We start from the raw sequence: 72089 nt of genomic DNA, 5'->3' as shown, positions 1-72089 counted from the left end.
ATATCTACAAAAAAAACCTCATTGAGATTTTGATAGGGATTGTATTAAATCTCAGTATCAATTTGGAAGAATTGACATCTTAGTGAGAGCGAGTCTTCCAATGTGTAAATGCAGCATGTCTCTTCATTTATTTAGATCTTCCTTGATTCCTTGATTTCTTCAGCATTGTGTAGCTCTTAGCACAAAACTAATTGCACATGTTTTGTTAGATTTATACCTAAGTCTTTCTTTTTTGAAATGATTATACGTGTTGGTGTCTACATGTATGTTGCTAGAAAAGAAACATATACATTGTTTTTTGTATGTTTATCTTGTATCTTACCACCTTGTTGAATTCACTTATTAGCTCTAGGAGGTTGGTTGATTAGTTAGTTTGTTGTAGTCCTTAGGATTTTCTGCATATGTCATCTGCAAATAGGGAGAATTTATTTTTTCTTTGTTCTGTATGCATCTAATTTCCTTTTCTTAATGCACTAAATAGAAATTCTAGCATTGAACAAGAATGGTGAGAGTAGGCATCCTTGCCTAGTTCCTGATCTCAGGGGGAAGAGCTTTCATTCAGTCTTTCACTATTAAGTGTGATGTTGGCTGTAGGCTTTTTGTAAATGTTTATTGAAAGGTGAGGAAGTTCTCCTCTACTCCTATTTTTCTGAGAGTTTTTTCTTAATATCATAAATCACAAATGATTTTTGGATTTGTCAAATGATTTTTCTGTATCATTTAATATGGTGGATTTTATTGATTGGTATACATACATTGAACCAGCTTGCATTCCTGGAAGAAAACCCACTTCGTCATGGTGTAAGTTATTTTTATATTGCTAAATTCTCTTTGCTAATATTTTTTAAGGGTTTTTGCACCTATAATCATGAGGGATAATGGTCTCTAACTCTATTTCTGGGGGTGCCTTTCTTTCCCGGATAGGGGGTGGGCTATGAGGGGCATCAGTGGTTGGTTGGTGATTATGGTCATGGTGGTAGCATTTGTTATATCTCTCTCTCCCTCTCTTCCTCATTCCCCCATTAGAACCTTTTTTTGGCCAGGAGAGATAAACACAGACACCGTGAGGTGAGCATGGGATGGGTTGTTGGATGAGCGGTAAAGTGGAAGGTGGGGATCAATGGTATATAGATCATGATTAGGTGGAGATCAGGCTGTTCTTACCAAGATCTGGGGTTAAAATTATGCTTCAAATAGAACCCCCTTCACCACACCACACACGCACATGTACACACACACCACATTCAGGTTTTAACAGGAAATGGAAAAATGGAAAAAAGTACTGCAAGCACAAGTATATGTTCTATTCTTTTCTCTTTCTTAAGCCCCCACAAAAATAACTTGTGAATCTAAGATTCTGAGAACTCTTCCTCTCTCCACCCCACCCCCCAATTTAGACTGGCTAGAAGGAATACAAAGCTCCCTGTTCCACTGTTCAGGGAATAAAGCTCTGAGGACTCTTGGACCTCAACAACAGCTTTCAAAACACAAAACTTAAAGTTATTCGGGCTCATTATTTTGATGGGTATGATGACCCTCTGGATGAACCATTTCCTGTGTTGGTTCTATTAATCTGATTGACAAGGTAAATGTTCTCTCACCACTTTTTTGTGTGTCCCACCCCATGTTATACACATCATTTTGGGACCAGTTAGAACGTGAATGCTCCCTATCCATTGTTTTTATAACTAGGTGTGAACATCAGTTAATGTTTTAAACATTCTATGCAAAACAGACTCAGAATAACTTTAATAATACAATGATGTTTCTTCTAGGTCTTCTCTATTATTTATTGCCGAGTCACCAAGTAAAGAAGAAATGGTATTTATTTTATGTAACAGCCAATTCAAACCACAAAATCCTGAGGTTATGAGCTGAGTGATGGCATGTTCGAGTTCGTTGCTTTTTCTTTTTTTAATGTTTATTTATTTATTTAGAGAGAGTGCATGGGAGGGGCAGAGAGAAGGAGAGAGAGAGAATCCCAAGAAGGCTCTGTGCTATCAGCACAGAGCCTGGGGAAGGGCTCTGTCTCACAAACCATGAGATCAGGACCCAAGCCAAAATCAAGAGCCAGATGCTCAACCAACTGAGCCACCCAGGTGCCCCCATTGCTTTTGAATCTAAAATGAAAATGCAGTATCATTTTTGTCCTATTGAAATCCATTTTGATAACCGTATAAGTTAGCCTCTAAAATGCATTAAGCGACTAACAAAAATTTATTTAAAATCTTATTTTTGTGTTATGCTTGATTAATAAACACCAAACAACCCACCAACCTAGCCTAACCCTAAACATGAGCAAAGACAGTTAAGGAGACTTGGGACTTAAAGGCGCAGCCTCTCAGCAGAGGCTGATTTTCTGTTAGCTTTCTCAGGACTATTTAATTTTAGCTCTTTTTCCCATGTGCGGCATACACAAATTGACCGGATTTTATGTGATTTTCTCTTCTCTTCTCTTCTCTTCTCTTCTCTTCTCTTCCTCCCTCCCTCCCTCTATCCCTCTCTCTCTCTCTTTCTCTCTTTCATTCTCTCTTTCTTTCCTCACACCTTGTATTTTATTTCTTACAATTAATAGCTAATCAAAGGAAAGTAGTGATTGTAGCATGCTTATTTTAAGCTTATTTAAGCATGCTTATTTAAAAATTCTTATTTTAAGAATGCAACTGTAACTTAAATGCTAACCCATCCATAGAACAGGGAACCTTCCCCCCAAAGCTATAGTGGGCATTTATTTAAGTTTCTATGAGGACTTTCTTTAAGATAAAATATAGAAAGCATACAAAATTGAAAGGTACCTGTGCAAGAAGGAGACCTGAAGCTTTAGCTTGTTAGGATCACAGTAAATCCATTACTCTGGTACATAGAAAATGGATCATGTGTTCTAGATGGTGTCTTACAAATCTCCTGTTATGAGCTGTTTTTCTGCCAGATAATCACTAAATGTTTCATGCATCATTAGGTGTCTCCCACTTTATCCCCTTCTCTCAGCTACTGTCAGTTTGATTAAGCTAATCTTATAAAATCACCCAAAAATGCACCAAGAACTTTTGTATTCTGACTGTTTTGCTGAAAAATATCTTGAGCCAAATAGATTCTTTCCTGTTGTCTGTGCTTTTTCTCATCTATAATCTTAAGTGACTCGTCCACTGTTATACCTGGTGGGCTACAGAGCCCGGAACTGAGTCATCATTGTCTAGCCTTCAAGTAAGCTGGGAATTTTTTTCTGGAGTCCCCAAGGACTCCTATCCCACATACATTATTGTTGCTGTCCATTTCTGAGCCTAATAAAAATTTCTAATTGCTCCAAAGACTGATGTGGTTCTGCATCTTTGAGCAAATTGCCTTTTTTCACTAAGCTCAGTTTCTCACCTAAAAAATAACAGGCTCTCCCCAAAGGGCTGCTGTTAAGTGTGGTAATGCACAAGCTGGCGCTTAGGAAGGAGAGCATGTTTGTTTGAATAGTTGTTCCCTGAGCTGTGTATGAAAGACATCGAGTTTTTCTAACTTATACATTAACAAGGAATAAATTTAATGCTCTGGACAATGAAATGCTAACTTTCTTCTTGGTCCTCTAGATATATTAACTTGAATTTTCACTGCTCAGACCACTTCCTGTTTTTATATACCTTCAGCTGGTGATATCCGAGACCATAATTCTAACAGACACCTTTCTCAGGAAGCTTGGTTTTTTTTTTGTTTTTTTTTAAATTTTTTTTTTCAACGTTTATTTATTTTTTGGGGGACAGAGAGAGACAGAGCATGAACGGGGGAGGGGCAGAGAGAGAGGGAGACACAGAATCGGAAACAGGCTCCAGGCTCTGAGCCATCAGCCCAGAGCCCGACGCGGGGCTCGAACTCACGGACCGCGAGATCGTGACCTGGCTGAAGTCGGACGCTTAACCGACTGCGCCACCCAGGCGCCCCAGGAAGCTTGGTTTTAACACTACACATGGTTTCTCCAGAATTATGAAAATTCTACCAAGATTGCTTAACATGTGGCATCTAATATTTTACCCTGGAAGGGAGTGATGTTAGCCTTGGCTTTTAAAGGTCTAGATTAATGTATTCCTCAAGGAAATGTGTAATTGCGTGCCTGTTGTATGTGAAGCATTGTTTCAGACACTGGGCACACATGGGTGACTCAGACTGACGAGCTCCCGCTTTCAGGGAGCTAAGAATCTAGTGGAGATGGCAGACAGAGAGAGGGAGAGAAAGGATAAAGAGAACATACGCAGAAGAGGAGATAATGGGAGAAAGGGCTGAGGTTGGAGACAAGCTTATGCTGTTGGCCAGTGGTTGGAGAGGAGGAGAGAACTACAGGGCAGTCATAGAGGCAGGCAAGGCCATACAGGGGCCAAATCATACAGAGGGCTGAATTCCAAGTCTAAAGAAAAGCCACTGAGGAGTATGATAGGATCTGCTATGGATCAGATCATACGCACCCCAATATTGCCTTATTTATGGTCACAGTTGGTTCACAACCATTGATTCAGGGCACTAACCTGGACAAAAGATGTGAACAGCATCTGAATGTCTCATCTACCATTCTACATTGTTGCTGCCTCCCTCCTGTCTAGCCCGAAGCTGAGATTAACAGAGGGAAGGCATTGTTAATTGATTAAAAACAAAAATCCTCCTACCTGCCCTGCCCCACATCTCCATTAAAGAGAAGCTGTAAGTGGGTTCATAAGAGTGACAAAATATATTCTGAGGGTTGGTACCAGCGTTTCTGGATAAGCAGCTCATTCTGAATTGCTCATGGGCAGAGTTGTGCCTTAATCACTTTGACAATTCCAACACCCAGTGCCTTCACCAGCATGTCAGGCTGCATAAGCATTTGCTCTTTGGTAGATGAACTAATAGACAAATGCACTTTAGGACAGGGTGCTCATTAATTTTGGATATTTATAGGGTATCTAATATGTGCCAGGCTAAATGCTCAGACCACTTCCTGATTTTATATCCCTTTAGCCAGTGATATCCGAGACCATAATTCTAACAGACACTTTTCTCAGAGGGCTTGGTTTTAGCACTACACATGGTTTCTCCAGAATTATAAAAATTCCACCAAAATTGCTTAACATGTGGCATCTAATATTTTACCCTGGAAGGGAGTGATGTTAGCCTTGGCTTTTAAAGGTCTAAATGCTCTGATGCAGCCCTAAACAAAATAGACAAATATCTATGCCCATGAAGCTTACCTTCTAGTGACATACAAGTATATCATTACTTTCACATATTCTTGGGTATCCTGGGTTACGATGCTGGTGGGTGTATGTGTGTGTTTGTGTGTATGTGTATTTGTATTTTCTGGGGGAAGGAAAAATAGCAGAGATTACTAATTCAAAGCAGCAGAAACTATGTTTCAACCCTATATGCTCTGATTGTAGAATAAAGGAATCCCTAGAGTCTGGAGGTACCACCAAGCCAGCATTCTGGTGGCCTCAAGGACAGCATTTTCAGCATCAAGTTAAAATCTCATCTGAAAAGAACCTGAACTCCCTTATATCAGCCAGAGCTCTTTTTTTTTTAATTTTTTAACATTTTTTTATTATTGAGAGACAGAGAGACACAGAGCGCGAGCAGGGGAAGGGTGGAACGAGAGGAAGACACAGAACCTGAAGCAGGCTCCAAGCTATCAGCACAGAGCCTGACTCGGGGCTTGAACTCACAAACTGTGAGATCATAACCTAAGCAGATGTCGGTCGCCTAACCACCTGAGCTACCCAGGCACTTCTCAGCCAGAGCTCTTACTTGCCAACCGAGAACCTTCTGTAGCAGAGCAGAAAGAGTTTTTACTTGAAGAGTAGCTCACAGAACACTAGGAAAGGGAAAGAAACAGGCATGGAGCCAATAGGCTAAGAGCTCCACCCACATTCCCTGCAGGACATCTTCCACAGAGCAAGGTGGGAGATCTGTCTGCAGCTCACACTGCTCATCCAGGCCTGGGACAAATTCTAGGGCTGATGTCCACCTTCTGGAAGCTTCTTGTCTCCCCCTATCTTGGCCAGAATTGAGTTAAAAAAAAATTTTTTTTTAATGAATAACATGCAAGCAAAAAAGGCACAAAACGTGAAAGAATAATTGCATAACAAGCTTCCATATAACCACGATCCAGGTCAAGAAATAGAACTTCAAAGCATCCTGGAATTTTCTCTTCCTCTCAGTCCCTACCCCTATCTTTAGCTCTCCTTAAAGGAACAATAGCTTTTCTTAACATTCTCTTCTGAGTCAAAAATCTTGCATCTGACTGGAGGAAACTGGGCCACATTCATATATTCTAGTCTCAAGAAGTCTGGGAAAGTAAGTTTCTGGCATTACCTTTGGGAGACTAGGAATTAAAAGTTGGAAATTTCGCCCAGTATAGGAAGGGTTACACAGATTTTGAACGGCTTCAGAGCATGACAAGTGGTTGCCATGTTCTCCGATGGGTAAAGAAACATGTCAGCCTTGTTCGGTTGAACCTGGTGGAGTTTCCATTTTTGTAGGTCAGAAGTGGTCCCTGTGGCTCAGCCTAATTAGAAAGGACAGGACAGTGTCAGTTCAGGGTCAGGAAATGGAAAATATCTGAAAGAGATAGAACAAGATGTGCCAGGAAAGCTAAGAAAAATGCCTCAAGTCAGCATCAGTTAGTAATCTGAGGCTTGGAACCCACAGTTTACCCAGCTTGTTACCCCCAGCTTCCCTTGCTGCTGTATTAGAAGCATGTTGAACTGAGATCAGTGGCTCTGAGTGGTAGAAGCATGCATTGTTCATCAGTGAGCACAGCAAGGGAGCACTGTGAGAGATTTAATGGGACTGACAGTAAAACCACAAGACCGGAAGGCTAACACTTGGTAGATGCCAGTGGTGAAACTGTCAAGGCAAGGTGGAGCTAACAGTTGTGTTTGAAGCCTGCCCTGTGGGTAGGAGGGTGGGTGGTGCTACATTTTATAACAGTTATATTTCTTCTTTCTTTCTTTTTTATTAAGTTTTTAATTTTAATTCCAGCATAGTTAATGTATAGTGTTATATTAGCTTCAGTTCTAAGTGGGCATGATTAAAATACACATCCTTAATTCAGGAAAATCATCAGATGGTGCAAAAATGGGCTGTAATTAGATTCAACTCAACATTGCTTACTAGGGGAAAAAACAGAAATGGTCTAGATGTCCAATTAGAGGAGATTTATTAAATAAATTGTTATTTATCCATGCAGTGGATTGCTAAGTAGTACCTTAAAATGATGTTGCAGAAGAATGTGAGAAAAATAGAATGAAATAAATAATAGCATACATAAATTAAATATGTCCCTATTTTATTAGTGATTCGAACAGCAAGCAGAGTGTCAAGTACCGGGCTATTTCTCCTTTCTCTTCCTCTAGCATCTTATATACAAAGAAGAAAAAGCATCATAGGGTAATAGTTGAATTATCTTTTTTTTAGCTTAAGTAAAGTGAATACAAATTTTTAAAAAAATCATAGGATAATGATGGGATTATCTATAATTTGAAACAATCCCTCATTAGCCAAGGGTTTCATATCAAATGAATTTTAAGAGTTTCATTTACCAATTCTCCATTTCACTAACTTACATTCCTCTTTCTACAATGAATACCATGGCAAAGAACAGAAAGGAAACTCAGTGAGGGAAATCTGAATAACATTTTTAAGGTGGACATATAAGGTACCAGCAAGAGGAAGTGGGTTCTGTTATATGTAGGTCATCTGTTCGGTGTATTATTTTTCTTGGCACTTTTGGACATAAATCTATTGACAACACTGCTGGTGTGAATGTAATTTGTGAGGGTTTTATAGCTGATATGCAAAGTATATTCAGAGCTCTATAGATAACAAAATAATAATTGGGTAGCCAACTTATGTTGCACTCTTCTTATGCATCAGCACGAGTAAGTGTTTTATTTATACGATCTCATTTAATTCTCACTATGGAAGGTACTACTATTAACTTCATTTTACAGAAAGCCAAAGTTAAAGAGATTAAGTAATTTACATAGATCCCACAGCTAGTCAGTGATGGACATGGGATACAAACCAAGCAAATTTATTTCCAAACTTTCAATTTTAAAGACAAGGTAAGGACCACTGATTGATGAATGGATAAAGATGTACACACACACACACACACTGAGGAAAATTATTCAGTCATAAAAAATAAAATAAAATCTTGCTATTTGCAAAAGCATGGTGGATCTGGAGGGTATTAATGCTAGGTGAAAGAAGTCAGTCAGAGAAAGACAAATACCATTTGATTTCCCTCGTTGTGGAATTTAAGAAACACAACAAATGAGCAAAGGGAAAGAAAAAAGAGAGAGAGACGAAAACCAAGAAGTAGACACTTAACTATAGAGAACTGATGGTTACCAGAGGGGACGGGCATGGGGGGAATGGGTGAAATAGGTGATGGGGGTTAAGGAGGGCACTTGTGTGGGGCACCTGGGTGGCTTGGTTGGTTGAACAGCTGGCTTTTGATTTTGGCTCAGGTCAGGATCCCAAGGTTCATGAGATCCAGCCCAGTGTTGGGTGGGTGCAGCTGAGAGCCCCCTTGGGATTCTCTCTGCCTCTCCCCCACTCATGTGTACTCCAGAGCTCCCTCTCTCTCAAAGTAAATAAATTCTCTCCTTCTCTCAAAATGAATAAGTAAACTTTAAAAATAAAAACTTTATTATTATTTTTTTTTTTAGTTTTTACCATTTATTTATTTTTGAGAGACAGAGCACAAGTTGGGGAGGGGCAGAGAGAGAGAGACAGGGAGACACAGAATCTGAAGCAGGCTCGAAGCTCTGAGCTGTCAGCACATGGGGCTTGAACTCACGCACTGTGAGATCATGACCTGAGCTGAAGTCAGATGCTTAACTGACGGAGCCACCAGGTGCCCCCCAAAATAAAGTTTAAATAACAAAAGAAAGCGAGGGGTGCCTGGGTGGCTCCATCGGTTAACCGGCAGACTTCAGCGCTCAGGTCATGATCTCATGGTTTGTGAATTTGAGCCTGGAGATGGGCTGTGTGCTGACAGCTTGGAGCCTGGATCCTGCTTCAGATTCTGTGTCTCCCTTTCTCTTTGCCCCTCTCCTGCTCACACTCTATCTCTCTCTCAAAATAATAAATAAACATAAAAAATAATAAATAAAAATAAAAAGAAGCGTTTATTGAGTGACAAATGTGTACAGGCACTGTTCTGGGCACTGGAGATACAGCAGTGAACAGTCACTCCCTCTCAAGAAGCACATTCATCCTAATGGGTTATACGTGTGTTAAGGAACCAGAAGAGAATGCTTGTTTACAGGGCCTACCACTGAGTATTGGAATATAGATTAAATAATTGTTTACATTTATTTCTATTTTTCCATGCTTACATTTTACACTGTTTACATTTTTTTTTTTTAATTTTTTTTTTCAACGTTTATTTATTTTTGGGACAGCGAGAGACAGAGCATGAATGGGGGAGGGGCAGAGAGAGAGGGAGACACAGAATCGGAAACAGGCTCGAGGCTCTGAGCCATCAGCCCAGAGCCTGACGCGGGGCTCGAACTCACGGACCGCGAGATCGTGACCTGGCTGAAGTCGGACGCTTAACCGACTGCGCCACCCAGGCGCCCCTGTTTACATTTTTAAGAATGAGCACGTGTTACTTTTATCATCAATAGAGCAGCAGAATGTATGTAATAAAATAAATATTTCAATAATTGCTGCATTTTATGGATAAAAAGAAGACTATGATAAGGAAAGCAGGTCTGGAAGGAGTATAGCTTGTAGATTAAAAGCATAAACTCCAGAACCAAAATGTTTCGTTTGAGTCCTGGCTCTGCCACTAATTAGTTGAGTGAGTTGGTAAGTTCCTCATCTGAGAAACCAAGAGTTACTAGATATAAAGCACATGGAAGAATTTCTGGAACATGTGTGTACCATCCATTGTTATGATCAACATTCTAAAGGAAATTGATGAGGTTTAAAGCATAGGGTACCCTAAAAAATCATGCGTATTCCTTTTTGCCTCCTTTCAACATCCTGCTAAGATGACAGCAAAGGATTTTTCAAAAGGAAAATTCCACAGAAACAAAGGGAAAATAGAGACGCAGCGTATACAGATGCCAAATGGGTGAATATTTAAGTCGATATTTATCCAAAGCCAAGGTTAACACCAAAGATCATCACTGTTGATTCAATTTGCAGGATACAAAAATAAATCTGAGGTTTTATCAAATTATAAATATTGTTTCAATTTTATTGTGAAAAATGTTAGTGGTCAAATATTATAAGTTTGACGCTATGGTGCAGAAACACAATTTGTCAGCACTGCCAACGGTATGTGGCTCCTGGGGTCACTATATTGCAATACTAAAGAGATTGCTGGCTTGTAGTTGAGGTGGGGGGAGTAGCAAGATTTGAGGAGGAGGAGGAGGAGCAGCTGTAGTAATAGCAGCGGTAATTGCGGTAGAACAGTAGTAGTATTTTGACTAGTTCTCCCAGTGTAGGATATTGCTTGTTGTGATGTCATCGCTGAGTTATCAAGTCTTTCTCACTCTGTAAAAGTAACTGCCTGAAGAAGAATATGATCTCCTCTTTGATTCCTGCACATTAAAACTTGATTGATGGTGATGATGCAATCTCATTGGAGCAAACGGCTTCCGGAAGGGCATGCTGAAATATTTTCAGAAACAGACTTAATATCACTGCCCTTATTTCTCCGTTCTTCCTTCCTTCCTTCCTCCTTCCCTTCCCTCCCTCCTTCCTTCCTTCCCTCCTTCCTTGCTTCCCTTCCTTCCTTCCCTCCCTCCTTCCCTTCATTCCTTCCTTCCTCCCTTCCTTTCTTCCTTCCTGCCTTCTTCCTTCCTTCACTCCATTCCTTCCTTCCTTCCCACCCTCCCTCCTTCCCTTCCTTTCCTTCCTTCCTTTGCTCTTTCCTTTCCTTCCTTCCTTCCCTCCTTCCCTTCCTTCCCTCCCTCCCTCCTTTTTTCCTCCCTCCCTGGCTCCCTTCCTCCTTCTCTCCTTTCTCTTTTGCTTTCTTTTTCTTCTCTGTGGATAGGCAGGCATTTGATAGCTTGTCACCTGAGGGGGAGGGGGGGATGTGTCCTTAAATCCTCATCTGCAAATGTGGCAATAGATCAACACAATTAGTTCTGAAAGGTTAAAAATGTGTATATTTGAATTGCTATCTGTATCTCAGCTTGCATTGCATGCCCTCTAATTGCAGCACTTACCCTGGACAGAAGTATAGAAGGCTCTTTGCAACAGATGTCATATAAAAGATACTTACCCTCTTGAGGCATATCAGTTTGGTGTCCTTTTCAGCATACATCAGGATGCTAACTACTTTCTCTGCAAGCAACTGCTGAATTTTGGTACTGTTAGGCTGCTACCCAGCCCCCCACCCCCACCCCCAGATTCTTGAGTTATATTTTGCTCTGTTTTATTCTATGATGTGCTAGGTCTACATTTTGTAACAGTTGCTTGGACACATCCCGTGTGACTGCTTGATGGATGAGCGCTGATGATTGTTGAACTTGGCTTGTAATTTATTTGGCTCCCAAGAGAGTTCTGGGTCTCACACGACTAAACTCCCAGTGAATCTGACTGAAGAGACATTTATATAATGGAAAACTAGTGAATTAAAGTGTCAGGTAATTGTCAATAACAGTGTGACATCGCAGTAGGAGCTTTGGATTTAGGAACCACAGGCATATGCTGTTCTGTTCATAGCCCTGGGAAAGTAAGGGTAGTGCACTGAGGGTACAGACGTCTTCGTGGTGAACAGGAGGAACTGGCCCCTCCTATTACTGTTCATCTGAGCTACTTGAAGAAAAGGGAATCAGGAATTGCTTTGCTATTCACCCTCTTTGTTTAAGATGGACATAGACGCAGTTTTGTGCTGAAGGAGCTGTCTGAGCAAATTTTGTTTGTGACATTTTCAACCCAGCAGGACCAAAATTCTCCAAACAGATGGGCCTAATTTTTCTAGAAGGAACTTTGTACCTAGAATTCATAGCTTGGGCAAATTGCAAAAAAAAAAAAAATTTTTGTGTTCAACTGTTGAAAATGTTGTCAGTACTTAACGATCACTTGGACGAGTTCCATTTATAGTTTTGGCCTCTATAGACTCAAAATTATGAAGTTTCTTAAGAATTGTCTTTGACAATAAATTATATTTTTAAAAAAAAGAATTGTCTTCTTAAGAAAATTCTGTTGTTTTGAAGTTTGATTACCAGAAACAATGTCTTTGATTACTAGAAATATTTCTCCTTTTCTTGACATGCTTTTTTACTCTTTATTATGATTGGGTAAAAGTTATTTACTATGCATGCTGTAGTTCAGAATTCAGTTCTTTCTTTCTTGTAAAAATTTGAAGTGGCAAAGTTGATATTCTGCTTCCTACTCATTTTCATAAGACGTGAGCAATTCACAAATAGAACCTTTCTGTGGAAGCATCATGGCCCAATGGAATTAAATAACTAAAAACAAAATATAATTCCTATAAGTTATTTTGTCTAGTTTTACAAATATCTGTGCATCAAATAATTCAACAAAAGATTAGAATTATAAATAAGTCTCTCTTATTCTGCCCTGCATTATTTTAATTCTTATACATATTTGTTCTTTCAAAAGGATATAGTTCACTTCGTAACATTCTCCATCTAATGCATCGTCTCTTAATATTCATATTAACTGTTAATCCATTTCCCTGTTTATTTAACTTTTTCAAAATGTTTTAATTATCTTATACATAAAATGGACAATCGTTAGACAATCAAATATACATTCAATTTTACAGCATTTTGCTTTTGCAGTAATAAATGTATACTTTAATAAACTAAGAGAATTCCAATATATAAAATACATAAGGAAATTTTCTACATCTATGTAGTTACAGCTACATATTTTATTTTTAAATTTTTTTTTAACGTTTATTTTTGAGAGAGATAGGGCGTGAGTGGGGGAGGGGCAGAGAGAGAGAGGGAGACACAGAATCAGAAGCAGGCTCCAGGCTCTGAGCTGCCAGCACATAGCCCGATGCGGGGCTTGAACTCGTGACATCATGACCTGAGCCGAAGTCAGATGCCTAAACAACCGAGCCATGCAGACACCCCCAGCTACATATTTTAAAGTGAATACTCAGATATTAACAATGTCTTAATGACTCATCTTGCTCATGTTGCTAACATTGTCAACTTCATTTGCTATGATGATAGCTCATTCACCTGATCATTGATCATACATGGGTTCAGAGATGACAGAAATTATGTTGAAATAGGTGATTGATTGGCTTTTGGCTTTTCAAAGACCGGGACTAAAGCCAAACTCCAACAGTAGATTTTGGTAAATAATGAAGCCAAAGATCAACTTCAACATATTGCTATAGAGATTTGGAGAATGAAAAACAGTGAGTGAGAGATGGGGGTGAGTTGTGCAGAAGTGACTGAGGAGCTTCCTGCCTAAATGCCTACAGAGAATATGAGAGGAGCAAGTCAGTAGCTCCTCCTCTAACCCCCAGGCTCCTGGAGTGATTCAGAACATGGCAACACCTGCAGTGTTGCAGAAGGCGGGGGATGGGAAGCTGATGACAACAAGAGAGATCTAAGTGTGCAGAAGATGATCCAATCCCTGGTCTTCACTCACCCTGCAGTGTGACACATATTCCTCACCTCCCACACCTGACTTCCACCTGTCTTCTTAAGGAGACTGGACATTGCTTTTTGTAGAAGCTGAGAAAGGCCACACATCTAGGAATTCCAGATGTGGAGGAGTAGAAGAGTGGGGAGCACAATTTTTTATAAAGGGGGAAAGGGGGAACTTGCTGGCTCAGTCAGCAGAGCATGCGACTCTTGATCTCAGGGTCATGAGTTCAAACCTCATAGTGGGTGTAGAGCTTGCTTAAAAAATAGTAATAACAATAAATAAATAAATAATGAAAAGGGGGAAGGAGTTAAGTCAATGTCTACATATTAAAGACAAGGCCCCTTGTCCCTACCCCCCAACACATACCAACACCAGCAACCCTCTTCCTTTATCCTGCTTCCCTAAAGACAAAAGTGGAGTTTCATTCTCTGGAGAAATGATGTTTAGGCACTGACATATGTGGGCCCCCAAATGCAAAAAGTCTGTCAGTCATCACCTTGCAGCAAAGCTGGTCATTTGATGAGCCGCACCTTCATACATGGAGTTTACATCTAACTTTGCAAGTCTTGTTCTTAAATGCGAAGAGCCGGTCAAAACTCCTGAGGCATTTGAGGAAGGACTCCATCAAAAAACATCAAGATAGAGAAACTGAAAAACAAATGAAACAAAACAAAACAAAAAACCCACAACCTCAAGAGAAACACAGTGAGGCAGAAAGTGGGAGAAAACTATAAAAAAAAAACAACGCAGCAATTCATATCTTCAGAAAGACAGAAGAAGATATTATATCCATGAAACAAGAGTTAAAGGCTATCAGAAAAAAAACACTTAGAAAATGGGAATATATTGAATATTACATATTCAGTAGATTGGTTGGAAAATAAAGCTGAGGATTTCTTCCAGAATAAAATATTAAAGAAATGGACAATAGGAACCAAAAAATACAAAAGGAAAAGTTTGATCAAGGAGTTTCAACGTCCAGAGGAAAAAAAAGAACGGAGAAAACGAAAGGAATGATGATCATCCAACAAAGAACATGAAAATAGAAGGACATGAGTTTCCAGATTGAGATGACCCACAAAATGTCCATGACATACATATACACGCGTGAAATCCACACACACAACTATAATACCATGACATTTAAAAACACCATTGATGAGGAGAAGAGCCTAAAACCTTCTAGAGGTGAAGAAAACAGCTACAAAACGACAACAACAACAAATTACATACTAAGGGTCAACCTTTAAAATGCCAACATAGGTAGGGTGCCTGGCTGGCTCAGTCAGAAGAGCATGTGCCTCTTGATCTCAGGGTTGTGAGTTCAAGCCCCACACTGGGTGTAGAAATTATTAAAAAAATAAAATAAATTTTAAAAGAATGATAAAATAAAATACCAACACCGGCAGGTAAGCAACAATGCAGCAATTCTTACAAAATTCTGAGTGGAAAGTTATATTTAATTATCTATTAAATATCCTTATCTATTATTCTATTATCTAAATATCCTTATCCTTATCTATTTAATATTCTATTAAATATTTCCTTAATAGAAATATTAAGGAAAAATAAAGATTTTGTTTTTGATCATGCAAAATTCAAAACATCATCTGTCAGTGCTCTTTGTCAGGAAGCTGATGGAAGAAGTGGCCAGGTTGGGAGGAGTAGGGTTACAAGATCTAGAATCCATTAGCGTAGACCATTGCTTTCCAGTAGAAATTATAATGTGAGCAGTATAATTTAAATTTTCTAGTGGGTGTATTTAAAAAAAAGTTTAAAAGAAGTGGGTGAAATTAATTTTAATAATATGGTTTAGTGAAACCTATATATCCAAAACATTATCATCTTAACATTAATCAATGTATTACCAATGAGTTCTTTTACACTTTTTAAAAAATTTTTTTTAATGTTTATTTATTTTTGAGACAGAGAGAGACAGAGCATGAACAGGGGAGGGTGAGAGAGAGGGAGACACAGAATCTGAAACAGGCTCCAGGCTCTGAGCTGTCAGCACAGAGCCCGACGCGGGGCTTGAACTCAGGAACCGCGGGATCATGACCTGAGCCGAAGTCGGACGCTTAACCGACTGAGCCACCCAGGCGCCCCTCTTTTACACCTTTTTTCATACTAAATCTTCATGAACTGGTGTGCGCTTCACGCTTAACAGCACACCTCACTTCAGACTAGCCACAATTCCAGTGTTCAATAAGCTGCATGTAGCCAGTGGCTGCCATATTGGACAGCATGTTCTAGACTACTTTATGTGTTAGCTGGCTGACATCATGTGAAGCATAGCAAAATAGTCCTCGAGAGACTAGGACATGACAGGCAGATAATGGAAAAATCTGAAAAATGGTGAGCCCAGATAGGGTGCCGAATATGGAGGCCTAGAAATGGGGATGGCTTTGGATTTGTGGTGCCAACTGCGAAGACAGAGATTAGAGGAAGAGGGGGTCCTTCCTCCTGGTCAAGGTGAATACTTCCTTTCATATCATGGGCTCCAATTCCTGCATCTTCTCAGGAACATTTTTCCACCATTTTTTCTGTCTTCTATATCCTCAGCCTCAGCCTCTTTTTGGCACCCATGTCTCCCTGTTCCTTGTTCATAACCAACCTCTCTCCATCTGCTGTCTCTTCTTGTGGGCCCACTCAGTTTCAACGGGGAATCACCCTTCTTTCTTCATTTCCCCAAAGTTCCACTGACAACAGATTGACAGATTGTTGCCTCCTATAGACATTTTCAGAAATAATGAGGTGATGTAGGTTAATTGCAGCTCAAGGAAGGAAACAACAATTGAACATCAGACATTACTCTGTAAATATACATAAATTTTTAAATTGATATACCATCCTAGCCTCAGAAAACTTCTCTTTGGTCTTATGTACTCTCCTCTGGATGTCACTTAAATAGCTCTTTCCACTGGGGTGCTTGGGTGGCTCAGTCGGTTAAGTGCCTGACTTTGGCTCAGGTCATGATCTCACGGTTTGTGAGATTCAAGCCCTGCATTGGGCTCTGTGCTGACAGCCTAGAGCCTGGAGCCTCCTTCTGAGTCTGTGTCTCCCTCTCTCTCTACCCCTCCCCTGCTCATGCTCTGTCTCCCCTATCTCTCAAGAATAAATGAACTCTGGAAAAGTTAAAAAAAAAATGGCTCCCTCCACCTTTCTTTTATTTGTGTTTTAAATGTTTATTCATTTAGGAGAGAGAGAGAGAGAGAGAGAGAGAGAGAGAGAGAGAACACGAGCAGGGGAGGGGCAGAGAGAGAGGGAGACACAGAATCTGAAGCAGGCTCCAGGCTCTGAGCTGTCAGCACAGAGCCCGACGCGGGGGCTCAAACTCACTCCAGGCTCTGAGCTCTCAGATCTCATGAACTGTGAGATCATGACCTGAGCCGAAGTCAGACGCTTAACCGACTGAGCCAACCAGATGGCCCCTCCATCTTTCTACCCAGTTGTCTGAGGACTACTCCCCAGTTCATGTGAAGCACCATAGCTCTCTGCCACCACCCCAAACGAAGTTTTGTCCTGACTTTGCATATGTAAGAATTCATTTTTGGCTCAGCTAAACAAGGAATCAATTGCTTTATGACTTTATCGTGAAAGATACAAAGAACTGGCAAAGAGCTTTGCAACTACGGTTCTTTAATATAATCCAGTATCGAACTCTTAGGCACAGATTCTACCCACAGAGACTCCAGGGGTGTTGGCTGTTTCCTTCTTATATGATTATCTTACAAACTTTAGAAGTTATTGTAATTGTGTTTGCTCAGCTGCTCTCACTGCTTCCACCGGTGCACTGCTGCTAGCAAGCAAAAGGGAAGCATTTCTCTGCATTCCACAGCACTTTTGGGTAAGCTTCGATTCTCAGTTTCTGAGCGCTTATAGAGCTTTTATGCCCCCAAATAGGTTGATTTTCCAACATTACAGTCTCTTCTACTGAAGTTCTTCAGCTTCAAAATTCCATCATCATTTGGCCAAGGACTGCTGGAGGTCTGCCTTGATATCGTCTCATCCCTAAAGTGGGTAAGGTGATGAGGCCTCCTTACCATATGTTAAAAGGGTCTTTGAGATGACATAGGTCCCCACCTCTTACTTCACTGGGGGCCTATGGAGAGAGTTAGTTGGTTGTAGGTCCAGAGCCAAGCCCAGAATTCCTAGCCTCGATTTCATTATTCTTTCCATGCCACAAAATATAGGAGTGGGAGGAGAGTCAGGGAGGCAGAAGACATACCTAAAGACTACAAAATACCACAGTTCTGAGTGAGAAGGGCGGCAAATCCAGAGGACTCTGAAAGGCCCCTGGTTTAAGACTTACCAGGCAGATTCCTGCTGAGGAAATGATGGTGGCGCCACCAGGAGCCGGCTAACTTGTCTGCAGTGTCCTCAGAGCAATATTTCCTGACCAGTTCAAGCCATCATTGGTTCCCCAAGGCCAGACATAACTTCTGGGCAAAGAGGGTGATTCTGGAGGAAGGGCTATCTTCCCCAGCAAAGCTTCGGCTTCAGAGATGCAGAGATCAATGAAGTAAAGGAGCCAGGACTGAAAGAGGACATTCTCCCAGGCAGGCAGGAGCGGAGGGAGCAGCCATAGAAAGGCAGGATTTGAACCAGGACAGGCTGAGTGTGGAAACCTAAGCCCTCAAGAAATAGGGCCAAACATGTCAAATGCTGCAGGAATGAGAGGTAAGGGCTGCAGAAAATTGGAAAGGTTGTTCCTCAAGTTTGTTGTGATGGGAGTAGAGCCAGATTGTGACAGGAGAAGTAAGGGGCTTGTGAGGAGGTGGGGGCAGCAAGAAATTACTATTTGAAGAAGCTGGTTGCAGCATTATTCATAATATTCAAGACACAGAGCAGCCAAAGTGTCCATTGACAGATGAATGGATGGAGAGCATGTGCATTTATATTATATTATATTATATTATATTATATTTATTTTATCATATAAAATAGAGTATTATTTAGCCATAAAAAGGGAGGAAATATTGCCATTTGTGACATTATGGATGGACCTTCAGGGCATTATGCTAAGTGAAATAAGTCAGACTGAGAAAGACAAGTACCGTAAGATCTCACTTACATGTGGAATCTAAAAAAGCAAAACAAAGTTCATAGATACGGAAAACAGATTGGTGGTTTCCAGAGGCAAGGGTCTGGGGTGGGTGGGGTAGGCAAAATGGGTGAAGGGGATCTCAAAAGGTACAAACTTCCAGTTATAAGATAAATAAATTCTAGAGATATAATGTATAACATAATGGCAATAGTTAACAATCATGTATTGTATACTTGAAAGTTGTTAAGAGCATAGATCTTAAAAGCTCTCATTATAAGAAAACAAAATTGTAACTTTGTGTGATGATGATGTTACCTACACTTACTGAGGCGATCATTTGGCAATATATACACATAATAGATCATTATGTTGTACACCTGAAAATAATATAATGTTACATGTTAATTATATCTCGACTCAGAAAAAAACTCAGCCTGCCATTGAAAGCAAATAGACATCTAAGAAGGGTTAACAGATAATCTTGGTGTTTACCAATAACAGTTCAATATATGATTTTGAAACTTACATGATACCAGGGTTGAGGAAGCTTCTCCCTTCAAGGAAGGGGCTTGGAGAAAATCTTTTAAGATTATAAACAAAAGCCTCTAGTGGTATAATTAGCACAGGTGGGACACAAGGTTCATTCTTTTCTTTTTAATTAAAATTTTTTTTAAATTTTATATAAACCCAAGTTCGTTAACATATAATGTAATAATGATTTCAGGAGTAGACTTTAGTGATTCATCACTTACATATGACACCCAGTGCTCATCCCAATAAGAAGATGCACTCTACTAAGTAGAGATCCTTTAGCAATATCAACATCCGAGGCTTGACCAAAGGACCAAGATCTCAGGAAGACAGCTGCATTCTTCATCCTGGGTGCTGGGAAACCTGCCCAGTTCTCTGTCCCTTCCTCCAAGCCATCAATGTATCTCTACCTTCAAGGCCCAGAGATTTAAGAGGCATATTTTCTAGACTGCCTTCTCTTCTTACAAGCTGCAGAGGGTCTGGGAGAGAGTGGGGAATCTTTGGTGGCCCCAGTTATAATTTCAGGCCATTCTACCTCTTGGCAGAGGATAGGCAACTGGCCTTTTATTGCCATAAGGGAATGAATGAATGAGTACTTGGAATGACATTTCTGAAACATTACCGACTCCTGATGCAAATCGTGTAAGGAATAGTCAGCGACTGAATGCCCAGGGTTGGAGCAGAAGGGTGTGGGGGAATTGAGTGTTAGTCTCTCAGCTCTTGCAAGGCCCCAGACATGAAATGAGGTGAGTTGAACTCCCCACCGGCAGGTGGCTTCTGAATTCCCCACCTTGGAATTGCATGAGGAATGTGCTTTTGTTTCTATCACAGCTTACCAACTGTGTCTTAAAGTATGCCCAGCAAGGCATGGGAATGTTCCCTGTGCAAACATTCTGCTGCTATTTGAGCTTTCAATTCAACAAATGGAAACTAGGAGGAACTAGATGGCTCTGTTACCAGATTTGCAGATGTTTGATATGTGTGCTATCTTTTGTTGCCCATTCCAGAGCTATCAATGGGTACAAGCATAACTATAGTCTTCTGAGTGAAGACTCGTGTCTGTTTTTCCCTTAGATATGGCAAATGGGGCCAGGAAACGCTGGGCTACTTGCCTGATGGTCAAAGGGCAACTGTGCTTTTTGGGGAAATGGTAGAAGGATATAGATCCAGGTCAGCCATAGACTAGGCTGTAAAATTGCCAAGAGGTCTTTGGTCTCCCATTATATGCCCCTGTGGTGGTGCAGCACTGAGCTTAGGAATCAGGACTCCCGGAATCAAAGCCTGGCTCTGACATGAGCTGTATCTTGCACAATTTCCTGGATATCCCAGATGTTGGTTTCCTTGGAGGTATCCTGACCCTGCTCCTATCTCCAGGCGATCGGGGAGTGTGTTGAGTGTATAGAATGTATAGAGTCCCAGTCTCTGGAGGCACATAGACTTGTATTCTAACTACAGCAGAGTCATCTACTAGCTATGGAACTGTGGGAGGAATCTCAGCACCCCCCGCCCCAGACCTGCTGAATCGGAATCTGTGGAAGCAGAACATACATCGTCAATAAGCTTTCTAGATTTCTTAGGCATTCTAAGGTGTGACACCACTGTGTCAGGGTTTCCCCCTTTTCCATCCATGTCCCCATTTTCTTAACATCAGTTTCTTGCAGTAAATTCTTAATTTGAGCTCTTAGAGCAAGCATTTTTTGTTCGCTTGTTTTTAACCTATGGCACTGGATGCTTTGGAGAGAAGACTTCAAGAGGTCTTTGAACTTGAATAAGAAAAGAATTACTTCTTTTCAGTAACCTCAAGCTGAAATTAAGCATTTTCTTCCATTATGAGCATAGGCCACACATTCCAGGAGCAATAACAGCACTGTGACTCTCACCGTAGGAGACACAGATTTTCAGAGCACATTACAGTTGTTGCAGACGTTTAGAAAAATCATACACTCTCATCATGACTTTGACATGATGGTAGCTGAGTTAATAAAGAAACACATATATTGTACCACAATTTAAGAAATTATTTTAGGGACACCTGGGTGGCTCAGTCGGTTAAAGCCACCGACTGTTGATTTCAGCTCAGGTCATGATCTCAGGGTTTATGAGCCTGAGCCCACTGTGGGGCTCTGTGCTGACAGAGGGGAGCCTCTTGGGATTCTTCTCTCTCTGTCCCTCCCCCACTCACACACACACACACACACACACACGCACTTTCTCTCTGTCTCTCTCTCTCAAAATAAATAAATAAACATCTAAAAAATAATTATATTTCAATATGATTGGTTTCCTTTGTAATCTCTCTTTTAAAACATGCATTTAAAAATATTATTCTAAGAAAGGGTTGGGCCAGGGCACAATGAACTTAAGAATCCTTGTACTAGACGGTGTCCACTCACAGTGCCTCTCCCAAGATGTAACTAACTCCTTCCTGTCTAGCGGTCTTCCTGCTTTCTGAAATGAATCGCTAATGGCTAGGATCTCCAGCAGGGTGAGGGAGCTATCAGAGATGGGAGTGGCCATGGGCGTAGGAGGTTTCCCTCAAATCTCACCTACAGCTTCCTGCACTGACCAGCTCCAGAGGGTGCAGGGACAAAGAACACCGCTCGCACAATTTGCTCAAGCTAGACCAGACTCCCCGATCCTTGCTCCTTGGGTTTGGCCATTTACGAACATCCATCTGGCATCTCCCGAAGCAGCCAGGCTGTGGAGAAACTCCTCTGGGAAAACAAAGAAAGGAAGACCAGATGTTCAGGTGCCTTTCTTACCGTAGCTCCAAGGGTCTGCGGAGGGATTCATTTCATGCAGACACCCCATCTTATCCAGGTCGTCCGTCCCCAGGAGGGGACCTGGGACATAGTTGATTAGCTTGATAGTTACAACAGCAGCAACAGGGGATTATTGTGTGTCAGGCACCACACCCACTGCTTTGTAAATATTGCCTCATTTAATTCTTCTACAACCCAACAGGACACACGATATTAGTTCCATTTTACAGTCATAGGAGGGGAAACGATAAAAAGCAGTTCAGCGACACTTGCATTATCTCTATACTGACTGATATTAACGTACTATCTGCTTGCTTAGTAACTGCTGGATGCTGGAGACCACTGTGTAAAGAAACATATGCAATATGTTACAGATGGTGTAGTGTCCATGCGGTCAGGTGCACGTGTTGTAGCGGTTAGGCATCCAAGCTTCTACCCGGAATCCCGGGGGGCTTAGACTCCTGACTCCACCCTATTGGGCAATGACTTTTCTGTGCCTCTGTCTTCTTCTGAATCAAGGCAACAGTGCCTTCCTCAGTGGGAAGTGGGGAGGATGAAAGATAATCTATGTAAAGCATTTAGTGTAGCACTTGCTACAGTAAGGTCAACATAAGTCCATCATAATTACCATAATTCATAATTCTGTATTTTTTAGGAAAGGCATCAGGAAGTTGATTATACGCAGAATCTTTGGAGATAAGGAGGTAGAACATTCTGGGCATGTCTTGAAAACAAAGAATAACTGAAACATAATGAATTCAAACTGGTCTTAGAGTGCATCTCTTACGTTTGCGGAGAAAATATATGCTCTTTCTCTGGTAAAAGTCCCCAGCTTTGTTTGGGAAGTGGCCCTTCCCCATGCCATCGGGTTCTGACTTGGTGCCTCCTCATCTCAGGCCCCAGGGACTCGTTTCTGTTTCCCTCTGGATTTGCTGTTTGTGGGATGAACAGCTGGACTATTGACAGGTCATTTGTTTACCCATGCTCTGGAGAGAGCCTGCCCAAGGCATGGAGAGCATGACAGAGCTCCGAGGAGATCATCACAACCTCTGGATCCATATGTGCCTGAAGCTGGACACACACTGGAGACACCTGACTTGTGACTTTTCTGCTTCACCTATTTGAATTCAGTTTCCGTCTTTGTAATTGAAAGAGGACTCCAGACGTTAATTTGAATATATCCCTGAGTTCTAGGTATACTCCAATTTCATATTTCATTACTTACAGAAGAGTTTTGTCTACCCACTGCTTACAAATAATAATAATATTAATAATAATAATTCCTATGCCTGATCTCTCTGCCAGCCTGATACCAATTATTGGCTTCAGTAATTTGTTCAGAGAATAAGGAGCAGAGGTGGGATTTAAACTGAAGTTTGATTGCACATCTGTGAGTTTTCTACTACACCAAGCCTCCTCGTCACCTTGAGGTAAAAATGTTTTCCATCTGAATGCATCTTTGGCATTATGATTAAAGTCAGTGAATAAGCAGATTAATTTAGCAAAATTCACTTTAAATGCCTTTTTTAGGTTGAACTTTTTTGAGAATTGTAACTGGAAGTGGTGCTTTACATTCTGTCATTCAAGTCCAACCTGCCGGGCACACCGAAGTCCTTGTTTGCAAGAGAAAAACATGAAATTAATGCGTATTTTACAGTGACTTCTAGGCAAGATAAACTAGGAGGGAATAAACCTGGGAGTGTGTCCTCTGCCTTCAAGTAGCTTGAACTCCAGTGGGGAAGATCCACATAAAATGAACTAAACGCCTCTCCTGCAAGCCAGTTAGGTATATGGTACCATCATTGCAAATAATAGGCTATAGCTACAGAGGAAGCACCAAATATTAGTGGGAATGGGTACATCAGGGAAGGAAGACTCCAAGGAGGAGGACATGTTGAGCTATGCCTTCAAGCATGAGAAGAATTCCTCTGAAGTATGTGTAACTCAAGTGATCTAAGAGTCCACAGTCAAAGCCGGATCCCAGAGCACTCTAAGGTTTCACCGTGGGCCTGCCATCTGCAGACACTGTGCTGGGAGCAGGAGTACAGCAGGAATATCCACAGTCCCGGCCTCATAGCACTGACGGTTTGGCAGAGACAGACCGACCAGGATGTGCAGCTTAAAGCCGTCAGTGCGAAACGAGGGGTAAGCTTCGGGTGCAGCGGGAGCCTGTGGCCGCGGCCCTGTCTCAGGCGGTCAGGACAGCTCAGATGACCTCTGGCGGGTGAGTGCAGAGAGCGCCCCAAGGGGGCACTCTGCAGAGCAGTAGAAGCCGGTACAGAAAACAAGCGATAACGCGACTAGTTGGGGGAATGACGAGTCCGTGGCTAGAGTGTTTCCAGGTGGACTAGAGCCAGGAGAGGCCATGGGAGAATATGCAGGAACCAGAAGGAGAAGGGCACTGAAGAGCACAAGGGGGATTTGGGATTGCTCCAGTCCCTCCCCTGCCTTTGGCATTAGCATAAATCTGAAGAATTCACGTTCTGTGAAATGGATTCAATCAAGGCTTGGACAAAGGACTGGGACATAAGGACAAAGGTCTCACTTCTTTTTTTTTTTTAATTTTTTTTAATGTGTATTTATTTTTGAGACAGAGAGAGACAGAGCATGAAAGGGGGAGGGTCAGAGAGAGCAGGAGACACAGAATCCGAGGCAGGCTCCAGGCTCTGAGCTGTCAGCACAGAACCTGACTCGGGGCTCGAACTCGCAAACCGCGAGATCATGAACTGAGATGAAGTCGCACCCTTAACCAACCGAGCCACCCAGGCACCCCACAAAGGTCTCACTTCTTATTTAATCCCTTCACTCTCAGCTCAGCCTGGCAGAGTTCTGAATTAGCATCTCTGCCTCTGTAGTTACTCAGGGTCCTCAGCTTACCCTTCAGCTTTGCCCCCTAATTTCTTACATATGAATAACCCTGATCCATGGGCTCCTGGAGACCAGACGCACGTGACTTCCCTCCACCAGCACCCCAGCCCCATGGCATGTCTTCCCTTTCCTCTCTCTCCATCTTCTCTGAGCTGTGCACAGCAGCTTCCCTCAGCCCGGGGACCACGGTTTGCTTTAGCGCTCACATCCGCACAGGTAGCTTGGCAAGAGGGGAAGAGAGAGGGAAGCAGGTAGAGGAAAACCCAAGGGCTCTGCTGCTCTCTTTGCCTGCCACCTCAGCCTCAGCCCCGGGTCCTGCTTCTTCTTCCATGTCCCTCATTTCACTTCAGGTCTCCGCTTAGGCACCAGCTTAAATGATACATGGACCCCTCAGGTAACCCTGGTCTTCAGGTTTTTCTCACATATCCACATCTGCCAGTTCATCATGAAGTGTGAAGAGGGCAGGTATCAGAACATCTGTGTGTGGACTTTTGAGGCACAGAGGACAGCTTTTTTTTTTTTTTTTTTTTTTTTTTTTTTACATTTTATTTATTTTTGAGAGACAGAGACAGAGTGCGAGCAGGGGAGGGGCAGAGAGAGAGAGAGGCAGACACAGAATCCAAAGCAGGCTCCAGGCTCTGAGCTGTCAGCACAGAGCCCGATGCTGGGCTCGAACCCACGAACTGTGGGATCATGACCTGAGCCAAAGCCAGACACTCAACCGACTGAGCCAACCAGGCAACCCTAGAGGACAGCTTTTTAAATCCTGGGTCAACCTTCTTTTTATACAGGAAGACACTTAGAATCCTTTTTTTTCTTTTTTCACTTGCTTTAGGCATAGGAAAGCAAGAGAAAACTCTAGGATTATAGTTTTTTTCCTCTATGGAAATGTAGCAGAGGTTTTCACAGACACAGGTTGCCAAGCCCTGGGGCCACTGGGAGAAAAAGGGTGACAGCAATACCTCTGAGAGTGAAGTAGGCACCAGAGTCCCTATCCTCAGCCTTTATCATGATGACAATTTATTCTCTTGGGTTTTAGTCACTAAAGGATCAAACACACTTGGATCTAAAAGTGAATGCAGGAAGTGCGGCTGTAAAATACAGCCACCCCCACAACAAGGAGGAAACCATTCTTCTTTGTCCAACTTAACAACAATCCTGCCGGGCAGCCAACTGTTGTATTGATGGTTGACCACGAGGGGGCAGAAGAAGATAAAAGTTTTTCTTAGAAGGCTCCTCGTGCCTTGGAGTGTTGGCCTTAGTATTTTCCAGTTTTTTCCTAGTTTTTTTTTTTTTTTTTTTTCCCCAGCTTTCTTTCTATGTATGGTCTATTTCAGACTAACTTTCTCAGGAAAGGTTTTAGATGAAGTCACAGCGCAATCTTTGAGGCAGAAAGATTTCTCTTTCTCAAGCTGTTTCCCAGATTCTTGCGGGTCACTGAGACCCTTTCAGAGAGCCCATGGAGTCGAAATATTTTCACACTAATATGAAGACATTATTCGCCTCTTTCCCTGGGTTGATATCTGCACCAACAGCACAAAGACACTGATGGTTAAAAATGCGGGCACCTTAGCATGAGTCAAGATACTGGCACCAAACTATCAGTAGTCAACATATTCTTCACCGTCACACATTTGCAAAAAGAGGGAGGTGGGGGGAGCCAAGAAAAGCCCAAGAATGGCTTTAATCAAGCAGCAAAATCATTAATTTTATCAAATGATGACCTTGAATTCATGTCCTTTAATTCAGTGTGACCACACGGGAGTACACATAAGGCAGTCTTGTTGCGTATCCGAGAAGAATGACCCTCTTGACGAAAAACACTCATGCAGTCTGAACAAGAGTCCCTTTTATTTATTTATTTTTTGCAACACCATTTTTCCTTAAAAAAAAAAAAAAAGATCTGGCAAACAAATTACGGTTTTTCAAACTTGGGTATTTGGCAGATATTTTCTCAAAAAAGAAAGTGAGCTTATTCCTTTAAGAAAAACAACTAAGTGCATTCGTGCCAGGATTTGTGATAAAATTAGATCTCTCGAGTGAAAATCTAGAAATCCAGAAAACTGGTATCTGTCACAGTGAGCTTCACTAGTTCTCTATATTTGAAGACTCTTCTGATTAATGTGATGATGGTGGTGATAATTAATGAATTTGATATTTTTTGTATAGGATAACTAAATTTGTCAAAAACTCGAAGATCTGTTTAACTCTGTGAACCACTATTTTCCCTTATGCGTGGGTAATAGGTCTATTCAAAGTGCAAGATAGTTCAATGGATTTTAATGTAACAGAGTACAAAAAGCTAATTGCTATGGTTTCAGATTCTATATTGTTATTAATCTTTAAGAAACGAACACTTGGTAGTTCAGTGTAGTATCCACATCCTCCACAAATCCTCCATTAATGCTGCTAAGTGAAACCTGTCTGTCTCTTCCATCTCTCTGCACTGTATAGTTTGAAGCTCTATTTTTTTTTTTTTTAACATTTATTTACTTTTGAGACAGAGAGAGACAGAGCATGAACAGGGGAGGGGCAGAGAGAGAGGGAGACACAGAATCTGAAGCAGGCTCCAGGCTCTGAGCGGTCAGCACAGAGCCCGACGCGGGGCTCGAACTCACGGACCGTGAGATCATGACCTGAGCCGCTTAACCGACTGAGCCACCCAGGTGCCCCTGAAGCTCTATTTTTAGTAGATATCACATTCCATCTGACATAACACTGTACTTAATTATGAACATTCTGCTTTTTTCCCATTAGACCTTATATTCCTTTAAGTCACAGACCAGATCTTATTTGCAGCCCCAGCAGAAATATTTCTCACAGTGAACATCAAATTTGTTTTTAAGTTTATTTATTATTTATTTTAAGAGATGGGGGGAGAGAGCACGGGCATGCAGGAGAGAGGGAGGGCCAGGGAGAGAGAGAGAGAGACAGAAAGAGAGGAAGAGAGAATCCCACGCAGTCTCTGAGCTGCCAATGCAGAGCCCGACTTGGGGCTCCATCCCACGACCATGAGATTGTGACCTGAGCCAGAAGCAAGAACCAGATGCTTAACCAACTGAGCCACACAGGTGCCTCTCAAAAATTTTTTTTATTAAATGGGGTTGAAATCCACTATCTTTGAGAAGCCAACAGCATTTAGACATGCAATTCTAAAGAGCTGAAATTAAGTATTTTATATGTTTCTATGCTTGATGTTCTCAGGTATAACTAAGGACATTTCTATCTCCCACAATATGTCATGGATAAAAATAGGAAGGATTCTTTTTCCTTTCCTATTTCCTTAGATGTGCTCAGCTAAAAGTTCAACTAAACATATATTTATTGAACACTTTGTAACAATTGTCAATCATCCCTGTCTGCTGTTAAAGAAAGTTACAAAGGACTAAATAGCCTTAGGAACTACCCTTGATTAGGAATCAGAGGACGTTGCTACTTTGGACTATACCAAATCTCTTATCAGTGTGACCTTGGACAAATCACACAATCCCTATTCATCCTCCTCATCTGTAAAAAGGGCCATTCATAAACGGTGGGTTCCTTCATGGACACGGATGCCACAAGCAAGCTTGTGGACCAATTCTGCAAACTTACACAGTATGAGATTCTCAAACCATATTATATATATATATATATATATATATATATATATATATATATATCTGTATATAATATACATATAATATATAATATATATGGCAGAGATTCTCAAAGTGTAGTCCCTGACCAGAAATATCTACTGGGAATCTGATTCAAATGCACATTCTCAAGCTGTGCCCTATACTGACTGAACCAGAAGCACTGGGTCCTTGGTCTGAGGAACACAGAGCTCTGGTGTTTCCTCTTCTCCAAGTGGAAGGCAGTGCTGGACCATCCTACCAACTCATTGTCCAAGCAGTCTAGAGTGATTTTTTTTTTTATCACTTTTAAACAATTCTGCTTACCAGAGGCTCCCCAGGCCAATAATATCCAGCCTACTTTCCTCATAGAGGTAAAGTTCTTAGGACCAATGGACAAATGTTACGAAAATCTTTGCAAATTGAGAGGAGCCATGCAAAGTTGCCAAGTCTTTGGGGAGAAGTCTTATAAAGGAAGCAAACAATAAATGGAAGAGACCCTGATGACAGATTCTATAAACTACTCTCAGCTTCTGAAGAAATCATCATTCTGACTGTTTGCATAACTTCCCCCTCCCTTGATTTTACTGTTTGTCTGTTTATACTTGAAACAAAGCTATAACAAATGGATAGAGTGAAGACACAGCAATTTCTTTTTTTTTTAATTTTTAAAATGTTTTATTTATTTTTGAGAGAGAGAGAGAGAGTACAAGAGGGGGAGCAGCAGTGAGAGAGGGAGACAAAGAATCTGAAGCCAGCTCCAGGCTCTGAGCTCTCAGATCTCACGAACCGTGAGATCATGACCAGAACCGAAGTCGGACACTTAACCCACTGAGCCATCCAGGTGCCCCCCACTTTTTAAAAAAATTTTAATGTTTATTTTTTGAAGACACAACAATTTAAAAAGAAGCCCAGGGGTGCCTGGCTAGCTGAGTTGGTAGAGCATGAGACTGTAGATTTTAGGGTTGTGAGTTTGAGCCCTGTGTTGGGTATAGAGATCATTTAAGAATAAAAAATTTTTGTTAATGTTTATTTATTTATTTTGAGAGACAGAGAGAGAGGGAGTGCACAAAGCATGAGAGAGCATGCACACAGGCGGAGGAGGAGCAGAGAGACAAGGAGAGAGAGAATCCCAAGCAGACTGTGCTGTTAACGCAGACCCCCAAGCCAAACTCACGAACCATGAGATCATGACCTGAGCTGAAATCAAGAGTTGAACGCTTAACCGAGTCACACAGTCACCCCAAGAATTAAAAGTGTTTAAAGTATAAAAATAAAAGATAAAAGGAAACCCAGTACCCCATGACCAGTATCAGTATCAGGCTACTTCTCGTTTTGGCAGAGATTAAAAGGTAGTGCCCTCGGGGGGTGCCTGGGTGGCTCAGCCGGTTGAGTGTCTGACTTCAGCTCAGGTCATGATCTCGAGGTCTGTGAGTTCAAGCCGTGCATCGTGCGTGCTCTGTGCTGACAGCTCAGAGCCTGGAGCCTGCTTTGGATTCTGTGTCTCCCTCTCTCTCTGCCCCTCCCCCACTCATCCTCTGTCTGTCAGTCAAAAATAAATAAATAAACGTTAAAAAAAAATTTTTTTTAAAGGTAGTGCCCTCTTGAGGGTTCAAATAGAAGGAACACTGTCTTTGATTATGAAGCAAATAGGATTTTCTCCCTATTCCCACAATTCTGTGTAACTTGAATAAAGAATCTGAATTGTTTGCATGTAGTTTGGACCCAATACCCACCACACCCAATAATCCCAGTCTCTTTAGTCCTGTCTATGCATGAAACATTCAGTCGTTCTCAAATGCAGAGTTGACTGGTCTCTTTCATTTCTCCTCTCCCTCCTCTAACAAATTGCCTGTGGAAAACTACTTTCCAGAGTAAGAAGAGTAACGGGGCAGCAAACAACCTTGAATCATAAAGCCAGGGTTTTAGTTATGTTTCTGCTATTCACTATATGACTGAGGGTAAATCCCATCTTGACCTCATTTTCCTTAGGGTATTTGAGTGGACGGTATGGCATTTATAAACTACAAAATATTTAGTGTAAGGTGATATAATCATACTGCTGTTAGCAAAGCCCAGACAGCCAAGTAAAATTATCTTGATCAAGATCTTTTGTTTTCCAAAGAAAAAAGTTTCTAGACAAAGAAGGAAGCCATGTTTATCTGTACTAATTAAATGACAGGGAACAAATGAAGATATCTAATTCCTTGAATGTCTATTCAAAACGTAGTAGAGTTAGTGGTTAGCGATGATCAGAGTCTCACATATGTGCTTTTATATTCAGTCTGTGCTCTATTGTTTATGCTGAAGCCTGCGAAAAAAAATCCAGCCTCACCCAGATAAGAAGCTGGAAAGAGGGGAGGTATTTCAACAGCTTCTCAGATTTGCTCGCGGCTTTTTTTTTTTTTTCTTTTTGTATATGTTTGTTTCTTTTTTATCTTTTTTTTTTTTTCAACGTTTACTTATTTTTGGGACAGAGAGAGACAGAGCATGAACGGGGGAGGGGCAGAGAGAGAGGGAGACACAGAATCGGAAACAGGCTCCAGGCTCTGAGCCATCAGCCCCGAGCCCGACGGGGGGCTTGAACTCACGGACCGCGAGATCGTGACCTGGCTGAAGTCGGACGCTTAACCGACTGCGCCACCCAGGCGCCCCTCTTTTTTATCTTTTTAGTAATCTCTGCACCCAAGGTGGGGCTCAAACTCACAACCCCAAGATCAAGGGTTGCTTTTTCTTCGGATGGAGCCAGCCTGGCACCCCACCTGTGGTTTTTGATGTTTCATATCTGAACTGAGCCTCTAAAGGTTAAGAGGATCTTGCCTGGTAAAGATAAAGAGGAAGAATCTTCTGGGCACAGACAACTGCATGGGAAAAGATGCAGGTAAGTCCCGAATTTGCCTGAGGATCAGCTACTTTTCCATGTGGTCTGAAAAAGGCACACATTTGCAATGTGAGATGCCCCTGAAATGTCAGCGGGAACAGTCAAGAACGATGGAATAGTTCCGGGCCAGGAGAGACATGATCAGAAACGAGCCATAGAGAAGGTGGCTGTGGCAAGTAGTAGTACGGAGGACAGGTAGAAGTGACGAGAAGAGACCAGCAAGAAGGCGAACACCAGTAAGGAGGACGCTTGAGAAGCTGACATGAGTGCGGGAATGCATTTTGAGTCTTTTGTGGTAACCTTGGTTTTGAACCTGGTTTCAACTTACTTCTCTTAGGCAAAATATGACTCTCTCTGGACTTGTTTCCTCATCTGTGAAAAGAAAGGGTAGAAGCCGGCTGACATCGATCTACCACGCGCTTTCTGTGATTCTGAGAATCTTCCTTGCCCTCTGCTGCATGTCGAATTCTGGATGGCTTGGGTCCCTTTTTAATGCTTCAATTTTGCTAAAATGAAGGTGGCTCGGTTTGAGATCACAAAGCTGAAATAAAATACAATTGAAGGTCCCGTTTTGGGCCATAGTTTGGGGTAGAAGTGTGATGATCAAGTTCTCATTCACACCTGCCTTATTTAGCACTTAGTGCAACTGTACCAACTTTTCAAGCACGGTTGATTGGCAACAGTTTGTCTTGCTGAGTTTACAAACTCATGGGGCAGGAAGCACGATTTCAACTCTGAAAATGTGGTAGGTTACTTAGGTTACTCCTTATAAACACAAGGGTTTGCAGCAGGGGTAGAGGCCAGATTTCATGACTGTGACTGGAAATATTAGGGAACAGATGAATCATATAATACAGAGTCTCAGCCGGAAAGCAAATGTATCCCACTGTTGAGAGTTTAATCTCAAAATGCTCTGTGAAATCTAAGGGAGCTGGAAGAATCCTCGGCCCAAGCCAGGTATGGGATGTCATGGTCTATCTAGCATAGACTCCAGCCAGAAGACCTACTGTTGCCTTTTGTTCTTTCCTGGAGGGGGTGGGGGGTGGGAAGGATATGGAAAACAATACTCTGCCATGGAGAAGATTCAGGGGAATAAAAATGAATCATCACTGGCCGCAGGAAGCACTAGGAGTTCTCTAAATGGAATGAGAGTTTCCTCCTGTGCCTTGGGTGGGAGGAAAGGGAGTAAGGGGAAATAGCAGCTGGTTGGGGGAGATAGGAGCTGGAGTTTAAAAGGACACTGGCCGCAGGCCTGAGGCTCACAACCCAGTGCAGAAGGAGCAAACCCCAAGGCATGTGAGTTTATGCTGGTTTCCTGTGGTGTCTCTTAGGGATGTTTTTTTTTGTTTGTTTTGTTTTTTTTTTGAGCTGCCTCTGGTGATTTCCTAATCAGCTGCCCCAGCCCCCAATTTCCACCCTGTGCAATGTCATCTGCATAAAAATGTGGAGAATGTGACCAACTATTCACGCGTGTCCAGGAGGGCTCTGTGAATTACGAGACTCCACGTGGAGCCTGCTACACAAAGGGTCTCCAACCGGCAGGCTGGGAACACAAATTACTGTCCTAGGCAGGGGAGGCCCAAGGGTCAAGGGGCATCTGGAGCTGAGTCCAGGCCCTGAACTGGGACTTTGGAAGAATTTCAGACACACTCTGCTCCTAGCTGGATCTTGAGGCATGGGATTTGGGCTGGAATTGCTCTTGCTTCTTGTGTTTCGTTAATTAATTAAATTAGTTAATTACTTTTTAAGTATCCTTACATCTCTCCATTTATTTCGGTATTCTTTAGTGTTTCTAAATAATATCTTTTTTTAATTTTTTTTTTTTTTGAGAGAGAGAGAGAGAGAGAGAGAGACAGAACGCAATGGGGAAGGGACAGAGAGAGAAGGAGTCACAGAATCGGAAGCAGGCTCCAGGCTCTGAGCTGTCAGCACACAGACCCATGCGGGGCTCAAACTCATCCACCGTGAGATTGTGACCTGAGCCGAAGTCAGACACTTAACTTACTGAGCCACCCAGGCACCCCCAATAATATCTTTTTTTAAAACCTTTTCTATTAATGTCGTTTTCAAACACACAAAATAACAGAGAGGATAATATATTGAACCCAGCTTCAATATTTATCAATATTTTACCAAATTTGTTTTACTTACGTCTCTTCTACTTTTTTAACCTAGAGTATGCAGTTTTAAAGCAATCCCTACATTTCAATTATAAAAACTTCAGAATGTGTTGCTAACAGATAAGGACTTTTTTTTTTTTTTTTTTATAAACTCTTATGTGCAACATGGGGCTTGAACTCACAACCCCCAGATTAAGAGTCCCATGTTCTACTGACTGAGCCAGCCAGGTGCCCCAGATAAGGGCTCTTTCCTTTCTTTCTTTCTTTCTTTCTTTCTCTCTTTTTTTTTTTTTGAGAGAGAGAGAGAGAGAAAGCACACAGCAGGGCATGGGAGGAGAGGGGCAGAGGGAGAGGGAATGAGAGAGAGAGAGAGAGAGAGAGAGAGAGAGAGAGAGTCTTAAGCAGGGTCCGTGCTCAACATAGATCCTGACCCTGGGATAATGACTGGAGCCAAAATCAAGAGTCAGATGCTCCACTGTCTAAGAAACCCAGGAGCCCCAGGTCTCTTTTTATAACATAACAATACTACTATCATATAGCATACGTAATAACATTAGTATTTAAAAAATTTTTTAAATTAATTTATTTTGAGAGAGAGCACAAGTGGGGTAGGGGCAGAGAGAGAGAGGGAGAAAGAGAATTCCAAGCAGGTTCCTCACTGTCAGCACAGAGCCTGATGCAGGACTTAAACTCATGAACTGTGAGATCATGACCTGAGCTGAAATCAAGAGTCAGATGCTTAACCAACTGAGCCACTGAGATGCCCCAAAATTAGTGTTTTATTTAAAGTTTATTTATTTATTTTCAGGGGGGAGGGAGGAGCATAGAGGGAGAGAGAGAATCCTAAGCAGGCTCTGTGGTCTCAGCCTGGAACCTGACTCAGGGCTCAATCCCATGAACCCGTGAGATCTTGACCTGAGCTGAAACCGGGAGTCAGACGTTTAACTGACTGAGCCACCCAGGCACCCCCAAATTAGTAATTTTTTTAATATCATAGAATCACAAAGACCAAACATATTTCTTTTTTTTTTTTTTTTAACGTTTATTTATTTTTGAGACAGAGAGAGACAGAGCATGAATGGGGGAGGAGCAGAGAGAGAGGGAGACACAGAATCGGAAGCAGGCTTCAGGCTCTGAGCCATCAGCCCAGAGCCCGACGCCGGGCTCGAACTCACAGACTGCGAGATCGTGACCTGAGCTGAAGTCGGACGCTCAACCGACTGAGCCACCCAGGCGCCCCCAAACATATTTCTTATTATACCACAGAATCCAAACGATATCCACACATAACACATATTGGTTCCTCTCTCCTTTTTTTAATGCCATTTATTTGTCGGAGAAATTGGGTCATAAGTTCCTATAGAATTTCCCACATCCTAGATTTGGCTTATTGCATCCTTGTGGTATTTTTCCCAGGATCCCTATTTCCTTTTCATTAGGAAATGTTATTTAGAGACTACCATCTGGGCATGAGGGATATTCTTTGTCACTGAATTGTCATTGTTTTGTGGATTTTTCAAAGCAAACAGTGAGAAAATACTTATTGTTGAAAGTGAGAAAAATTGAGTCCTATTAATATTTCCAAGTTTAATTCATGGATGCAAAGTTTTTACATAACTTACTCGATTTTATATTTGTATCTTATTTCTCCTTTGCTGAGAAACTTGGTTTCTATGATATTAACATAATCACTCATTAGCTTTAGTTTACAACACATTTAACATAGATTAAGATTTTTTTGCAATAATTTCTTGGAAGCAATATTGTCTCTGAAGTCTCTGAGGATACTGATTGTAATTCCTTCTTGCATTAATGTTTTCTTTTATTCCTTTTATTGTTTTGTTTTCACTATGAAGATTTTCTTAAATATCTGGTAAATCCTGGCTCTTGATTCAAAATAAGAGATGCTAAAATATCAGTATTACTAACAATAGTAATATTACTAAAATAAGAGTATAAAATCAAAGAAATTAAGTAAAAGTCCTATAATCTTCCATCTGAATAGAAGATATCAGTACGACCTTTTTTTTTCTTAAAATAAATAAAAAATACATATTTTATTGCTCTCTATCCCTTGAAAAGGCCTAGAAGCAATGCTAATTCAGTAGTAATATGCGCACATTCAGATTCTGGTCTCTACCATTCCCACTAAGAGAAACCAGAAAATGGTTTCTAGAACTAGAAAAATTCCTGATTCCAAGTCTAGGGAAGGAAGATAACAAGTGAGTCTGGGACATCATTTTATGTCAAAGAAGAAATAAAGAAGCCTTTCGAAACAAATGGAATCACATCAAAAGGACACAAAAGTCACCGTTGAGGCTCCCATTTACCAAAGATGGGGCAATTTGGGCATGAAAAAGAATCAAATGCATAAAATTCCTGAGTTTATAACGGTTTGCAAAAATGTTTCATTGGCCATCTTTGGAGCTTGCTGTGACACCATGTCATTACTCAAAATTGTATCGAAAAGGAAAATATGAAAGATTTATCCTGCCTTTCTTGTATGTACTATATTCCAGGGTAACCGAATTGTTGATGAGGAAAAGGTCTTTATAGAATAATTCCAACGTGTAATGCAGAAAAAATGACAATTAGAAAATCATCATTTTAGGGGTGCCTGGGTGGCTCAGTCGGTTAAGCAGCCGACTTCCGCTCAGGTCATGATCTCGCGGTCCGTGAGTTCGAGTCCCGCGTCAGGCTCTGTGCAGACAGCTCAGAGCCTGGAGCCTGTTTCAGATTCTGTGTCTCCCTCTCTCTGACCCTCCCCCGTTCATGCTCTGTCTCTCTCTGTCTCAAAAATAAATAAACGTTAAAAAAAAAATTAAAAAAAAAAAGAAAATCATCATTTTGCGCCCCCAATGATCTAGGCAACGATCATCAGTGTTCTGTAAAACAATTAGGTTAAAAGTCAATGAAGAACTTCATAATGGAAGTATCATCTGAATCCACTGATTCCCTTGGTATCATTAAAAGTGAAACAACTAGGGGGCACCTACGTGGTTCAGCATCCAGTTCTTGTTTGCGGCTCAGGTCATGATCTCATGGTTCGTGGGATTGGACCCGAGTGGGGCTCCTCGCTGACAGAGCAGAGCCTTCTTAGTTTTCTCTCTCTCCCTCTCTCTCTGCCTCTGCCCTGCTTACGCTCTCTCTCAAAATAAACAAACAACAACAACAACAACAAAAAACGTACAACAACTGGACTATATAATGATGTCCTATTGTAGGAAAAACATACCACCACTTAGGAAGTATTTTTGCCTAAAAAAAGTCAAACCTGAATCTCATCAACTCAGTAGGCTTAGCTGTCAGTTTGCAGAAAACAAGAGGAAGAAAAGAACAATATAAACAAGATCGCTAAGATGCCAAAATCCTGAATAAGATATTCTGTAAGTCGGATGAGCTAGTTTCTCCACAAAATAATGACATAAAAAAATAGAAGTATGGATTTTTAGAGGATAAAAGATACTTAGGAGATATAATAACCAGATCCAAAGTAGGGATCTTCTTTGGATCCTTCTTTGAACAAACTCACTATAAAATACATCTTTAAGATAATCAGGGAGATTTGACTATAGGTTTAATATTCAATGACATAAAGGAATTATTTTAGTTGTATTATCATAATGGTGTAAGGGCCATTTTTAAGCCTTTTGATCAGCAAAATGTAGATATGTATTGAAGTATTTCCAGATGAGTTAAAAAATTGATGAAACTTGGTAATAGGTACATGTGAGTTCATTATACTTCTGAGCTCAAAATTTTCTATCATTAAAGGTTTTTAAAAATAAAGGAAAAGAAGGGCGCCTGGGAGGCTCAGTCGGTTAAATGTCTGACTTCCCCTCAGGTCATCATCTCGTGGTTCGTGAGTTTGGGACCTGCGTCAGGCTCTGTGCTGACAGCTCAGGGCCTGGAGCCTGCTTCAGATTCTGTGTCTCCCTCCCTTCCCCACTCGTGCTGTCTTTTTTTCTCTCTCTCAAAAATAAGTAAACATTAAAAAAATTTTTTTTAAATAAAGGAAAAGATAAACTCTTGGTGAATAGTTGAAATTGAAGTTATCTCTAACCATAGTTTTAAAAACAATAGGAAAAGTAAATCTTGGTTAACATAGAACATGGGGAAAAATAAAGGAAACTGGATATTTCCAAAAGAAAATTTAAATGAACAACATAATCTGATAAACTAACCACCTCCTCTGTCTCACTCCATTTCTCTGTATGTTGTCACTACCAGTTTTCTAGATCTCAACCATCTTCTCTTCCATAGGATTCTGGTAACACACAAATTCCATTTTTTTCTGACTCTTTTTTTTCTAGCACTCTCTCCCTTCTATTTGTATTTGTAATGCCACCTAATGCATGCTGTGATGCAATTTCCCATGGTTAAATATAATTTCTAAGACTTCAGTTTGTCTTCCATGGTTCTAAGTTTGATTTATTTTTCCTGCAGTCACTAAAGGAGGCACCCAAACTGCATAAGTAAATCCTCTTTGGATTGTAGTATAGGTTGGGGCACAACTCATTCCTCCTAAGCCAGGTTGCTTTCTCTCCAGTGGTGATTCCTGACTTTGTCACTTCTTCTCTGACACTAAATTTGGCGGGCATTTGTCTTCCAAGCCTAATACCCACCATGGACTCACTACGGTGACTTTAAGCAGAAATGAATTTTTCAATTACTGAAAGCCAGCCTTTTTCACAGCACAGCTAACAACTAGACCAGCTGAAGAATGAGGACTCTCCCAGTACAGACTTCTCCTTCTTTTCTGAGGCAAATGCTGGGGGAGGGAGGGGTGCAGAGGGGGGAACAAAATGAACCTTGTGCTCTGCCCTTAAGGTCAACACATTGAATATGGCCTTGTGTGTGTTGTGAATGTACAGTATATGACATCATGCATATTCACTGGGCTTTCCCTGCTGACAGAGTCCCACTCATGACCCAAATTCTCTTTTAAGAAAGGCGCTCCTGTAACTTCTGACGTTATTTTACTATCCTGGTGCTTTTACCTTTTTTCCTTTCATAGCCATGACTCTTCTTGTTTCTCTGACTTGCTCCTTTTTCCCTCTCTCCTGTCCTCTCTTCAATTCTGCTCTCCTTTTTCTGTCCTTTCCTTTCTTTTCCTCTCCTCAACTTCCACTGCTCTCTCTTTCCCTCCTTTTCTTCCTCTCCCTGTTGCCCTTTCCATTCTTTGAGCATAAAACTAATAAAGACTCCTGACCTCAACTATCAACTGTAGGTGGGTAAACCGAAGCCTTTTAGATCACTATTGCCCAAGTTCCAATCTTGCATTTCCAACAGACTAACCGATGTTTGTATTTGGATATCCCATTATTAAGTCCAAAATAAAGTTTATAATCTCCCAAAGACATACTCCCTCCCGTTTGACTTTGTGACTGACACTTCCAGTCTCCAAGCTGCCCAGACTTGGAGCCTCATACCCATCTCTTATTCTCTCCTTAACGACTCTATTGAGAAAAGGAACACATTTTGTTTTTTCAGCCTTTGAAATGCGTCCTAGCCCATCCCTCCTCTCCAAATCTACCAACATCATGGTGGTCTGGGCCCTTGTGCTGAATTATAATGATGACTCCTCTATGCCCTTCTTCCCTCTATTCATTTTTTCCCTTGGGTCCCCTGGGTGCACTGCCAACCCAGATGATTCTGTCTCACACACTGCTTGGCTCATATCATACTTAAAATGTGTCAATACCTAACCTTCTCTGTAGGAACACACATCCTCATGCTGGCATTTGAAATTTTTTACAATCATTTCTACCTGATCTGCCCAACCTTCTCACTATCCAGAAGAGTTTCCTCCTGATGGTGTATATGGTGTTCATTTCCTGCCCAGACCCTTCCTTATTCTCCCATTCTCATTTCAGTTACCATGCTGCTTCCTTTCCACCCATCTGTGACCTATGCATTCTCCAAGTCCCTATGAAACCCTCGTCCTTCAGAAGGGATTTATGGATGAAATGACTAGATTCTTGGATTTGCTTTAATATAATCCAATGGGCAATTAAAAAGTGTATAAATGAGATGATCCGGACATAAGTTGACATGTTAGATATACAGGGGTTCATCAACCGAGTCTCTGCACTTTTGTATATGTTTGAAATCTTCCATTATAGAAAGTTTAAAAATAAAAATGAAATGGAAGCTGGAAGTATAGTTCTGAAACATGGTGTCTTATACAAGCAGGACTCATCAAGAGGTGGGGAGGATGCCAGCAGAATGTCCAACTGGTCGTGGGGAGGATTGGTGGAGAAGAGGAGGCTGGTGGTCATGTAATTTCCCAAAAAATTAGATTCCACGAGATTTGTGTCTGTTCTGTTTGTTGCTGTACCCAGCATATGGGATGTTCCTGATCCTCCATAGTATTTGTGGAATTAACTTGTCGAGTAAATAGATGATCTATAAGTCAAGGTAGATCTGAGAACAGCCTGCAAATCCATTCTGCCAAAGAGGAAAATGGCCCTATTTCTCCTGAGCTCTAAATGTGTTCACAGTGTACTGCAAAAACACGGATAAAGGCATCAGACAGTTCATCCATTCAAAAGGTTGCCATTGTGGCTTCCCATGCTTCATGTGTGAATAAAACAGAGCACAAAGAAATCTTTACCCTCTGGGACTTATATGGTAGAGGAGGTACAGGCAAGAAAACACATGGTCCAGAGAGATAAGTGCAGAATGAGGTACATAGTGTCACGGGAACACAGAAGAGGCACACTGACTCTGGAGGCCCAGGAAGTCTTCCCAGAAGTGCAAGCTGAAGGGTAAATAGGCATTGGCCTTGTGAAAAGGGAAGGAAAGACTGTTTCAAGCAGACAAAACAACTTGGAGAAGAGAGGAACAAGTGAAAGAAGTTTGCTGAGGGTGAGTCATAGAAGGAGATCAGACAGAGTGGTTGTGAAGCATCCAGAGATAAGACTGGACAAAAAGGGAGAAGCCAGATCCTACAGGGTATTGTAGGCTAATTTAAGGAAAGTGAACTCAATATAAAAACCTAAGAGAAGACCCTGAAAAGTTCTGCAGCATCCAGAATGATGTACTCAGATTCTGCATTTTAGAAAGTCCCATCTGGCTAAAGTGCAGAGAACACATGGGAGGATGGAAGCAATGGGGCCCTAGACAGCACAAGGAGTTACAGAGCTGTACAGTCATTTTATTTATTGATTACATTTTTTAATACAATTTGTTGTCATGGGGCGCCTGGGTGGCTCAGTCGGTTAAGCGTCCGACTTCAGTTCAGGTCATGATCTCACAGTTCATGAGTTCAAGCCCCGCATTGGGCTCTGTGTTGACAGCTCAGAGCCTAGAGCCTGCTTCGGATTCTGTGTCTCCCTCTCTCTCTGCCCTTCCCCCGCTCGCACTCTGTCTCTGTATCTCTCAAAAATAAATAAATGTTAAAAATTTTTAATATAACTTATTGTCAAATTGGCTAACGTACAGTATGTAAAGTGTCACTTACACACAACACCCAGTGCTCATCCAAACAAGTGCCCTCTTTCTGTGCCCATCACCCATTGTCCCCTCTCTCCCGCCCCCATCCACCCTCAGTTTGTTCTCTGTATCCAAGAGTCTCCCATGGTTTGCCTCCCTGCCTCTCTGTTTGTAACTGTTGTTTCCCCTTCCCTTCCCCCATGGTCCTCTGTTAAGTTTTTCAAGATCCACATATGAGTGAAAACACATGATATCTGTCATTCTCTGACTGACTTATTTCACTCAGCATAATACCTTCCAGTTCCATCCACATTGCTGCAAATGACATGGTTTAGTTCTTTCTGACCTTGACTATGAATGGATGGGTGGGGGTGGGGGGAGAGCATTACAGACGTTTCAGTGTGGATGGGGAGGCACTTCTTCAAAATAGGAAATGAGGAAATGAAGTAGTTATCTATCTGTATGGACCTTCCTCATTCTAATGTGCCTTTTCCCCCCAAAATAGCTTTTATTTGGGGAAATAAAGAAACATCTCAAAAATGTTCCTACTGTATAGGGAGTGCCGGTCTAGGAATGGATGGCGATGCGAAGAAGGGGAAAGATTGGTTGGTGGCCTGAGAATGAGGAAACCCGGTCCTAGTCTGTAAGTGCCATTTCCATCATGCCATTAACTTTGTTTCACCATACATGTTCTTGCACTCCTTTCGTTCACTGTCTCCTTCATGAAGGTTGGTTTGCTTGAATACTTCCTATTTCTTGGTTGTGGGCTCATCTCTATGGTTGAGATTCCCACTTAGATTCTCTGTCACATCTGTGTGTATGGTCTTCCTGGGAAAGAACCAAGAGTTGTTGTCCTTGTGACTTGCCTGCATTCTGGCCTGCTTTCAGGAAGAGGAAGGACAGGATGTGTCACCTGGCAGGGCACCTTACTGGTTTGTCTGGTGGGTGTTGGTACTCACCATTTCCCATTAAGGTCATCAGCCACCTGCTGCCCTGTCTGTGATCTGATGGAGCCTGGAGGCAGACACACTGTCATTGCTGCCTGGCTGCTGTTGCTGTGACATCTGTGTACCCTGTCTGTTGCTCTGGACTCCCTTCTGCTGCAAGTTTATGCAGCCTCCAATTGTATACACCCACCCCGCCCCCCACCCTCCCCAGCCTCCCCGCTTAGTGTGCTTCAACTTTTCTCGGGAGTCTCAGATGAGTCTGGACTATATATTTCCCTTTCAATCCAATCTTGTAAATTTTTATTCTTTTTTTTTTTTTTAAGATTTTATTTTTATGTAATCTCTACACCCAATGTGGGGCTCAAACTTACAACCCTGAGATCAAGAGTTGCATGTTCCACCAACTAAGCCAGCCAGGTGCCCCTCCATTTTTATTCTTTGTTTATGACCAAAGTCTTCTCTAGGTTTTTTTTTTAAGTTTATTTATATCTATTTTAAGAGAGAGAGCATGTGCAAGTGGGAAGGGGCAGAGAGAGAGAGAGAGAGAGAGAGAGAGAATCCTAAGCAGACTCAGCACTGTTAGCACAGAGCCCTATGTGGGGCTTGAACACATGAAGCACTGTGAGATCACGACCTGAGCTGAAATCAAGAGTTGGACGCTCAACCAAGTGAGCCACCCAGGTGCCCCATCTTATCTCATTTTTAAGCACAATTATTTCTAGGAATTTGGAAGAAACTGCAACTTATACTTGGTCCACCATTTTGAAATGAAAGTCTTGGTTCTGACTAAACCACCCAACCTTTGACAGTCACTGGGATTTGTGTTAATTCGCCCATCTTTGTAGAAATGAGAAGGGGACATGAAAATTTGGTTAGAAAGCAGGAACAATTTATTTTCTTAAAGCTGATTTCTTATAAATACCTGAATGGGAAGTTAGAAGTTTGTATCCAAAAGAGTATTTTTTGGTTATTGGGAAATGGGCCACTCAAAGTCTGAAACACACTCAATGTTAGAAAAATATCCCTATTTGCCTTTCAGAGTTTGAGAATTACATACTCTCCAACTGCGTGAATATCAAGTGCCTGGATCTGGTGGAGCTGCCTCCTCTGGGATGACAAACACTTTGGTTCCAGGCAGCTGGGGAATTTATGGACATCTGAATCCAATCCAGCTGAGCAGGAGAGAAGCTTGGGAAGGAGCCAGTCAGGTGCAGGACAAAATTAGGGCTACAGCTGGAGGGAGAGGATTCCATGAGGGGGAGGGGCAGCCTGAGGGGCTGAGTCATCAGTGCAGGGAGAATTCTTAGGGCTCTGGAGTTCTGGTTAGGCTTTGGTGTTGAAATGAAATTTTGGCTTTGATCCTCTGAGAAGGGGCTGATCCTGTTGAGAGAGATTCCAATTGGAGGGTCGTCTCTATTTCATGGAGAAGGGAACAAATTGCAAAGTCCTGAATAAAGAAAAAAACGTTTTTGTTTATTTGTTTGTTTAGGGGGAGAAGTGTTTTAGTCTATTCAGGTACAATGGAAACAGAAACAGGATTTAATAACTTAGTTAAGAAATCTGCTTTGTTTCCTTTCAAGAAACTGTATAAAAAGATTCAGGACCACATGACCATTTTCTAAAATTTAAATGAGCATGGTCTGCAAAGGGTGGGAGTAGGATGTGGGGACGGGGAGGGGGACTAGCCAAGAGAGGATTATGTGTGGTCCTTGAACTTCAGGGCTCTCACTTACAGGGACCCCTTTCAGGGCTCTGACAATGTGTTCACTTGGTCATATGCTTTTGTAAAATTTGCAGAAGTGAAACCAGTATCTCCTTCCACCATGACTTCCCTCCATCACCATCCTTTCATATCACGTGGCAAGCAGCTAAGGGTATTTCAGGATCTGACTAAAGGGATGTCAAAGCAAAGATACAGTGAATTTCGTTCAGTGTGATGTATTTACATAGTTTGCAGGCACTTCTGGGCATAGTTATTGCCGGCTGTTTGAATGTAGCAATGGCTTTTGGGAATGCTCTCTCTTTGTTTTTAATTGAGATATAACTCATATACCATAAAATCGAATCTTAAAGCATATAATTCAGTTATTTTAGAGTATTCACAAGGCTCTGCAACTATCACAACTATTTTATTCTAGAACCTTTACACACCCCGCCTTCCCAAAGAAACCCCATTAGTTACTCTCCATTCTTTCCTTCCCCCATGCCCAGCCAACTCCTGATCTCTTAATCCCCTCTTAATCAATTCCTGTCTCTCCGAATTTGCTGATTCTGGACACTTTCTATAAAAGAAATAATACGATATGTGACCTTTTGTGTGTCTGGTTTTTTTCACTTCTCACAATGTTTTCAAGGTTCACTCCTGTTATAGCATGAGTCAGTTCTTTATTCATTTTTATGGTTACATAATACTCCATTTTGTTCATCCATTCCTCAGTTGGTAGACATTTTGGTTATTTCCAGTTATGCTCTTCCTGACCAATGTGTGAACTCAGCTAACATGAAGCTCCAGAACCAGTGGTAATGTCACACTATGAAGATACCCCAGGGTGTCCAGTGCTGGAAGTGTGACTTGTGGAGGAGAAACACTTTGAATTATAGAGTCAGAAGCTATCATGTCAGAGGAATGACTACCTTTATCAATTCTCCACGTAGAAGGGATGTAACAAAACTGTTGTCAAATGAAGGTATTATCAAAATTTTTGCATCCCAAATATGTAGAAAGACATATAGAGGTGTATCAGTAGTTAGTTAATTAAAATATCTTTTTTTTGGGGGGGGATATTTTTTGTTAATTATCAATTTTTTCAAAACATATGCTTTGTGGTTTATTTTCTCATTTTAAATAAACACTTTTAAATTTGAGTTTATATTTGTAATTTGGCATTTCTTTTCTTAAAGGCCCTAAATCATATATACAAGCCCCTCAAAATAAGGATCCACCCTGCTCTTAAGTGATACTTTTAACTCCCCTGCTTTTTTTTTTTTTTCTTAAGTTTATTTATTTGGGGTGGGAGGGGCAGAGAGAGAAGGAGAAAGAGAATCCCAAGCAGGCTCTGCACCGACAGCTCATAGCCTGTCACGGGGCTCCAACTCACAAACTGCGAGATCATGACCTAAGCCACAGCCAAGAGTCTGAAGGTTAAGGACTGAGCCACCTAGCCCCACCCCCACCCCCACCCCCCTTTTTTTTTGGTAGTACTACTTAGAGGTGGCCAGGAGCTTGTGTGAGGTTTCCTCCTAGGGAATTATACAGCAAGTTGCTCATTTTGTTGCTTTCCACCTTCTCATTGTCCATTCTTTCCTTTTTCAGCTCGCGAACACTTTCAGGAAAAACTAGCTCAAGCAATACCTTATTACCTCATTAAATATGCAATACCTTGAAGAGCTGCTGTGATTGATTAAATACCGTTCAGCAAATATTTCCCTCTAGGCTCCCCTTCCCTGTGGGACAGAGTCTACTTCCCCTCCATTCCCTGGTTCCCACCATGGGCTTGGCCATGTGACTTGCTTTGGCCAATGGGATGTGGACAGAAGTCCACGTGACACTTCTGAGCCCCAGAAGCCGCTTTAGATCACGTTCTGGGAGCCAGCGGTCCTTCAGCGTGGGTCCCGCAAGAAGTCACTGGTAGCGACCTACATCCTGAACCCGAAGCTCAGCCCAAAGAGGAGCTGCTGCCGCTGACCTGCAGACCGTGAGTGAGAAATAAACGTTGACTGTTCTGAGCCACCGCGTTGGGGCTTGTCTGAAACACACTGGGGCTGCAGCAGGAGCTGACTAATGCAGATGCACGTTCCCAGTATGAACAGAGAAGCCAGTATCATTTATGTCTCGGGAGACAGCTGAGTTTGGTCCCAAAGGTCGAACTTCCAAGATCCCTGACAGCAGATCCCAGTACACCACCTTCCTAGGCTCCTAATTAGAAAAAAAAAAAAAAAAAAAAAAAAAATGTTTATTCATTTTTGAGAGAGAGGGAGAGAGAGAGACAGAGAGAGCGTGAGCAGGGAAGGGGCAGAGAGAGAGAGAGGGAGACACAGAATCCGAAGCAGAATCCAGGCTCTAAGCTGTCAGCACAGTGCCCACCAGGGTCTGGAACTCACAAACCTCACAAACCTCGAGAACATGACCTGAGCTGAAGCCGGTTGCTCAACCCGGCAGGCGCCCCTCTAGGCTCCTAATTTAGCACTTTTCCATCTTTCAAGGAAATCCATTTCTGGGTTGAGGACCTGCCTCCTTTTCCCCACCTCTGGGCAGGTATAATTTTAAGTACAAGTCGTTTCGTTGTTTCTACTCTCTATAATAATATTTTGGTCACTTCAGTTAAACCGCTTCCAAAAGCAGCCCACTACACTTCTCCAAGCCTCTAAATCTATTGCTTCAATTTGACAACCCAATCAAAAATAGAAAAAAATCTCCGGGACTCTTTTTTTTTTTTTTTAAATGTTATTTACAGTTAAACTTATCATGTTTTTGTGTGTTGGTGGGAGATTAGAGTCAAAAAGACAGACTATTTCAAATATAATAAATCTTGTCAGAAATTTTCTGAAGTTGAGAAAATTTCATTAGGTTATAATGTCTTTAACTTTACTAAAATTTCTTCTTTTTAGTTGGGTAATATTTTCTCTGCATAGCATGATAACTCAAAGTGAATTATGTCCAAACTTCCTTCCTTTCCTTTCCTTTCCTTTCCTTTCCTGTCCATTCCTTTCCTTTCCTTTCCTTTCCTTTCCTTTCCTTTCCTTTCCTTTCCTTTCCTTTCCTTTCCTTTTCTAATTTACATCCAAATTAGTTAACATATAGTGCAACAATGATTTCAGGAGTAGATTCCTTAATGCCCCTGACCCATTTAGCCCACCCCCCACCCACAATCTCTCCAGCAACCCTGTTTGATTTCCATATTTAAGTCTCTTATGTTTTGTTCCCCTCCCTGTTTTTATATTCTTTTTGCTTCCCCTCCCCCTTATGTTCATCTGTTTTGTATGTTAAATTCCTCATATGAGTGAAGTCGAATTTGAAGATATTTGTCTTTTTCTGACTGACCTATTTCGTTTAGCATAATACCCTCCAGTTCCATCCACGTTGTTGCAAACAGCAAGATTTCCTTTTTGATTGCCAAGTAATACTCCATTGTATATATATACCACATTGTCTTCATCCATTCATCTATCAGTAGACATTTGGGCTCCTTCCATACTTTGGCTATTGTCAGTAGTGCTGCTATAAACATGGGGGTGCATGTGTCCCTTTGAAACAGCACACCTGTATCCCTTGGATATATATATACCTAGTAGTGCAATTGCTGGGTTGTAAGGTAGTTCTATTTTTAACTTTTTGAGGAACCTCCATACTGTTTTCCAGAGTGGCTGCACCAGTTTGCATTCCTACTTGGGATTCTTTGATGAAAGGATTAAACTTTCAGAAATTTAGCCTAGGGGCACCTGAGTGGCTCAGCTGGTTGAGCATCAGACTTTGGCTCAAGTTGCGATCTCATAGTTCATGATTTTGAGCCCCACATCGGGCTTATTGCTGTCAGTACAGAGCCTGATTTGGATCCTCTGTCCCCCTCTCTCTCTGCCCTTCCCCCATTCACTCTCTTTCAAAAAAATATAAAACATTTAAAAAATAAAACAAAGAAATTTAGACTAAAAGAACAATCACAAATATGTAAAAATGCATATAGAAGAATGCAAAATATGAGAAACAACCTAAATGCCCAGCTATAGGGGATAGGTGAAATAAAGTATATGAATCCAAGGGGATACTCACACCACTATCATTAAAAGTGTTAGAGTGAAAATGTGTTTATGGACATAGAAAGGCAAAGGTTGCCAAACAGAATGTACTGTGTAAACTCATTTTGTGAACCCATAATCTGTGTATATATCTAGAAAGATATATGCTGGTTGTGTTTTACAGTGGTTATATCTGGTTGTTAGAACTATGAGTGGTCTTTGCTTATTTCATTTTGCTTATCATTTTTTCTTCTTTTGCTAACCATATTTCCTAATATTCTGCAAAGAACCTGTACTACTTTTGTAGTGAAAATGAAGTAATTATATTGTCATTTTGACCCTCAGAACTGTTTTCAATGAATTGAGAGGATCTCTTTTTTTTTTTTTTTTTCTAATTTTCAGTTTCATTTTCTAGATACTCAGGGGTCGGGTGTAATGCAAAGAAGATGACGAGGATGGTGATGGAGCAGTTCTCTTCACAAAAGGATAGCAGGTTTAGGCATGCATGGAGGGAGAAAGGGAACACAAAGCAAGGCTCGCACAGCAATCTGGGCCGTACAGATAAAGATGGGTTTCCTCCTGCACCCTTCCTATAAAAATTAAGCAGTTTCTAATGAGCTTGGGATTTCCATTTCCTGACGGAATACAAGTCAACACAAGATGGAAGCAGTGATGCTTAGAGGCCTGCTTGGAGAGGAAGTGACAGATCCAACTGAGAACATTTTCACTTGATTATATTTTGCCCATGGCAGTCAGGAATGAGCAACCTTTTGTTGCTGGAGGATCAATTCAGGAAGAATGAGTTCCTGAGAGGTTTACATGACATGCAGCAGACCACACGGGAAGCTGGTGGTGGAGTCAGACTTTGACTTCCAGCCCAGTGCATATTCTACCCATGCCATTTCAAGAACTGCTGAACAGACAGACTCATGATGGCCGCAGTGACAAAGTTAACTCAGAGTTAGAGAAAAAAGCCGTCCCTGCCTACTCATGTGTCTGAGTCATCCGGCACTGCGGTATAGAGAGATGGTCCCTGGGAACAATATAGACTGCTTCACACATTTGTATGTCATGCTTGTGCAGGGGCCATACCAGTCTTCTCTCTGTTGTATCTATTTTCATCTAAGGGAAAGAAACAGAGAGAGAGAGAGAGCAAGTGGGGGAGAGGGGCAGAGGTAGAGAGAGAGAGAATCTTTAGTAGGCTCCATGCTCAGCACAGAGCCCGATGCAGGGCTCGATCCCATGACCCTGGGACCGCGACCCGAGCTGAAATCAAGAGCTGGATGCTCAGTGGACTGAGCCACCCAGGTGCCCCTTGTTGTATCTATTTTAGGACACGTGCTGTCAAAGTGAGCACCTACCATGGCATGAGCTTTCCACCTTTTTAAAGAAAGGGGGGATTCCAGATTCGGTGTTCTCCATCTGCAATGAAAAGTGGTAAAGAGAAAAATCAATAAAATGACAAAGATAAAATACGGGAAGGGAGATACAGCAATAAAATGTGGTGAGAAAAGATTGTTAATCGGACGAGCTAAAGATCCCAGCGTAAGACTGTGTCCAACCAAAGGAGATCAAAGCAGCAGCAGAATAGAGCTGGATTTCATAGCCAGAACAACCGACAGGGCCGAGCAACCTTGCTGCAAAGCAATAGACCCTTTGGCCTGACCGTTCTGGACCAGCGGAGCTAAACTAGTGGGGTGCTGGAGGAGCCAGGTGTGTACATCTCTCCAGCTCTGCATTCAGTCGTGGCAGAGTGATGGCTGGAAGTCAGCTCTGGTGGGAGTGCTGACACGGCAAAAATCAGCAAATGCTATAAATCAAGGCTCTTCCCCCCAGAGACCTGGTTGTTAAGCACTTACCGGCATTATCACTGACACAAAGCGTCTAACCTCTCAGGGGAAAAAGCCAAGGGAAAATCAAGCAGTGCTGGCACAAGTTCAAAAGTATGCAAACCCTTCTCCCCACCACTTGACCTCACTACCCCTGCCCACGGCAGAGCTCTAGGACTCCCTCCAAACCCACCTTCCCAAATACTTTCCTGTGATGTCTAAGCCCCCCCACCCAGGGCACATTCTCAAGGAGAAGCAAACGAAAGAGTGAAAGTCTGATTCCTGCCATGCACAGGGCGTGCCACCTCTGAACATAAAGTGAAACTTGAACGTCCCTTTGAGCTTACAAGGAAAATGTAAAGGAAATTAAAAAGGCCCTTAATGGTACTTGACTTGTAGAAGGGCAAATCTAACTTCCTTTATAGTTTTTCTCCAAGATCTGCACCTCTGTCTTGAGTAGAATTGGAGATGGTCTTTTGTTACCGTTTTTTTTTTTTTTATGTCTGCAGAAACAGCTCAGCTTTAAAAGAGAATTATTAAAATAATTTGGGGTAAATTGTAAAATCTTTCGCTGTTTCCAAATCATCAACTCTTGCTTAATTACTGCCTCTCCTCTTCTCCTCCTCAGCTGACCTGTTACAGTCAACTAGGCTGGAGGGATGTGATTCCTTTTGATTGGGTTTCAGTGCGACAGAGGCAAGGGGGTGGGGAGAGAGAGACGAGGCAGTGACATCAAAATGACATCCTGTTTTACTGTCCACTTGACATGGTTGTCATTTTTATGCTGGTATCTTTAAGTCTTGCATCTATGTATGATCTGTCGGCGCTGTTTGTAAAATCCCTATTAAGAACAACTAAAAGCTGAGGTGCCTGGGTGGCTCGGTCTCTTGGGCGTCCGACTTCACTCAGGTCATGATCTCATGGATCATGAGTTCAAGCCCTGTGTCAGGTTCTGTGCTGACAGCTCAGAGCCTGGAGCCTGCTTCGGGTTCTGTGACTCCCTCTCTCTCTGCCCCTCCCCCACTCACGCTCTGTCTCTCTCCTTTCAAAAATAAACAAACATTAAAAACATTTTTTTAAAATAAAATTTACAAAAAAGAACTAAAAGATGAATTTAGTGGCTATAATATGCAGAAAGGAATGAGAAAAAGAAGCTCCAGATCCTGTGAAACCCTCAAAAAAGATAAACTCTGTCTGTATGATGGTGAAAAATAATGTTTTGAAGTTTTCATTATAAGAGCATCATCTGTGCATATTGAAGAAAATTTAGAATATATGAAAGCATAGAAAATAATAGGGATCACCAGAGTTCCATCATTCAGGCATGATGACTGCTTCCATTTTGGCTGGATTCTCTCTAAGGTCTATTTCTGTGTGCATGTGTGTATTTATTCAGATATCAAGCAGAAGACACAAATGAGCAGTCTTTCAGCTAAAAAAAAAATCTGGCATGTTTTATTGGGCTCATGCAGTGTATTTACCATTTAAATTAGATTTTTAACAGGCAAAAATGAAGAGATTTTTAATTAAATCCAGATTTGGAATTTTTCTTGAAAAATTGAACCTGTATTTTCAAATGGCAGGAGCTAAGGAGAGAGTCACCTTCAAAAGGAACCCGTGCTTGCCAATTTGCCATTGTCCCAGTGCGGTTTCTTTCTATTTTTTTCTTTCTTTTTTTTTTTTTATAAAGACATGCCACTTTATTTATTTTTTTTTTTAATTTTTTTTTTTAACGTTTATTTATTTTTGAGACAGAGAGAGACAGAGCATGAACGGGGGAGGGGCAGAGAGAGAGGGAGGCACAGAACCCGAAGCAGGCTCCAGGCTCTGAGCCATCAGCCCAGAGCCCGACGCGGGGCTCGAACTCACGGACCGCGAGATCGTGACCTGAGCTGAAGTCGGACACTTAACAGACTGAGCCACCCAGGCGCCCCCCCCCCCCCCAGTGCGGCGGTTTCTTTTATTTGTTTATGCTGCCTATTGGCTTTCGTAGGTATTTAGTTTGATGTCCTTGATGTAGACTGTTTTTTTTTTAATCATTGCATTCATTTTGCATATGCAACTTTACGTTCAGCTCTTTTCCGTCAGCGATATATCACTAACCCTTTTCCCTGATTATTCTGGTGTACGTACAGTGTTATATACCATGTAATGCCGTACTTATTTTCTCCCTGATTATCTAGTGTATATACAGTAGTAAATATCAAGTACATAAAACTATGAAGAAGAAATTAGCTATTATTTGGAATTTTTCTTCTTTTTTCCCTATGCAAATACCCTTTTTAATAGTGGGAATCTTTCTGTACATACAATTTTGTAGCTTTTTCGCCTTTTCTTGCATTATAGACACTAACACTACTCATCAACTATATGCAGCTTAGTTAACAATTGTCTTCCCCCCTGGCTGGATATGTGGGTTTCCCTTGTCCTGTCATAATTATGTTATAGTGAATATCTTTCTGCTGAAAGTTTTTTTCTATATTAAGTTTCTTCTGCTAGGCTATATTCCTAGAAATGGGCTATGCAATTAAAGGATACAAACAGTTTTATGGCTCTTGATGTATGTTGTCAAATTGTATCACAACAGGGCTATCCGGTGTTCTGATTTGCACATGTACCTACATTATGTGAGAATATGTTTCCTGACACCTCTAACAGCATTAAATATACATATATAGATTCATGTTTGTATTATATATTCACTATTGCTTTGATACAGAAACGTAGTACCTTCTATTTTTAATTTGCATTCTTCTTGTCCCCAAGAACTCAACTATGCCCTTTGAAAAGAGCAGAACACCAAGGAAAGAGTCTCCCTAATTCAAAGGGACAGCCATGGGACAGCCACACAATGGAGGCGGAAGTGAGTTAAAGGCAGAAACCCAGAAATCCCAAGCTGAGGGGCACCTGAGTCAGTTGAGTGTCCGAACCTTGGCTCAGGTTATGATCTTACGGTTTGTGAGTCTGAGCCCTCTGTTGAGCGGGCTCTGTACTGATAGTGCGGAGCCTGCTTGGGATTCTCTCTCTCCCTCTCTCTGCCCCTCCCCTGCTCTTTCTCTCTCTCTCAAAAATAAATAAATAAGCTCAAAAAAAAAAAAAAAAAAAAAAAAGAAAAGAAATCCCCAGCTGAGGTAGAGGCAGCCAGGAGCAGAGGCACTAGAGGGCAGAATGAGGCAAAGGGGTTGAGACCACAAGAGTCAGCCTGGTGAAAACTAGGAAGGTTTAGACAACAGTCTATAATCCAGACCTCATAGCTAAAGCCCCAAATAGCTAAATCCACAGGATACAGATTTTTTTTTTGTCTTCTAGTGTGTAGTGTTTTTAGGTCTGAACTCTTAATGAGGCTAGTAGTCTAGAGGCCACTTTAAATTTTTCACCACAGGTAATTTACCCATTTCTTTCTCCTCCTTCCTAGTTTACCCTGCCGGCTTGAAATTCCTCTTGAGACAGGATTTGTCTAGAACCTACTGTCCTGAATTCAAATCATTTGTTTAACTTACAGAAGCATGTAACCAAAATGGAAATCAAGTACCATGGACCTGGACGGTGGGGGCCTGAATTAAAATCACTCAAGACAGGAAGAATTTGACATGGTCAATCAGACTTCAGAGCCAAGGGTAACATCAGGAGTGGCCAGTATTCACTGCCTGAGGCTATTTATTATTAATGTGGAGTCAAAAATCTTTTCATTTATTTTTTTTTCTGTGAACACTTCATAAAACTGAAGTTTGAAGGGAAAAGGGAAATATGAGAATATGAAACCTCATATGAATAAATGAATATTCTTAGCTACAGTGATATGTAATTACACTTGAAGGGAGCAGTTGTTTCTAGATTATAATTTCAACTTTATTTCATCGAATGCATTTTTATTAGTTTTTATCTCTGGTCTTTAGGACTTGATTCTAGTGATTTTACTGCCTGGGGAACTGAGAATAGTGAGCATGAAAGTTACAGTTGTGCCTATCTAGCTCGCAAAATGTTGTTTTTCTTCTTTTTCTTTTAATGTTTGTTTATTTTTGAGAGACAGAGAGACAGATAGAACACAAGCAGGGGAGGGACAGAGAGAGAGGGAGACACAGAATCTGAAGCAGGTTCCAGGCTCCGAGCTGTCAGCACAGAGCCTGATGCGGGACTTGAACTCACGAACCGTGAGATCATGACCTGAGCCGAAGTCGGACGCTTAACCGACTGCCACCCAGGCGCCCCTAGCTCACAAAATGTTAATAGAAACATGGATTTCCACATCAGGGCCAACAAACCTTGCCAAACCCTGGCCTGCTTTTGTACAACTTGTGAACTAAGAATGGTTTTATTTTTATTTTACTTATTTTACTTATTTTTAATGAACACACAATGTTATATTAGTTTCAGCTATACAATATAATGATTCAACAATTCTCTGCATTTCCCAGTGCCCATCACGAGAAGTATACCCTTATTCTGTTTCACCTACCCCCCCACCTACCTTTCCTCTGGAAACCACCATTTTGTTCTCTGTATTTAATAGTCTGTTTTTTCCCCTTTTTTTCTTTGTTTACTTGTTTTGTTTCTTAAATTCCATATGTGAGGGGAATCATATGGTATTTGTCTTTCTCAGTCTGACTTATTTCACACAGTATTATACCCTCTAGATCCATTCATGTTGTTGCAAATGGCAAGATACCATCCCTTTTATGGCTGTATAATATTCTATAATCTATATTTGTATCTATATCTCTGTATATATACAGTACATCTTTAACCATTCACCCACAGATGCACACGTGGGTTGCTTTTATATCTTGGCTATTGTAAATAATGCTGCAGTAAACATAGGGGTGCATATATCTTTTCAGAATAGTATTTTCATTTTCTTTGGATAAATATCCAATAGTGGAATTGCTGGATCATATGGTAATATTATTTTTAATTTTTTGAGGAAACTCCGTGTTGTTTTCACAGCGGTTGTACACTTTGCGTTCTTAACGGTGCACAAGGGTTCCTTCACATCTTTGTCAATACTTGTTATTTCTTATGCTTTTTATTTTAGCCATTCTGGCAGGTGTAGGGTAATCATTGTGGTTTTGATTTGCATTTCCCTGACAGTTACCAATGTTGGCCGTCTTTTCATGTGTCAGTTGGCCATTTGTATATCTTTTTTGGAAAAATGTCTACTAAGGTAATCTGCACATTTTTAAATTAGAATATTTGAAGGATTTTTTTTTTTTTTGGTGTTAAGTATAAGATCTTTATATATTTTGTAAATCTTTATTTTTTTTCAATGTTATTTTTGAGAGAGAGAGGGAAAGAGCACAGACATGAGTGAGGGAGAGGCAGAGAGAGAGGGAGACAGAGAATCCTGAGCAGACTCTCCACCATCAGCAAAGAGCCCAATGTAGGGCTTGAACTCACAAACCATGAGATCATGACCTGAGCCGAGATCAAGAATTGGTTGCTCAACCGATTGAGCCATCCAGGCACCCCTATATATTTTAGATATTAACCCCTTATCAGATATATATTTGCAAATATCTTCTCCCATTCAGTAGGTTGCCTTGATTTTTGTTGATTGTTTGCATTGCTGTGCAAATGTGTTTTTATTTTGGTGTAGTTCCAATAGTTGAATTTTGCTTTTTATTCCCTTGCCTGAGGAGACATATCTAGAAAAATGTTTTTGTACTTGATGTCAAAGAAATTATTGCCTATGTTTTTTTTCTGAGAGTTTTATGGTTTCAGGTCTCACATGTAGGTCTTTAATCTTTCTTGTGTTTGTTTTTATCTATGGTGTAAGAAAGTGGTTCAGTTTCATTCTTATGCATGTAGCTATCCAGTCTTCCTGACACCATTTGTTGAAGAGACTGTGTTTTCCCCATTGTATGTTCTTGCCTCCTTTGTCATAGATTAATTGACCATATACCTGTAGTTTTATCTCTGGGCTCTCTTCTGTTCTATCAGTCTGTGAGTCTATTTTTATGCCAGTATCATACTGATTTGATTACTACAACTTTGTATTATATCTTGAAATCTGGGATTGTGATACCTCCAGCTTTGTTCTTCTTTCTCAAGATTGCTTTGGCTATTTAGGGTCTTTTAAATACAAATCCAAAATACAAATCCCAAATACAAATCCAAAAATACAAATTTTAGGATTGTTTTAGTTCTGTGAAAAATCTGTTGTTATTTTGATAGGGATTGCATTGAATCTGTAGATTCCTTTGGGTAGTATTGACATTTTAACAATATTAATTCTTCCAATCCTTGAGCATGGAATATCTTTCCATTTGTGTCATATACAATTTCTTTTATCAGTGTTTTCTTGTTTTCAGAGCGCAGTGTTTTCTTTCACCTCCTTGGCTAAGTTTATTCCTAGGTATTTTATTCTTTTGGGGGCACTTGTAAATGGGACTGTTTTCTTAATTTCTCTTTCTGCTACTTCATTTTAAAGAGATTCAACAGGTATCTATATATTAATTTTGTATCCTGTGACTTTACTGAATTTTTTTTATCAGTTTTAGTAGTTTTTTGGTGGATTCTTTAGGATTTTCTATGTATGGTATAATGTCATCTGCAAATAGTGAAAGTTTTACTTCTTTCTTACCACACTGGATGCCTTTTATTTCTTTTTCTTGTCTGATTGCTGTGGTCAGGACTTCCAGTACTATGTTGAATAGAAGTGGTGACAATGGACATATTTGTCTTGTGCCTGACCTTAGAGGAGAAGCGGTCAGTTTTTCATCATTATGTATGATGTTAGCTGTGGGTTTTTCACAAGTGGCCTTTATTATGTTGAGATATAATAATGTTTCCTCTAAACCTATTTTGTTGAGAGTTTTTATCATGAATGGATATTATACTTTGTCAAATGCTTTTTCTGCATCTATTGAGATAATCATGGATTTTGTGCTTTCTCTTGTTAATGTGATGGATCATATTGATTGATTTACAATATTGAAACACCCTTGCATCCTTGGAATAAATCCCACTTGATCATGGTGAATGATTTTTTAAATGTACTGTTGGATTCAGTTTGCTAATATTGTGTTCAGGATTTTTACATTGATGTTCATCAGAGATATTGGTAGTTTTCTTTTTTTGCAGTGTCTTTATCTGGTTTTGGTATCAAGATAATGCTGGCCTCATAGAATGAATTCAGAAGCTTTCTCTCCTTTTCTATTTTTTGGAATTGTTTGAGAAAAATAGGTATTAACTCTTCTAATAGTGAAATTTATAACATATTCTTATATATTTATATTTCAATGGATTTTCATAAGAACGTATCATCTGGATTATACCTGTGTATAAAATTAATAGAATATTTAAGGAAGATAGTAGACTTATTTTTCTTTTTTTCTGTTTTTATTGAAATGTAATTAACATGTAACATTGTATTAGTTTTAGGACTATAGCATGATGATTTGATATGTGTATATATTGTGAAATGATCACCACACAATAAGTTTAGTTACTTTGACCGTTACTTTGAATTCTTTATCAGGCGTACTGTGATATCTATCACCTCACATAGTTAAAATTTTTTTCTTGTGATAAGAACTTTTAAGGTCTACTCTATTAGCCATTTTCATATATATTATACAGTTTTGTTAACTTTAGTCACCATGCTGTAGTTTATATCCCCAGAACTTATTCATCTTATACCTAGAAGTTTACATCTTTTGACCACCTTCATCCACCCCACCCACACTTGCCTCTGGAAGCCCCCAGTCTATTTTCTGTCTCTATGAGCTTGGTTCTGCTAGATTTTAGATGTATGTGAGATCATTTAGTATATGTCTTTGTCTGAGTTATTTCACTTAGCGTAATGCCCTCAAGGTCTATCTATGTTGTAGCAAATGGCAGAATTTCCTTCTGTTTTATGGCCAAATAATACTCTTTGTGTGTGTGTGTGTGTGTGTGTGTGTGTGTGTGTGTGTGTACACCACATTTTCCTTTAAAAAAAGGTTCATTGGGGCGCCTGGTGGCCCAGTCAGTTAAATGTCCAACTTTGGCTCAGGTCAGGATCTCCCCACTTGTAAGTTTGAGTCCCATGTCGGGCTCTGTGCTGACAGCTCAGAGCCTGGAGCCGGCTTCAGATTCTGTCTCCCTCTCAATCTGTCCCTCCCTGCTCCTGCTTCCTCTCTCTCTCTCTCTCTCTCTCTCTCTCTCTCTCAAAAATAAATAAAACATTTAAAAAATTTTAAAAAGGTTTATTTATTTACTTTGAGAGAGGGAGAGAGAGAGAGAGTGCACGTGCCCGAATTGGGGAGGGGCAGAGAGAGAGAGAGAGAATCCCAAGCAGGCCCCATGCAATCAGCAGGGAGCTGGGCGTAGGCTTGATCGCACGAACCCTGAAATCATGACCTGAGCTGAAATCAAGAGTCAGACACTTAACCAAGTGAGCCACCCAAGTATCCCCACATTTTCTTTGTCTGTCAGTGGACACTTAGGTTGTTTCTGTCTTGGCTAATGTAAATAATACTTCAAGGAACAGGGGGATGCAGATATCTGTTCAACATAGTGATTTCATTTCCTTTGGATAAGTACCCAGAAGTGGAATTGCTAGATCAATTGATAGTTCTGTTTTTAATTTTTTTGAGGGTCCTTCATATAGTTTTCTACAGTGGCCTCACCAATTTACATTCCCACCAAAAGTGCCTGAGAGTTCCCTTTTTTTTTTACATCCCTGGTAACGCTCGCTATATCTTATCTTTTTTTTGATTATTAAAAATTTTTTTAAATGTTTATTTATTTTTGAGAGAGAGAGAGAGCACGAGGTGGGGGGAGAGGCAGAGAGAGAGAGGAAGACACAGAATCTGAAGCAGGCTCCAGGCTCTGAGCTGTCAGCACTGAGCCCAATGGCAGGGCTTGAACTCACGAGCCATTAGATCATGACCTGAGCCAAAGTCAGACGCTTAACCTACTGAGCCATCCAGGTGCCCCATATCTTGTCTTTTAGATGATGGCCATTCTAACAGGTGTGAGGTGACATCTCATTGTGGTTTTGATTTGTATTTCCCTGATGATTAATGATATTGAGCACTTTTTCATGTGTCTGTTGGCCATCTGTGTGTCTTCTTTAGAAAAATATTCAGTTCCTCTGCCCATTTTTTAATCGGATTGTTTGGGGTTTTTTGCTAATAAATTGTATGGGTTCTTTATATATTTCACATATTAACCCCCTAGCAGATATATAAGTATTGATCTCTGTGTCAAGGCTACCAAACCTCACCCTGTCATAGCCTGCTTTTGTACAGTCTGTGAGCTAAGAATGGTTTTTGGATGTTTAAATGGCCAGAAAAAAACTTGAAAGGAAAATAGTATTTTGTGACCTGTCAAAAAGATATGAAATTCAAATTTTAGTGTCCATAAAACAAGCTGTATTGGAACAGAGTCATGCCTGTTTGCTTATGTATTATCTATGGCTGGTTTTGTGCTATAATGGCAGAGTGGATTAGTTGCAACAGAAACCATAGGGCCTGCAAAATCTAAAATGTTCACTCTCAGGCATCTTATAGAAAAAAGTTTGTGGACTCCTGCCCTAATGCATTTAGAGACATTGTCTTACCCAATTGAACACCTTTGAGAGGGGTCCTATCAATGTTAGCTAAATTTGTAGTTAGCTAAATTTGTAGTGCTGCTAAACCAGGCAGGAGGAGAAAATAGTTGTTAATCAAATACTGGAAAAAATATTAAAAATGAATACGATAAGTGATCAAGTTGAAGTGGGCATTGAGGATCCAAAATGAAATGCTACAGGTACAAAATAAGGAAAGCCTGAGGTTATGGCATTAACAATCTGACGAACGATGTCAAATTATAGTGTTAAATAGTAGTGCTGTGTTCTCAAGAGAAGCAAACACAGGTAAGGTTTAATAACAATGAATACCTATCCATCTGAGATCAATACTTGACTCAAGCCATGGGGCTGCACTTTTTGGTGCTTTGAATCTCCTCACAACACTCTCAGTCCATCAAGGCTCTTGACAAGTGACTTGATCTATATTATGGTGTCTGGATTTGGGGTCTCCAAGCTCTAGAAAGACATGGGACTGAGGGTTCTACAAAGATGCTTGTAAGTGTGGAGGAAACAGATGTATCAAAAATGGTCAAAAAATCTGATGTGTTTAAACAAGAATAAAGAAGGAACAGATCTGGGGCGCCTGGGTGGCTCAGTTGGTTAAGTGTCCGACTTCAGCTCAGGTCACGATCTCGCGGTCTGTGAGTTCGAGCCCCACATCGGGCTCTGGGCTGATGTCTCAGAGCCTGGAGCCTGCTTCCGATTCTGTGTCTCCCTCTCTCTCTGCCCCTCCCCCATTCATGCTCTGTCTCTCTCTGTCTCAAAAATAAATAAACGTTAAAAAAAAAAAAAAAAAAAAAAGAAACAGATCTGGTGCTGTTAGAGCAAGGACATTGTGAAATAAAAGGCTTGTTCTGTAATGCCCAGTCTTGTCACTTACTAGCCATGTACTTTAACCTATCTAAGCTTCTTTATCTAAGTAATAGAAGTAATATCTCCTTTAGTGATTCTTGAAGAAATTAAGATAATATTAAAAGGGCTTTGTAAATTCTAAAACACAGACAGATGTGGGACAGTGTTGTTTCCAGGAAGCCAACCTGTGATAATGATTATCTTTGAGTACTGTTGAATTATTCTATACAGTTGTAAGGTTTGTGCACTGCAAAAAGGGTTGCAGCCAAGGAAGCCAATGGGAGCTTGCCCAACTGCTCTGGCTCAGGCAGAATTCATCAGTAAGAGGAGCACCTTTTTCTCATACCATGGCATCTTCTCATCCGAAAATGCACCCACTTAGAGGACATTCTCAAGCAGGTGCTGTGTAGTTTTAACATATTGATATATAGATATACAGTTGCATTGTATATTTCAACAGTAGTCAAGAGAATAATGCTACATAGTTGTTTTTCATTTTCTTAAGAGGGGATGGAATATTTGCTCAACTTGCAGCAACGAAGAACTCAGGCAGAGACGCTGTCTGTTGATTTAAAAGAGCTCAAACCTTAGACTATGTGAGGTGAAAACAGAATATTCATCTGCAAAATCTTTTAAGACAAAACAGAAAACCTTCTAAGTGTTTACTATTTAACATCTGCCTGACACTCCTTATTCTCCAATTCTCAAATTATGCCTCATGGCTTCCCTGTGCTTCTCTAACCAGCAAATAAAATTGTGTGCTTTTTTTTTTTTTTTTAATGTTCATTTTTTGAGAGACAGAGCATGAGGGGGAGAGAGACACAGAATCCTAAGCAGGATCCAGGCTCTGAGCTCTCAGCACAGAGCCCAGGGTGGGGCTTGAACCCACAAACCTCAAGATCATGACTTGAGCCAAAGTCAGCCTCTCAACCAGCTGAGCCACCCAGCAGTCCCAAATTGTGTCTTTTTCTTAATTAGACTTGTATTTACCAAACACCAAACTGTACTGCTTGATGATAATAAGAAAAACAGGAAATACTTGAAACTTTTTGGAATTCCAAACTTTTTCAAATCTTTATATCTTATGTCCTGTGCATATGTCTTATTTACAAAAATTTTCTGGCATTCATTGATTAATCCATTCAGTTTTCAAAATATTTATGTAGGTAGTGTGTATGTAATTTCTACACTCAGCGTGGGACTTGAACTCATGACCCTGAGATCTAGAGTCACGTGCACTTTTTACTGAACCAGACAGGCACCCCAATCCATTACATTTTTAACCAACTCTGTAGAAATGCTTCCCTTATGATGTTTCTGCATCAGCGAGATGCTGACAGTAACTGAGTAATATCGGTCTGTAGGCATCGGTGGCAAGAATACTGTCTGCTCTGAGCCAGGAGTCAAAATAAAAGCAAACAGGTAAACTGCTTGCCTGAGCCAGATGTAGCTTTCAATAATCCCAGTACGCTGATTTCTCTTCCACTTTTGGAAATCCTGCGGAAATTGTAGCTGAGTCTTTCTGGGCTGAAATAATGGCTTCCCTCTTAGTAATACTTTATGCAGGGGATTCTTTGCTTTCAGTGTATTTTTGCAAAACAATGACCTTGTCATCTGTATAAATTTGTAACATAGAGGACCATCTGTTTTTTTTCAGTGATAGCAAATGGCCCACAACATAATACTGCTTAGAATGCATTCAATGACTGAAGGGATGCCAGAACATTTTCTTTTTTTTTTTTTTTTTTTTTTAACATTTATTTATTTTTGAGACAGAGAGAGACAGAGCATGAACTGGGGAGGGTCAGAGAAAGAGGGAGACATAGAATCTGAAACAGGCTCCAGGCTCTGAGCTATCAGCACAGAGCTCGACGCGGGGCTTGAACTTTCGGACCGCAAGATCATGACCTGAGCTGAAGTCGGCCGCTTAAGGGACTGAGCCACCCAGGCGCCCCTAGAACATTTTAATATAGAATAGTTTACATTCTAAATGCCTTTCTATATTATGATCTTTTATAACAACTCTGTGTGACACAGCCAAATATCCTTGTTTGGCAGAAGAGGAAATACAGTTGGAAAGAAGTTAAATATTGGAATTAGGATCACACAAGAAGTCAGCAGCTAAATCAAGTTTGATCCATTACTCTTGTCAAGTTCTTTTTAGGCTACTGTCTCTGAATAACAAGCAGGAAAAAGAAGCTTGTCTTTGGCTATTCTGAAAGATAATGAGCAGATACCACCACCAGATCACGTTGGATGTTGAATTATATTACCTCAGGCTGCTGCATCTTCCTATATCATATGGTTTTAAAATTATTTTGGGGGCACCTGGGTTAAGTGTCTGACTCAGTTTCAGCTCAGGTCATCTCATGATTGTGAGATTGAGCCTTGCATCAGCCTCCATGCTGAATGGATCCTGTTTGGGATTCTCTGCCTCTCTCCCTGCACCCCTCTTCCCCATTTGTGCTCTTTCTCTCTTAAAAAAGAAAAAAAAAATATTTTCTGAGCTCTTATGAGAAGAGCATAGGATAAGATAGGTCTTGACCTGCTTTTAATTGTTCTTTCTTTCTCTTGATTTAAACCTGCAAGGGCTATTCTCATTCTCTCATCAATCAATAAAACTCCTCATTCATATTAAATGCCTGCCTTTGAGAAATTTATAATTGAGTCAAGGAGGCTGATTATACATATTCAAAATGGGAAATAGAAGTGGAATCCCAGTGTCTAAAGCTGGTAAACACAACTATGATTCCATTAACATACATATCCACATCATGATGGCAGTTGATTACCAGAGGGCCAAGGTCTTCCGATGTCTTTCTCCCCAAATAAATCTTGGGATTTCCAGAGATGCACACTTGTGTTCAAGACCCAGTCTTGGTTATTGAAGTTACAGTGGGTGACAAAGCCAAGGTCCTGAGCTCCTGGTTCTGACAGGTGCTGCTGAGAGTGGAACACTGCTTGCTCTGCCTGACCAATGGCAGACTATACATGTGGTCACTACGAAGATGCAGCTGGGCTGTTCTTCCCAGTGTGGAGAATACTTCTGTATCGTCCTCCATCCATGCAGAAGAGGGAAACCTATTTATTCAGCAAATTCTTTTTGACCATCTGTTGCATGCCAGGCATTATTACACCTAGGCACTGAGGGCATAGTGGTGAATAAGACAAAGACAAACCCTCTTCTCCTGGAACTTCTGTTTCTTTTTTCTTTTTAAAAATTTTTAATGTTTATTTTTGAGAGAGGGAAAGAGAGAACTAGTCGGGAAGGGGCCGAGAGAGAGGGAGACACAGGATCTGAAGCAGGCTTTAGGCTCTGAGCTGTCAGCACAGAGCCCGACGCAGGGCTTGCACCCACAAACCGTGAGATCATGACCTGAGTCGAAGTCAGATGCTTAACCAACTGAGCAACCCAGGCGCCCCATGGAACTTATGTTTCTTTTTTTTTTTTTCAACGTTTATTTTTTTACTTTTGGGACAGAGTGAGACAGAGCATGAACGGGGGAGGGGCAGAGAGAGAGGGAGACACAGAATCGGAAACAGGCTCCAGGCTCCGAGCCATCAGCCCAGAGCCTGACGCGGGGCTTGAACTCACGGACCGCGAGATCGTGACCTGGCTGAAGTCGGACGCTTAACCGACTGCGCCACCCAGGCGCCCCGGAACTTATGTTTCTAATGGAAGAGAAAGACAGTAAACAAGCAAGAACACAATTTTCTCAAAGCAAACTCCTAAAGAATCAGTTTTCTCGAGGGCCTGTGTGTCTTTCTGGGGCAGTGTCAACAGTTAAGAGTGGAACAAGGTAAACATGTATGAGGGTAATTACAAATATGAAAAAAAATTGGAATCTGTTTTGCATTCATTTTTTAGTCAGTCTAAGCCTAATCAGAAGAGTAAATCTCACAGGATTGGTTTGATAAGTTTTAATTAACCGAGTGACTATTATCCCCTTTACTGATTATTTTGTCTTTTTTGATGTATTTATCCAGTTATAGAAAAATGCATTAAATATTATGAGACTTTATCTTGGCTGACTAGGAAATAGACTAGGGCAATTTTATTATTTAGGACTATTTTAACCAATAAATTTATATTAGCCTCTTAAGCAACTCAAGATTGAGTTTTCTTATTTTATTTTGGGGGCTGTTATCAGACATAAATTATGAATCTTACATTATAGTTCAGGAATCCTTGTATAGGCCAACAAAATCTGTATTGGATAACTCTTGGCAAGTTATCTTGTAAAGCTCTCAAAATGTAAGTAAATGGTTGAATGGGTTTAAATGCTTGGAAAGGCCATATTACCATGTCGAGAAAATAGATTCCGTTTTAGTATGTTAAAGACAAGAAGGTTGTTTCATTATTCAAAAATAGACTCCAGGTGGGGCACCTGGGTGGCTCAGTTGGTTAAGCATCTGACTCTTGGTTTCATCTTAGGTCATGATCTCATGGTTTATGGGTTCAAGCCCTGCATCAGGCTCTGTGTTGACAGTGTGGAGCCTGCTTGGGATTCTCTCTCTCCCTCTCTTTTTGCCACTCCCCCTCCCCTACAAGCATATGGTCAAACTTACTCTCTCTCTCTCAAAATAAACAATAAACATTTAAAAGAATAGACTCAAGGATATCCATTGAGGTGCTGTTTAATGAGAATAGGTACTAATAACAGTCTGATCTTAACGGTCTAATTGTAGAGAACAAAATCCCTGGGAGAATTAAGAGGAAATCATGCAGTTATTCCTGCATAGTTTTATGGAAAAATAATTTGGACCAATTTGCCTAATTGGTCACATGTCTCCTTATTTTCTGATGTCCATGCATCCCTTTGAAGTTCTGAAAAATATCTGTAACAGCAGCTAATTGGTTGGGGTCTTGATTCCCACTGAAATATAGAGATGTATCAAAGTTAAAAATATATATATTTTAGTGAATTTTGAAGCTATAGATTAATTTGATATTTAGAAAACTGGGTGGTCACTGCAATTCTTTGCGAAAGGCAAATTTAGTTTAGAGAACTTTATGGGAAAGAAAGTAGTTGAGAAGAGAGCAAAACAGATCAACACAAAAGGAAAGAAATAAAGGAGAGACAAACAATAAGTCTTAAGTTGATTGATAAATCCTTTGACCCAGTCATGGATATTCATCCAAAGTGTTGAGAGGAAACTATACTTGGTGTCAACTTTTTCATCCATAGAGGATTGGGAGGTAAGCTGATGGCTTCCAGAAGTTGTCTTGCTTCTGGAGGACTTTTAGTGAGTCTTGGGCAGATACACAGTGGTCTAGACTATAGGATACAGATCGTAAGTATGTTTGCTGGCCCACATGTGTCTACAATATATGTCTTGGAACTTGAGAACAATATTTGTGGTTAAGAGTACCTGAAATAGCCCTTTTCAGTGTATTTTTTTAATTTTTTTTTAAAGCAGACTCCACGCCCAATGTGGGCCTTGACCTCACAACCCAGAGATCAAGAGTCTAGTGCTCTACAGACTGAGCCAGCCAAGCATCTCAAAATGTATTGCATTGCATTGCATTTTTTTTTCTCAAGTAAGCTTTATGCCCAGTGTGTGGCTTGAACCCAGTGTAGTTTCAAGGCTGACTTTCATTGGGGTCTGTTTGAATATATTTGATCTCCTAAATCTATATCATGTAGTGATAATTTCAACTATGTACCTTTTGGAATGGCAGCTCACATCTGTTGGACCTGTGATCACATATCTACCTGATCATATCTGACAAGGCCAAATGCAATCTGCCAGGAAAAGAGTCAAGCTGAATCTCACAGGGCTTTATGCAACAATTTTATACATTGCAAATTTATGGGGATTCTGACAGATTCCATGAAAATGGAAAACTGGAACAGTTTTTATTGTCAAATACCATTAGCTCATTTTATGTTCTTAGAGTTTTAGGAGTGGTATGTCAGTGACATATTTCTTTAAATATTCCCTCAAATATTTTAACTTTAAAATTAATTTCCTTTAGATATTAAATTGTTTCCAATAAGTAGATATTAATTTATTTTTTTAATGTTTGGTTGGAGTTTCCAAAGAGGTTAGAAACCCCTCCTTCTTAAAAACAACATATCAAAATCATGAAAAACATCAGCTTAGACCTGTCTTAAGTGTGGCATACTCATGTTAGAGCTGTCTGAGAAGAATGAGCTATTGGTAACAGAATAGCTAGAATCTATTGCTCATACAACACAAAGTGTTGTATACTCATACAACAAAGTGTACATTGATTGTTCTTTTTTTTTCTTTAAAAAATTTTTTTTAATGTTTATTTTTGAGAGAGAATGACAGAGTGTGAGCGGGAGAGGGGCAGAGAGAGAGGGAGACGCAGAATCTGAAGCAGATTCCAGGCTCTGAGTTGTCAGCACAGAGCCCGATGCGAGGCTTAAATTCACAAACCTTGAGATCAGGACCTGAGCTGAAGTCAGATGCTTAACCAACTGAGCCACCCAGGGGCCCTACACTGATTATTTTTAAGATGTGAGCAATCACCAAATGTATCATTGTCATGAGGGTTAAACATCAAATCAGAACAGAAAGTGTGATGTCATGAGATTTGCTTATGTTCACAAGGGAATGGGGTGATATGCCTGGGTGACTCAGTTCTTTAAGTGTCTGACTCTTGATTTCAAGTGATCAAAATCTGTCCTTATCTCCTGGTCATGTGATTGAGCTTTGAATCAGGCTCTGTGCTGAGTGTGGAGTCTGTTTGGGATTCTCTCTCAAAAACAGAAGGGAAGGGAGGGGAAGGGGAAGGCAAAGGGGTAGGGGTAGGGTGCCTGGCTGGCTCAGTCTATAGAGCATGTGACTCTTGATCTTGAGATTGTGAGTTTGAGCCCCATGTTGGGTATAGAGATTTCTTTAAAAATTTTTTAATTAAAAAAAAAAAAAAGGAATGGAAGGGAGGGTTATTGGGTTTAGATCAAAGCAGCATTTAACTAGTGTGTTGGAAGCAGGCAACACAAGAATTTAATAGGTGATAATCAACTGGCTAAAGTGCTGCTTATGGTTGGGTTGCTTCCAGCAGATAAACGAGGTGGAGAAGCCTTAGATGAGGGGTCAAGAGAAACATAAGCAATGGGTTTATGATAAACTCCTAGTTTGGAATAAGTACTGTTAAAATATAACATTGTCCTTTATGCACAAATTGTGAGAAAGGGTTAGTGTAGGTCAGAATGTCCAAAATAGAGAGTTAGTCTGGTTTTTGCCTAATAAAGGAAAGGCTCATTTGGCATCTGGATTCAGAAAGCAGGCATTGACACAATTATTTCAGTGACTCATATAGCTGATAGAGCTAATTAAAATATAAAGAGCATGAAACATACCTTATTATTTATAATAATAGGGTGAGGGGATAAATCTTTTTCATTACCTAGGGACCATCTTTTATAAGATAACTGGATAAATCTTTTTAGTTACCTAGAGACCATCTAGAAAGCCTCAAAGATAGCTTAGATTTAAAAGAATCTTCACATATATATTTTTATAAAGTATTAATTGGTGGTTTACATTTAGGAAAGGCCAGAGAGTTTCTATGCATTTAGGAATAATGATCCAGCATCTGTAGGATGATTTGGAGTGGAGAAGTTCTGCAGCCGAGGAGATTAGTTAGGAAAATATTGCAATAGTCTAGGAATGAGGTAACGAGGACCTGAACAAGAACTTTTCCTTGAGAATGGAAAGGGGGAATGATGTGCAGCAGTAAATGAAGTGAGAACTGACAGGTTTTAGTGACTGCCTGAGAGAGAAAGCACAGAAGAGGCTGAAGATGATGTCTAACTGAGACCCTAGGTCACTGAGAGAAAGAAGAGAACCCAGGACAGGAATGGGTTTAGAATACAGTGGAGCTGAAATGTAAAAGGCAAGGGAAACGGCATGTGTAACCTTGTAAAGGAGATAGAAGGAAAGTTATGTGTGTTTTCATTCATTCATTCATTCATTCAGCACATCACCTCATTCCACAATGGATCTGAAGCCATTTATAAAATTGCGTAGAGAGTAAATAGAGAAATAGACATAGAAAATACCAATCAGATATGATATTAGCAGATAGGTTTGCATGCTAAAGACACTACACTGCATGTTACTAAGATTATAGTGTAAACGTGGCTGTAGACTTCTGAATGACCTGTGTAGGTACAGAGGAGGATTTTCAATATCCATGAAGATAAATCTACTGTTTGGTGGGAACACAGCTTTTCTTGATACATGTAAATGTTTTCCTGTGTTCACAGAAAGAGGACACAGTGATGTAACAGATGATGTACTCTCTTGTTTAATCCCTACAGGGATTGGTGATGGTGAAATTTATTAATTATAAATAATTAATGCCAGCCTTTCCCTCTCTCTGCTTTGGTTTTGCTCACTAAGTTTCTTCTCCTTCTCTACTGTTTAAAGACAGTTCTGCCTTTGCAGACTTTTTTCCCCTTGGATTTTGTTGATGACTAATTAGGAGGAAAGGGAGAGGGATGGGAGCCAAGATATGTGTGAATTAAGATTGGGAGAGAAACCCTTTAAGGAGTTTTGGAGGAGTTTTGGCTTGAAGAAGCCATGAGGCATGAAAGAAACACAAAGAGAACAAAATGCTTTGTGAGGGCTGCAAAAAAAAAAAAAAAAAAAAAAAAAAAATATGAGTGTTCCTAGCCTCTCCTCATGCCCCTACTGCTTTCCAGGGAGGAGTCTGGCTTTAGCTAATCTGTTTTCTTCCTTCTCCCCTGTTGTCTAAGTGGTGTCCTGCCTTTAGTAGATCAGTTCTTCTGAGGCTTCATGATGAAGAATTGATAGGAAAGGGGGTAGGATCGTGAAGAATAATGGGTGGGCAGGATAGGACAAGTCAGGAACTTCCCTAGAGATTTAGGAGTTGAGAGAATTGGTGGGAACTACAGGGTAAGATGGTTGATCACAGATGGCATTTTTTCCAGTAGTTTTATTACTTTTTACAGCTTCATTGAGGTATAACTGACATACAATAAACTGTACATATTTAATGTGTACTATTTGATGAGTTTTTATATGTGTAGACAGTCATGAAATTATCATTGCAATCAAGATAATGTACATGTGGGGCGCCTGGGTGACACAGGTTGGTTAAGTGTCTGACTTCAGTCTCAGGTCATCATTAATGAGTTCGAGCCTCACATCGGGCTCTGTGCTGTCAGCGCAGAGCCTGCTTTGGATCCTCTGTCTCCCTCTTTCTCTACCACTCCCCACCCCCCCTCCCAAAAATACATAAACATTAAAAAATGATAATGAACTTGTGAAGATAAAACCTGATTAAAAATGGAGCTTTAACACACTACCATTCATACTCCAGCAGGAGGAGAAGAATTTCTCCATGTCCAGCAACATTCCAGCCAGTGAGAAACTGCTTCACTCAGCTAGAGTAAAGCTGTGACCTGAACTCTTGGAAGCAGTCACTCCTGACTTCCTTCTTTCCTCCATAAAAGCAAGTTAGTCTCCCCGGTTATCTGGTCTTACCTGTGGTTTGCCATAGTTTGCTTGTCCCAAATTGCAGTTCTCTGGTATTCCCAAATAAACTTATTTTGCTGCTAAAAGTGCTGGCTTTTTTTTTTTTTAAGGTCAACCAACTTATAGATGACATTTTAATAAATATTGCTATGAACTGTGTATTAACTTTGCTGTGTTTAAGAAACACAAGAGTGCATTATTTTTAAAATTTTTTATGTTTTAAGTTTTGAGAGAGAGAGACAGAGACAGAGCACGTGTGGGGGAAGGGCAGAGGGAGGGAGATACAGAATCCGAAGCAGGATCCAGGCTCTGAGCTACCAGCACGGAGCCTGACACAGGGCTTGAACTCATGAACCAGGAGATCATGGCCCAAGCTGAAGTCTGATGCTTAACTGACTGAACCACCCAGGTGCCCTGAGTCTGCATTATTTTTAAATTAGTTGTTGGTTGCTGGACTATGTTTCTTTGACTAGGCCTCCCCTCAGATTCTGGGCCATTGCTTCAGTAGGGTTATATAGAATACAGAATTTAGATGGCTTTTTCTTTCAGATTTTTCAATTGAAAATATAATTTCAAAATGTAGCCTTGTGGCTGACTAGTGACTTGAGGGAGGAAAGGAAACCTAACAGTACAGCCATGTTTTCTGGACAGTCTGCTTGAGCCAAGGGCAAAATTTCTAATCTCCAGCAGAATGATGGATTATGTGCCTTTGTCAAGTTCCATTTTTGTAGCTGAACTTTGGATCTGTCTTGTACCACAGAGAATTGAAAGTTGTAATATTTATCAAAACTTGGAATTGAGATGTTCTGAGTTGCTAATTAAAACCAGATCCAAATCTTTGGCAATCAGTAGAGTCAACGGTAAGATTATGATCCTCTTACTGAAATTAAGGTGCCTGACCAGGACAGCTGTCTGGACAGAATCACGGAAGAACCAAAACCATCCTCAGGAAACAATTTGGGGAGAGATGTTTTATTAGAAATAAAATGAAAACAAAACAGGAAGTCCCAAGAAATGGCCAACTTGAATTGTTTTCCATGTAGGTATATATGAATGCCTCCTTTTTAAGAGAGCTCCAAGAAGAGATATAGGCCAGATCCACATTCTGTGTGCCTGTGACTGTTCCAGTAGCATTTAATTATAGGACATTTCTTTGTGAGGGCTGCAAAAAAATGAGTGTTCCTAGCCTCTAATTAATTATTAATTTCCCACCAAAGTCATAGAAAAATGTAAAGTGCCATAGAAAGTCTGATTTTAAGCAGTGTACCTTTCTGGTTTGCTCACCAGTGTTATTTATTTATTTATTTATTTATTTATTTATTTATTTTTTAAATATGAAATTTATTGTCAAATTGGATTCCATAAAACACCCAGTGGTCATCCCAACAGATGCCCTCCTTAATACCCATCACCCACCCTCCCCTCCCTCCCGCCCCCCATCAACCCTCAGATTGTTCTCAGTTTTTAAGAGTCTCTTATTATTTGGCTCCCTCCCTCTCTAGCTTTTTTTTTTTTTTTTCCCCTTCCCCTCCCCATGGTCTTCTGTAAAGTTTCTCAGGATCCACATAAGAGTGAAAACATATGGTATCTTTCTTTCTCTGTATGACTTATTTCACTTAGCATAACACTCTCCAGTTCCATCCACATTGCCACAAAAGGCCATTTTTCATTCTTTCTCATGGCCACGTAGTATTCCATTGTGTATATAAACCACAATTTCTTTATCCATTCATCAGTTGGTGGACATTTAGGCTCTTTCCATAATTTGGCTATTGTTGAGAGTGCTGCTATAAACATTGGGGTACAAGTGCCCCTATGCATCAGCACTCCTGTATCCCTTGGGTAAATTCCTAGCAGTGCTATTGCTGGGTCATAGGGTAGATCTATAAAGCTGTAATCATCAAGACAGCATGGTGTTGGCACAAAAACAGACACATAGACCAATGGAATAGAATAGAGAACCCAGAATTGGACCCACAAAAATATGGCCAACTAATCTTTGACAAAGCAGGAAAGAATATCCAATGGAAACAAGACAGTCTCTTTAACAAATGGTGCTGGGAGAACTTGACAGCAACATACAGAAGAATGAAACTAGACCACTTTCTTACACCATTCACAAAAATAAACTCAAAATGGATAAAGGACCTGAATGTGAGACAGGAAACCATCAAAACCCTAGAGGAGAAAGCAGGAAAAAAACTCTCTGATTTCAGCCGCAGCAATTTCTTACTTGACACATCTCCAAAGGCAAGGGAATTAAAAGCAAAAATGAACTATTGGGACCTCATGAAGATAAAAAGCTTCTGCACAGCAAAGGAGACAGTCAACAAAACTAAAAGGCAACCAACGGAGTGGGTAAAGATATTTGCAAATGACATATCGGACAAAGGGCTAGTATCCAAAATCTATAAAGAACTCGCCAGACTCCACACCTGAAAAACAAATAATCCAGTGAAGAAATGGGCAGAAAACATGAATAGACACTTCTCTAAAGAAGACATCCAGATGGCCAACAGGCACATGAAAAGATGCTCAATGTTGCTCCTCATCAGGGAAATACAAATCAAAACCACACTCAGATACCACCTCACACCAGTCAGAGTGGCTAAAATAAACAAAGCAGGAGACTATAGAAGCTGGAGACGATGTGGAGAAACGGGAACCCTCTTGCACTTTTGGTGGGAATGCAAACTGGTGCAGCCACTCTGGAAAACAGTGTGGAGGTTCCTCAAAAAATTAAAAAAAAAAAATTAAAAGTAGATCACCAGTGTAAATTAATTGTAAGTTGTACAAAAGTTACTTGAAAGTGAAGAGG

General features: G+C 40.7%; 1 long non-coding RNA gene and 1 pseudogene across 1 annotated transcript; one reads left to right on the top strand and one right to left on the bottom strand.

The window, feature by feature from the left end:
* Positions 1-48595: 48595 nt before the first annotated feature.
* LOC123584558 lies at positions 48596-48694 on the bottom strand (annotated as a pseudogene).
* A 3918-nt stretch (positions 48695-52612) lies between these two features.
* Positions 52613-69357, top strand: LOC123583832. Its single transcript, XR_006705011.1, has 2 exons — positions 52613-53003; positions 69117-69357. It is a non-coding gene; the product is annotated as an uncharacterized LOC123583832 (long non-coding RNA).
* Positions 69358-72089: the final 2732 nt, after the last annotated feature.

Source organism: Leopardus geoffroyi, chromosome B3 (assembly GCF_018350155.1).
Source record: "Leopardus geoffroyi isolate Oge1 chromosome B3, O.geoffroyi_Oge1_pat1.0, whole genome shotgun sequence".
NCBI classification, from domain to species: Eukaryota; Metazoa; Chordata; class Mammalia; order Carnivora; family Felidae; genus Leopardus; species Leopardus geoffroyi.
Note: the sequence above shows the minus strand (reverse complement) of the source record. Positions and strands in the feature narration are given on the sequence as shown.